Source organism: Chenopodium album, chromosome 4, assembly GCF_948465745.1.
Source record: "Chenopodium album chromosome 4, dcCheAlbu1.1, whole genome shotgun sequence".
In the NCBI taxonomy this organism is placed as follows: domain Eukaryota; kingdom Viridiplantae; phylum Streptophyta; class Magnoliopsida; order Caryophyllales; family Amaranthaceae; genus Chenopodium; species Chenopodium album.
In genome coordinates, this window is record NC_137837.1 from 69305979 (window position 1) to 69378067 (window position 72089).

The 72089-nt window shown below is 35.8% G+C and overlaps 4 protein-coding genes and 1 non-coding gene across 7 annotated transcripts; 3 read left to right on the plus strand and 2 right to left on the minus strand.

Moving 5' to 3' along the window:
• Positions 1–5863: 5863 nt before the first annotated feature.
• Positions 5864–17250, minus strand: LOC145627155 (uncharacterized). 3 transcript variants are annotated; one of them, XM_081679552.1, is made up of 8 exons: positions 15123–17250; positions 13961–14344; positions 10762–10940; positions 9508–9824; positions 8825–8887; positions 7650–7675; positions 7091–7193; positions 5864–6983 (listed from the first exon to the last, which is right to left on the minus strand). In XM_081679552.1, the coding sequence occupies exon 1, from the start codon at positions 17051–17053 to the stop codon at positions 15290–15292; it is 1764 nt and encodes a 587-aa protein (XP_081535678.1). In that variant the 5' UTR covers positions 17054–17250; the 3' UTR covers positions 5864–6983; positions 7091–7193; positions 7650–7675; positions 8825–8887; positions 9508–9824; positions 10762–10940; positions 13961–14344; positions 15123–15289. The 3 variants fall into 3 exon arrangements, with proteins under 3 accessions (XP_081535678.1, XP_081535680.1, XP_081535679.1); XM_081679554.1 differs by lacking the exon at positions 7650–7675; XM_081679553.1 differs by lacking the exon at positions 9508–9824 and having other exon boundaries at positions 5865–6983.
• Positions 17251–23458: 6208 nt separating this feature from the next.
• On the plus strand, positions 23459–23565 carry LOC145629524 (small nucleolar RNA R71). The gene has a single exon (XR_014111690.1). It is a non-coding gene; the product is annotated as a small nucleolar RNA R71 (small nucleolar RNA).
• Positions 23566–41297: 17732 nt separating this feature from the next.
• LOC145627156 (histone H3.2) lies at positions 41298–41995 on the plus strand. Its single transcript, XM_081679555.1, has one exon. The coding sequence runs from the start codon at positions 41393–41395 to the stop codon at positions 41801–41803; it is 411 nt and encodes a 136-aa protein (XP_081535681.1). The 5' UTR covers positions 41298–41392; the 3' UTR covers positions 41804–41995.
• A 4327-nt stretch (positions 41996–46322) lies between these two features.
• On the plus strand, positions 46323–49300 carry LOC145627157 (uncharacterized). Its single transcript, XM_081679556.1, has 2 exons — positions 46323–47899; positions 48388–49300. Exons 1-2 carry the CDS (start codon positions 46393–46395, stop codon positions 49062–49064), a joined length of 2184 nt encoding a protein of 727 aa, XP_081535682.1. The 5' UTR covers positions 46323–46392; the 3' UTR covers positions 49065–49300.
• Positions 49301–53297: 3997 nt separating this feature from the next.
• On the minus strand, positions 53298–54010 carry LOC145627158 (histone H3.2). The gene has a single exon (XM_081679557.1). It carries the CDS (start codon positions 53909–53911, stop codon positions 53501–53503), a length of 411 nt encoding a protein of 136 aa, XP_081535683.1. The 5' UTR covers positions 53912–54010; the 3' UTR covers positions 53298–53500.
• Positions 54011–72089: the final 18079 nt, after the last annotated feature.

Sequence of the window (72089 nt, forward strand, 5' to 3'; positions counted from 1 at the left end):
GAGAGAAGCCCATAGTGCTTGAATTTGACTGATTGCTCATGGTCATTTCTATAGCTTTGTAGTGTTCCTTTTTTTTTTCCCCTTCCTTAGTAAGCAAAAAGAACCAAATGAAACTTTACACTGCGGTCTGCGGACCTTGGTTTCTATAAGGTCTATGAAAAAGTACACATCCAACTGAACTTTGTACATTCTGAACCAAATGTAAATGATACTTGTGTTGGTGTGTCTAACTAGTGAGATCAGAGAAGGCATTTGCTAGAATAGTAAAGGTAGTTTTCTGTCAGAGGTGAGGTATGTAGTACAGTTTGTTACCAAGCAAGATACTGAAATTTCTTTTTGCAAACTGAGCAAGTCTCACAAACTGAGCAAGATACTTGTGAATTGTGATGGTTTCTGATTTACTGGGTTGGTATGTCTCTTATGGATGAGTTAATCAGTAGCTGAATGTAGTTTTGATACTTATTATGATTTGTCTTCAATGCTTGCTTTTATGTTTGATATATCTGTTGTGGCTGCTTATAACCTTCTCTTTGGTTGGATGGAATCACTAGGAGAGACACAGAGAGGGAAACCCCCTCACCATACTTGAACATGTCTCTCACATGGAACCTTGGGGGGAAAACACTTGAATTTCACTTGAGTCGCATTAATTAAAGCTGTATAATGTATGCTTTTATGTAAGTTGGAAAAGATTGTAAAAGCATGAAAGGGAAAATGAGAGAAACAGATTGTTGTGCAAAGGGACAATTCAAGAAGAGAAAACACCTTACATACTGAACTTAGTAACAGACGGTAGTTTAAACATGCACTACACAGCGTTTAAGAAATCTGAGGACTATTTGATTATGTTGAAAGCTATGTTTGTAGTAATACAATACAGTAAAATAAGCAAGAATTATCAGGCTAGGACAGCTTATGGAAGGAGAGGTAAAATTTAACCAGGTTTAAAAGTTGCAAAGGTGAAACACATAGATGCACTGCATCACTTACAAAACAGGGTGGGCAATTTCATACGAGTATAATATATCCCAGCCTGCAAGCTTCATTAAGGATATTGCCAAGCTTAGAAATTAGATTGGTCTGAGCTTGAGAATCTACGGAGTATGGAGCTCTCCGACTTGATTTTAGCAGCAATATAAGTGTTTTTAATGAGATCTTTTAGCATTGTTTCATGAGTAGGATAATGAAGCTGTGGATGACTTGATTTATGTAGGATCAACAGAGGAGTTGTAGAAGATGGAGAGCTAGCTTACATATATTTCGAGAACTAAAATTATTTCAATGTTATATTGTTCTTAAAATCGAACCGAGCATCATATACAATGAGGCGTTCAATTTTTGATTTTAGTTGTGGGTTAGTGTAATTTTTAGTTTCAAGTTTGTATATATATTTTTGTAAATAATTGTGTGCTAATGTTTAATCTCTTTGAAAATTTTTCAGGATAAAAAGTGAAGATTAATTTGCTTATTTGGTTGGCGTGAGGTTGCTGCACAAGATATTAGAAGGTCTTGGTTATAGCATTAATGAGTTTTTTTTTAGTACGGAGTATGAGTTTTGTGTAAATTTTGATAGAATATTGATTGTACTCAAATACTTTGTATTAATGACACTACGCGTATAATTTTCGTATTAATGAATTGTATATAAGACAAGATTTTATTTACGTTTGATAGGGTTTTTAGTTTTACATAGCTATGATTGATTATTGCTCGGATTCGAGGGTTACAAAATCATCACAAGAACTTTGTTCCTCACAAGTCACAAGATTAAGAACTAAGTGTCGACGGATCCATTCAAAAAAGTAGTTAGAGACAACGAACGAAACGAAAATATGCCGAATTCTTTGGATTCTTAGCACTTCCCTGGTTAATTTTTGTTTGATTTTGTCTCCAAATTGGGTTAAAGACCATATTTGGAAGGTAACCAATTTTACACAATTGAAGAATCTTAAGGATCCTCAGAAGCTTCAACGGAGTTAGAGGCTCTCATCATGGGCAAGTCCAATAGCATTCTCACTGGCCCTTGGAGTGTAGTCCTTGCACATGTCACACCTATAGCCATCAATTAACAAAAATGATCAGTCGTATTATAAACTACAAATAATTTTATGTTTTTAAGATGTCAATTACATTTGCCGGTTAAAATTTCAAGAATTGTACTTAAGATATGTGATTGAATTTTATCTACATTGTTGCCTCTTATTACACTTTTTTGGGTGATTGAAATACTATCAGTTTAGCACTTGTATTTTCTGCATTTAAAGTAAATACGAATTATATACCTGAAGATTGAAGCAACATAATTCCAATAAGGAGGACCATGAAGTACATCATCAAAGCCCTTTCCATGTGTATTATTTGATGCAACCACGTACAATAATAATATGACAAGAAAAGAGCTTTTAGGTAGTGATATTGTGATTAGTGTTGAAATGATGGCTTCTAATGTAAACTTCGTCCAATATATATATTATATCAGCAAACTATATGCATTAGCCTAGGCTCCAAATAGATTATTGTTCTTGCACGTTCATGCCTTGAATTCGTTGTAAGCTCTTTCCATGTAATGATGGCTTCCATTGACTTGACTTATTTAACAATTATCATCGTGCAAACTCTTAGTGTATAATTATTTGCACATTAACAAGATTCTAATAAATATCTGCAAGATTGTTTTTTTTTTTTTTTATGTATAATTCTCAAATCTATAGTACTATATAAAGATAAAGGATTTCTTTGTCGATAAATTTTTCTTTTCCTAAAATACCCTTCTACTTTTTAAAAATTAAATTTTACCCACAATTATAAATTATTAAAAAAAAAAAAAAAAAAAAAAAAAAAACTATCCTACCATAACTACCCATACACATAAACCATTATTTAAATAAAAAAATAATTTAATAAAATAAAAATAAAAAAAATAATAATAATAATAAAAATAAAAAAAATAAAAAACCTACCTACCATAAGTTCATAACTGCCCTATAATAAATGCTCCACTTCTATAATGTATATCTTCAATTGTTCTTACTCCGTATAAAAAAAAAAAAAAAAAAAAAACTGCTCTTGATTTTTTTTTATGGTTAATTTCTTTTTTTTTTTTTCTTCTTCTAATTTTTTATATGGTACACGCATAATGTGTACCTCCTAGCTTGTATAAAATAGTGTCAAAACTCTCAATGGAATAGAGCACAATTTTTATTTTTTTTTTAAAAAAAAAAAATCAACTTTCATACAATTGATAGTCTGATACTAACATACGAAGTATCTAGTAATACAATACCGAGATTCTAGACCACTAAACTCCTCGGCGCCAATTGAACATAAAGCCCTCCTAACAACAATTGTTGTTGCATTTTTAACTCTTATTATTACTCGTAAAAAAATAATAATAATAATAAGGAAAATTTCACATTTGCTACCAGGGAAAGGACCCTAATTCACATTTGCTACCCCTTTAATTTTTTATTTTATATTACTACCACACAAAATCACATAATTTTAATTTTGCTACCACTTAACACTTTCCGTTACAATTTCCGTTAGTGACATCAACCACCCTCACTGCCACCCCTCCTTCCTCGGACACCCTCACTACCTCCCCGTTTGCCACCTTCGACCACCATGATTTTTTTCAAAAACCCAGCAACCTCCCTACCCCCTGTCGGCGCCGGTGACAACCCCACCACCTTCCCTTATCCCTTCCTCGCTGCCCCCACCCCCACCCTTAAACACCAGCCCCGACACCACCCTTCCCCCACCCAAAACAGCCAAAACAACCACCCCCAACCATTAAACACCAACCCCAACATCAACCCAACCGGAATCGAGCCGGAAACGGCACCAACCCACCACCACTGCCAACCCTATTCACCTTTACCCACCACCACCGCCCACCCTAAATACTACCAGCCACCCGGAATCACCTTCAGCCACCTCGAAAACACCTCCAGCCACCCCGAATCTCCTTGAAAACAACTCCATCCACCACGAAAACTCCAGCCCACCCCGGATTCACACCCCTTTCCCACGAAAACCCAAATCAGCCACCACAAAAGCCACCCGTAAACCAAATTAACCAAAAATCAAACAAATTAACACGAAAACCCAAAAATTAGCGAAAATCAAATCCAATTTCCCCTTTCCTCAACCTGAATCGAGCCGAAAACGACCGATTTCCCCCACCCCAACCTGAATCGAGCCGGAAACGAAACCCTAAATTTGATTTGGGTGGTTTTGGGGGTGGTGGACGAGTGGTTTGGGGTTAGGGAAGGCCGAAAACGGTAGGGGAAGGGGAGGGGCTCGATTTCGGTGGGGGGAACGGGGCTGGGGGGTCGGATTCCGGTGGTCGGGGCTGCAAGTACGACCGCCGACAGGGGGTAGGGAAGGGGTGGCGGGGGATGGGGGAAGGTGGTATTTAATTTTTTTTTTTTTTTTTTGATTTTTTAATTTATGTTTTTAATTTTTTTTATTTTTTTTAATAAACTTAACGGAAATCCTAACGGATTCCGTTAAGTGGTAGTGATTTTTAAAATACTCTAATTTAGGTGGTAGCAATATAAAATAAAAAATTAAAGGGGTAGTAAATGTGAATTAGGGTCCTTTCCCTGGTAGCAAATGTGAAATTTTCCTAATAATAATAATAATTTAAAAAAAAAAAAAAAAAAAAAAAAAATCAATCTAGAAAAATTTTTTTTTTTTTTTTTTTAAGGAATCTAGAACAACTCTTATAGGGTAGTGCTAAAGTTGTAAAATACTTAAGGTACTTTTGATTCGCAAGTCCACTAGACTTGACTAATTCAAATTGTCAGATCAAGTCCCAATAAGTAATAACCGAGGTTGTAAGATCTATCCTCATTTGTTGCACTTTTAAGTAGGAATTTTCTTACCCTTCTACCGTATATTGACTTGTGCGAGATTTCAGTTTAAAAGTGCATTTCTTCTTAATTCTGTACATATAAAATTGAGCCCTTTCTCTAAATAATGTTGGGAAATTATCTAATTCCCAAATTACAGCTACTCTTTTTTTAATTCCCATTATACCGTCCACGTCAGCTAAGGAAAATAAACCAATTTTTTTTTTCTCAGTCCAGCAACAAACCGCTACTTCAAGTAGCGGTTTTAATTTTGTAAACCGCTACTTCAAGTAGCGGTTTTCCTCAAAACACCGCTACTTGAAGTAGCGGTTTATGAAATTAAAACCACTACCTCAAGTAGCGGTTTATGGGTTTGTTTTGTAAGTTTTTCTTTAAAAACAAAATATCTGTAAATCAGTAATTAGTAAATACAAACCGCTACTTCAAGTAGCGGTTTCTAATATGTAAACCGCTACTTGAAGTAGCGGTTTTCAGTAGCACGCCGCTACTTGAAGTAGCGGTTTTCTAATAAACTCGTTTTTTAAAAAAATTCCAACTCAACCGGTGATGTGGACGGTAGGGTGGGAATTAAAAAAAGAGTAGCTGTAATTTGAGAATTAGATAATTTCCCAACATTATATAGGGAAAGGGCTCTATAAAATTAGTAAAACAATTTTTTTTTTTTTAAAAAAATCCCTAACATAATTCAAAGCAATTAGTATTAGGTACTCCTGGAGTAGGGTAGAAATTGCGAATACGAAGAAGTATATTTGTTTTATCTTTTATTTGATATAAAAAAATCTTTCCTGTGATCTCGAAATAAATCCTACGTAAGCTAAATTTATCCTAAAAAACAAAGAAACAATCGGATGTCGAATACTTGTTCAGCAACAAATTAGGCTGGCAGCACTAATCCGAAGTGGTGATTTAAATCAATATCTAAATTCTCAAGTAAAGTTCATACTTCATAGCACGAATGGAGGAAAAAAAAAAAAATACAGTAATCTCAAGTTGAAGTCACCTGTATTTGACATCTTAATAAAACCATACCTATTGATAACAGTTCCGCAATTCCAATGACAGAATATCAGAAAACAAGCTTTAGCAATATCTTAGAGCCTAATATTGGCACACAAATACTACATATTCCCCGCTTCTTCCAGAACTCCTCACACTTAAAATCAAAAGATACAATACACAGGCGCTATGCTTGACGGGGAATGTCCTTTGCACAAACATTCAGCTACAGGGGAGTCCTAAATGCTTCAGTCCTTCAAATGACTAGATGAGAGATGACTAACAATTAAAGGCATGCTTGGATTGAGGGTAGCATACAAGTGAGGGGATAAACAATTTAAAAAAAATGAAAGTGAATATAAAGAATGATGAAATATTGGAGTAACTGTAAAAGGATTATGTAGTGATGGTGTGAATGTAAAGTAAAGGGTTGATAAGATTAAATAACCCAATTGTAGCATAGCCTAAGCTTCAATTTTTTCAGAATATCAACTGCTGAACTGCATGGTACCAACACATTTCTTTGCCTGTAAATGCAGGATTCAGTGGAATATTACTATGGGGTAATCATAAAGCTAAGAATTTTCAATATGAGCCTGTAGTCAAGAATTCAAGATGAACCGCTTGGCAATTAAAAAGTTGCTCTGTCAAAAAAAAAAAAAAAAAAAAAAAAGGAGTGAAGGTTACTAATCCTACAAAATTTCTTTAAGGACTTCTGAAACAGTATCAGGCTTCCAGCTTCTTCAAATCGAATTTTGGCAAGAATTACTGAAATAGAAACCGCGGAATCACACAAAGCATTATAAAATTAGACACCTGATCAAGCATTCTAAAAAGGAGTGAAGGTTACTAATCCTACCAAGTTCTCAAATTAATTATAGCAACTTTTACATATGTGAATATGTGATACGTAATGGTAGTTCTCCAATTGCAGAATAAATGGCTGCAAGTTCTACCTTTGAATCATCAATATATAGCCAGTTTTAGCTGAGCTCTAGAGTGGTTAGCTACATCAACTTTTCTCGTGTATACTTCTATGCATTCTTGTTTAAGCTCAAGTAATATCATATCCCTAGTTATTTCAGGCTTGCTCATTTCATCCCATATTATCTATATAAAATAACAGGCAAAAAGAACAGAGTTAATGACTGATGAAAACAAGATAAAAATAACATCCTAACCTTGAAGAGCTGAAGTGCAATTAGCTTGTATCATACCTGAAAGTTCATACAAAAGAGACCCACAAGTAGTTTTCACTTCTAAAAGAGGATCATTCTGAAAGTCATACTAAGAGAGATTTTAACCAACATATGTATCAACCTGCACAAAAGTAAAGGAACTCCAATTCAATAATCGGACCAAAACTAAAGTCAAACATAATGCGCAAGCACCAAAATACAATGATTCATACACTAAATGGTGCAACCAAACCCAACATTCACGAATTCCTATAAGATAAACTGCTTTAAAGAGCTCTAAATTGGCTTTAACAAGCTTATATTACTAAGGAGTCACTGCTAAGTTGAGTCCTGATTGACCCAATAATGCACTAAGCCAGCACCATGACACCACAACCCATAAAGTAAAACAAATGTAAGCATATATAGCACAATAATATAATAATCCACAAAAGGAATGTAATATCGTTGATGTATACAAGAAGCTGCTCAAACAATGGCATCTTTGACAAAATCTATGAACAACTATGTACAATTAATTAACTAAAGAATTTTCTCAACTATAATCTATCAATCATTTATTTATAATCCACAGTACCTTTCATCATTAGAAATCCCCAAAACCTGTCAAATGAAGAATACAACAATCAAATGAAGAATACAGCAATCAACCGAAGAAGGCAACAATTTTATATACTTGTATTAACCAAAAAAAAAAACACACACACACACCTAACTTCAGGTGATGAAAATTACAGATCTCGCAATATTTCTAATCACACTTAATGTAAAAGAAAGATATATCATTGCTCTAAGATTGAAAATGAAAAGGATGTTAGTTATTGATGCACATAAACTGACAATTGAATATACAGATTAGTTTAGAGTCTTATTGAAAGAATTAAAATGGTATGTGACCCTTAGAAAGTTAGAAATCCTTTTAGATCTCCCACTTTCTCTCAGAAAAGCTAGAATTCCTTTTAGAATCCGTATTTTCCCCTATAACCAACCTTCTTAACACCAGTATTAGAAACCAAACTACTCTACATCAAACCACCACCTCCTTTCCCTCTCCTGCCCTGCTCAGACATCTTCTGCAACAACCTAGCAGCAACAACCTAATCTCAATCTCTTCTTTCCTCTTCTCAGGCATCTTGGTAGCCTCATTAATCTTATTCGGCCTCCTCGCATTCAAATTACCCGTCAAAATATACTTCAAATCTAAAGGCTCCTTACTATTTGTCCCTTTTCCTTGTCTCATTTATCCTTCGTATCCCCCCCCTACCAACCTTCTTGTTCCCTCTTCCTCTCTCCATCTAACTCTATTTTACGGTTTGAATAATTTTCCCAAACCCCCATGGACCTTCTTTAGTAACTCTTTTAAAGTGTTTTGTATTCCGTATCCCAAGTACACTCTTGATATGGTCTCTTAAAAGTGATCTCTTTCTCTCTCCTTTTATAAGCTTGCAAAGTTTATAACATAACCAATACTTTCAGTTTCATTGATTGAAATGCAATGTTTACACAACTGCCTTTGGCACTAAAGACAGGACCACCACAATTTCCTAAGTTTATGGCAACATCCAGCTACAACAGTAGTATTGCAAAAGAAATCAGCAAAATGAGATCGAGGCCAAACTTAAACATGAAGTCATGAACACAAACCTGCAAGCCACGTATATAATTACATAGATTTTAGTGGTCTGAGAGGTACTTCAAAGATTCATCTAACCTTTTCTTTTATGTTTATATATTGACAAGGATAGGAACTACCTGTTTTGTGATGTATATCTTAAGCTTGTAAATCTTAGAGCATCAGAAACACCAGCATACAGTCTGCAGATAACATACAAATTCAGAAAAATTAAGGATTGCTTATCCCAGTCAATAAATGATTAATTGTATCAATCATACGCATAACATCTCCGGAGTGTCTAGATTTTCCACGAGAGTGTTCAGTAGCAACAAAGGATTATGATGTGAGGAATTTTTTACAAAATTCAACTTTTTTTTATCACCAAACCTTGTCAAAGCTTCCTGGCTTATCCCTCAATAATTAAATAGATTTTAAAAACCTCTCCTGTTAATTCTCTTTAAGTGATATAGTGTTGAATGACTTGAATCTGTTCATAGGATATATGCATTGTGCTTCAGAAATCATTTTACTCAAATCCAGATAACCTATTGAATGGGGTAAAAAAAAAATCTACCAAACATGCTTAATAATATACATATATGAATTTCGAGAAATGAGAAAATATTTTATGAATTTTGCTTTTGAGAAGAAAAAGATAGTGGTTAATATTCCCTCAGTAATTCGATAATATCATTTCTTCATCTAAAGTTGAACTAACAGCATATTAAATAAGTATATTCCATTGTCGTAGCTCACGGAAAAATTCACTCTCATAACAAAAATTTAATAAAAACAAATACAAAATTTAGCAATACCATACATATTACATAGACAGGTTGCTCAATCTTCCACCTTCAATTCACCCTCATCTTCTCTATCAATAACTCTCAAGGCTGCTGTTCAAAATGACTAATGTGCTTCAGCTCAGCCCTGTCTCATTTCTTCCTTCACGTTGCACCTTTCTCTCCTCTCTCGCGCACCCCTTTATCATACACTCACCAAAACAAGAGAGATTAATTATAAAATCATCTTATGGCCTATTTCTACTCTTGTCATTTTCATCCTCACCTAACTTCGACATAAGGCTTTTTTTTGCTCCTGCCATGCTTTTCCACTTTCACTTATGATCTTTGATGCCTATCAATCACATACTATGCCATATTAAACTCGACATTGGCCATATAAACACGACCACTACATTATCAAACTACTATCTCCTTCCGACTTTAGTTGACACATTACAAGTTCATATGACAAACAATTAACCAATAAAAATAGTACAAGACCGATAGACAATCATATCTCTTATCATTAAGGCTGTATTTGGCTCATCTTATTTTGTCTCCTAAACACGGGTAGTAAAAACTTTATAGAGAAAAAAAAATGTCTGAAATTGTCTTATTTGTATGTAACTTAACTATTGGGAAACCAAAGAGCTAATACACAGGTGCCAAAAATAGTCCATCGTTTGACCTACTATTTAATTTTGAGAGACTGCGATGTTATGTTTTGTAATCCTGTAGACATTATGCTGAACTTGAGTTCATAAAGATTCTTTAAAGCACGCAGCTGTTCTGGTGTAGTTTTCTGACTAAAATAGGTGACCAAAAAAGTGTAATCCTCTGGAGTTGCTTTTGTTTTCTTGTAGATATAAATTGTTCTTTCAAGTAATTGTACTTCAGCCAAACATTTTGATGCTGAAGGTTATTCCCATTAGCATTTTCTAATCCTTGGTATATTTCACATTAGCAGAAATCTTATAGCTAAAAATAAGTTAATTACCCCAGTATAGCTAAATGAATCAGAATTAATTGATTTCAAATTTCTCACTAAATAAACAAAAAATTTACAATAAGTAGCAATTACCTATGTAAATTATTGTCTAAGATTTCCAAAATTGTGTGTGCTAATAAAATGTTGGGTAATTTTCCAATTTTTAAATTCTGTCATATTTTTCTTGAATTTATATTTAGTTAAATTCTAGGGTTTCCGAGAACACTCAGTAATCCAAAATCAAATTGATCAAATATATCACCAGAAATCATCAATATGAACAAACAATCAAGAAGAGAACCTTGACGGCGGCGGCGGCATCCGCGGTAGAAATGTCAATGGTGATGAAAAAACAAGAGCCCCATACCTCAAATCTCCCTCTCTCGCAGAACCATAACGAATGGAGTTTTTGATCTTCTTCAGGAGTCCAGGGTCCTTTCTTAACACCTTCTTCGTCACAACATGGAGGTCTTCCCATATCTTAGTCAACATCCAAGATAATATTAATATTGCAGCATCAGATAAAGGACGCAAGGGCAGAATCTTCTTTTTAACCAGTAAATTAAGGCAAAGTGGTCACTCACTGTTCAAAACGAACAATAGAAGAAGCTAGGCATACACATGGACTTAAGAAAATGTTTGCTAATTCAATGGTAAGATATAAAATGCCTGCTTATATATAACAAGAGAGAACATAACTGTCTATAACCGCCATTAGAAAGTAAAGCAGGTAAAAAGGAAAAAAAAAAAAAAAAAATTTGTACATGTGGTGTGGTGTAGACCTGGCAAATGGGTCATTCGGGTCGGGTATGGGTCGGGTCATTTCAGGTCGGGTCAAGTTCGGGTCAAAAGATTATCGGGTTAAGTTCGGGTCAGGTCGGGTCATTTTGGGTTTCGGGTTGATTTCGGGTCGACTGATAATCAGGTCGGGTCGGGTATCGGGTCAACAATTCGGGTCGAGTTCAGGTCGGGTCAAGTTTGGGTCGGGTCAGTTTAGGTCGGGTTAATTTTCGGGTCGGGTCAGTTCGGGTCAGGTCAATTTTCGGGTCCAATTTCCGAGTCAACTTTGGGTCGGGTCAACTTCTAGTCGAGTCATATTCGGGTGATTCATTGGGTTAAATTCAACTCTGTATATATATTTATTTATTTTTTGACGAAAAACTCACTATATTTATTAAGGCTATTTTTTTCATGGATTATAGTAATTGTTTGACTTTTATTAACTTTTTTTTTTTGTGTGTGTTTAGAACTTTAGGCTAAGAATCACTTTCAGGATCTCCTGAAAATAAGAAGAACTAATTGAGTTATACCTCACTCTCTTATTGATATTAGTTTTAATACGTACTCCTATTATCATTGTCATTGTTGTAATAATTTCTTTGAATTATTCTTGTACTCCCTTCGTCCAAAATTACTCTCAACGATTTGACATTTTGCACTATTCACACATCTCACTTTGACCATCTTTTTTAGCTATTATATGAAAGTCAATGTAGTCATGTAAGATGTTGTTGGGTCTATTTTAATGTATAATTTCCTAATATAAACTTTTTATACTACCTCCGTTAACTTTTATTTGTAACTTTGGGGTATTATTTGTGAGATATAAAATGTTCCAAAATTGCAAATAAAAGTTAACGGAGATACTAACTTATATAATTATTTACTAAAAGAAGTTAAAGGTCGGGTCATTTTCGGGTCGGGTCAACTTCGGGTCTCGGGTCAACTTTGGGTCGGGTCGTTTCGGGTCTCGGGTCAACTTTGGGTCGGGTCGGGTCGTTTCGGGTTTCGGGTCAAGGTCGGGTCAGTTCCACTTTGGGTCGGGTATGGGTCGGGTCGGGTTAATTCGGGTTTTGGGTCAATTTCGGGTCACTGGTTTCGGGTCGATTTCGGGTCATGGGTCGGGTCATTCGGGTCGGGTCATCGGGTCTGGGTCAGGATTGCCAGGTCTAGTGTGGTGTGTTGTGTTGTAAAATAGTAGAAAGATAGACATACTAATTCAGATAATTTCAAAAGATGAATAGAATACCAGAACATAAAGAACACATTGCAAAACAATAATGAAGATAACCAACTGCCTACTCATTAAAATACGAAAGAGAAAAAGATTACAGATATAGACATTACAAGCATATATAATATGACTTGTGGACAACAGAATATAAAGAACCAACATAAAATCCAAACACTTCAAATAGAAGGAATATTACAAATGTCAAAGGCAAGAGTGCAAGACCAACTACAGTTTTTTCTTGGTAAAATCTTGTATGAGAGCATTGAAATTTCACTTTTTTGAAGGTAGCTTTTTATTGTCTTGTAATAAATTAGCAAGAAGCGCTCTTCTAGTAATAGTCCGTACTACTGTAACTCATATATTCTTGCACTCAAGCAAACACAGCAAAAAATCGTTACCCTCCTAGGTAAAAAAAAAGTCACATTTTAAACAAACCAACCACAACAAGTTTGACACTTTGACTTCCCATTGATACCATTATTGCATTGTTTGCAATAAACCTAAGTCGGTCTTTATCAAGAAAGTCACTTCAATGTCAATTAGTATGAGAAAAAAAAAAAGAAAAAAAAAAAAAGAGGCCTCCAACAACTAACTATAAGAACTGAAGCCAAGTAGAAAATTATATACGTTTTACCAAGATTTCTTTGAAGTACAAGTAATCCAACTAAGACATAAAAATCATACAGTTCACACTAATCTTTTATCTTGTCAATGATATCAGGAAACGTATTTGATATCCTCAGATCTCCGACATCAAGGATGGGAAACATAGTAGTTAGTCTTTGCCAAATCTGATTTAGATAGAAGAGTGTTCCTTCTATCCTTTGCAGTACATGCAACATTACATTTCCCAACAATAGCTTAATAAAAAAAAAAGGGGGAGAAAATTAAGATAATTTTCCTAAATTCTTTTAAAACATTTCGACCATGTAACCCCATCCATATTCACAGACTGTTCTTGCAGGGAGCATCCTAGTATTAGACAAAATTACACCTGGCTTGCCAAAAGGGAATATAAACATTGCTCTTAACAGTGTCTCGATAAACTTTGATAGTTTGATTCACCAAGTCCATAGATTGGACAGCTAGACCTATACAAGGTTGATTAATGATATACATCATTTTCTTACAGCAATTAATTGTTTCATCCAACCATAAAGTTCTGAGTACAATATGGCTATAGTGCCTACTGATTCATTTGGATATGTGCCCTTAATACAACATCTACAGAAACTCTTCCAAAGGAAAGACAGTTTTCACTTACGAATAACAAAAACAAGGGAAATGTTAAATAGATGCACAAAGCAAATTGGAGTAGTTAGAACAAAACTACCTATTTTTGTTCAACCAATATATATTCATTGGACTCATAAAGTGCATAAATTTGATAAGTAAAGCATTCACAGTGATTCCCAAAATACAATTTGTTAGCTTGCCAGACATGGGAAATTATTAGGAAAGTGAACAAGAAGGTAGGAGAAATTACCAGAGGAATAATGTTGGAAACTCCTTGGCCCTCACCAGAAGCCATAAATAGGTCATACTAAAATGGCTTGTACTCCTTAAGAAATTGCATACATCTATTGGGCAGAAAAACCATATAACTTTCTTTCTCTTGCTCCTGTTTTTTACTCCCACGTCTTTACAAGTTTAGCTATATCTGTATCTTTCGCACCTTGACCATATAGGTAAACACAGTCATGAAGACACTATTTGACACCTTGATAGGTAAAAGACTTGTAAGAGTTAATTTCTGAATCATCTGTTACTATCTTGATTCCCCATTTGAATGTTTCTTGGCTTTCCTCACAAGTTATGACATAGTTTGGTGCTTTGGTCACCTAGAAGAAACCATTGATCAACACAATACCTGATAAGGAAAGAATTACAGTTACATACTCCAAAAACAGAAAGTACTATCCACAATTGAAGAATAAAACTTGAGCAAATAACAGCATAAAAAACAATACAGCAAATCCTTGCTGCCATTGAAGCTAACAAGGAGTAACAATTCCATTTTTGACACAAAAAAGTAACAATTCTTAAACGAAATAGAACATGCAAATTCGTACATAAGCTTCAATCAGAAATATACATTTATACTATCGACATACTGCACTACCAACACGTGATTTTACCTAAAAATTAATACGAGGAGCACCTATTTACTCGTGGTTTTATCGTAAATTTATCCATGACGCTAGATGAGTAATTGAGTATGACACAACAACAATTCAAGTAAAAAATACTCCATAACAAATTAAACGAATGTAAGCTTTAAAACAAAGTAAAAAGCTTTAAGCATACCGATTGTTTGTAGAGATCCCAGAAAATGACTATTATAAAATATTAAAAATAAAATAAATTGTTCTTTGTCTAGGTTTGATATAGAGAAAACAGCAAAGCTCACAAAGACACAAGGACAGGACTGTTTTGACGGTGGTCGGAGTACTACACTATGAGATTCACTCTAGACTTTGAATAATTTTCTAATTTTCTACTTCGTATTAAATAAAAGAGATCTTTATATTTTTCACAAAAAAGAAAAAAAAAGAAAAAAAAAAGGGAGAGAGAGATCTTTATAACTTCAAATAATTCCGTAAGACTAATAACTGTGCTAATTTAGGTAGTACAATAATTAATATTACCTACACCAGTAAAGAAGGTAGTTGAGCTAGAAAGCTTGAATGAACACAGAGCAAAATTACTTATATCCCGTCATTCTTTTCCAGAAAAGGGTATCCGTATCCCTGTCCAATTTCGACATGCTGCATTGAAATGCCAGGATACAAAATTCACTCAGCTTAATGGGAGGTCAATTTAGGTCTTGCATGTGCTTGTAAACATTCTTTGAGATAAGCTTTCTTTCCAACAAGTGATTCCAAAAGACCTCTAATAAGTTGCTCTCACTTGCTTTTGAAGCACTTAAACATTTATATATTCTTAATGTTACACTTAACCTCCTCTTGTACATCTCATCTAATAACTCTGAGGTCTCCCTTCTCTTCCCTTCTTTAAAGTAGGCAAATGCCAAGCTAGTGTATACAAGACTGTCTCCCTTGATTCCTTTCTCTTCCATACAATCAAAAATTATTTTAGCCCATTCAGTTCTGTCTTTTTTACACAGACTTCTAATAAGAGCTCGATACACTGAGATATCAACAAATAGACCTCTCTTTGCAAGCTCATTTGGCAGTCTTGCTACTGCCTTTTCATTATCCAGGTGACAGTAAACATCTACAATCCACGAATAAGTGCAAAAACTTGGAGAATAACCCGCATCAAGCATATCAAAAAGCAGCTCTTTTGCTTTATCTATCTCTTTGGCATTGCAGAAACCATGTATAAGTGCCTTAAAAGTATATTGATCAACCTTCAACCCACCCTCTAACATCTTGTTTCTGACTTTTAAGGCAGATTCCAGATCTCCTATCTTGCAATAAGCATTTATCAATGTATTGCAAGTAACATTATCAGGCTCTACCTTCTTCTCGCTCATCTCATTCAAAAGCTTGTTCGCATCCCGTATCCTCCCTTGTTCACAAAGTTTGCGTAGAATCGAATTATAAGTAACAACTGATGGATAGACACCTTTAGCCTCCATTACTTGGCACAACCTCAATGCTTCCTCTACGTCATTTGCCCGACAATATCCATCAACCAAAGTGGTATATGTCACAAGGTTAGGTTTTGCACCCTTGATATCATTAAAAAGCCTCAAAGCCTCCCTCATCCTACCTTCCCGACAAAATCCAAATAACAGGCAATTATAAGTCACAATATCGGGTGCCACACCAGCATTTTCCATCCTGTATTGAACAGACAAAGCTTCATAGTGTTTACCATTCTTTACATACAAAGAAATCAGTGTATTATAAGTGAAAAGATCAGGCAATATGCACTTCAATTCCAACTCATTCAACAACTGTTCCGCCTTTTCCACATCCTTAGACTTGCAACAACCATGAAGCAACACATTATACACATGAATATTAGGATCAATCTCAAGTTTCAACATCATATTGTACATTTTCCACATGGTAGCAGTCAACCCCACCTTCACTAGAGAACTCAAAAGTACAGTACAAGCATGTAAATGAGGTTTAATCCTATTAATTTTCATGTACTCAAACACTTGAATAGCATCCTGAGTCATCTTAGAATCAGCATAATATATCACTAACCAACTCAAAATCTGCGAATTCGAACCCGGGTCATGCTGGGCACCCACAAGGGCATTCAGAACAGTGTGGGATGATAAATAATTCTTAAGAGCAATTTTCTGAAGCAAATTCTGTGCAATTCTAAAGTGGTTGTGTTTTGTCAACAAATGAATCATAGACCAAGTTAATTCAAGGGAATGCTTATACCCAGGAATCTTTTCAACCCATTCATAAAATACCCATGAATCATAATAATCTAATGAAAGATGTGATAATATTTTCTCAACTTTTACTGAAGTCAAATTAGAACCAATTTGGGGTTTTAAAAATTGGTTCCAATCACCCTTTAATACAACTGCATATAGAATTTTAATTGATTTAGTTTCCCTAGAAACAAAAGAAGCTAAATTGGGCATGATAGACTTACAATTGCTGTGTATCCAACTGGAAAAGAAGATCCTTTGCTTTTAATTGAATGCAAGGAGAAGAAATTGGTTCGATGAAAGAGAGGTTTTGAAAATTTTTGAAGTTTGCTCTGTTCTTCCTTCAGTTAGGCTTTTTGTCGAACAGTTGGTGTGCAAGTGTTTTTTCTGTTTTGGATTTTGGCGTGAAGGCTGATAACTTGATAAGTGGTTCGACGTTGAATATTTGGTTGAGGCCTTGGGGTGCATTAGAGCGTTATTAAAGTCATTGTAATTTGGGGATTAGGGTGATTTGTGATTGAAAAATTTTAGGCCGGGTTTGGAGAAAAGGTGAAGTTGATTGTGTTAATTGATTTTAATAAGTTGATTGTATTAACTGATTTCACTAACTTATTTTATTAGTTTATTGTAGAAAAGTGTTTGGTAAAATAGTTGATTGTTTAATTCTAATTGATTATGTGAAATGACCAATAAGCTAATTATAGGGTAGGTGATTCATATAGGTTTTTTTAATTAAATGGGGGTATCGATGTCATTTCACCATAAGAATTGAATAGGCTAATTGAAAAACCTTCTAAAAGAAGTTTTTGAAAAAGAACTTATTTAGTGGAATAATCTCTTTAAATAATATTTCCACCAAACACCTTAAATTAGCTTATTTAATAGTCAATAAGCTAATATTAGTCAAATAAGCTAATTTTGCTCAAATAAGCTAGTTACCAAACACAACCTTAGTACAGAAAAGTGGAATACAACCTCTTATTTTATTTTATTTTTAATGTTCTTCAAAGTAGGTATTGCAAATAAATAAATCTTTTTTTTTTCAGCAAATGTTCGGGTTTTTTTAGGTATTTGCATTAAAGAATTTTTTTTTTTTTTGACAAGAATTAAGAAATATTAATTAAATATAATTACAAGTATTAAACATTTTGGCATTAATAGAATCATAGTACAAATTATTATTAAAAAAAATCACAATATTTAATTATAGATAATGATAGATTAGCATTACAAATTGAGGGTCTGTTCTGTTTCGACTATTTTCAGTTAAATTCAGTTCAGTTCTTAATTTCCTTCTATTATAAAATATTCAGTTCAACTCCAATAAGTTAAGTTAAGTTCAGTTTAGTTCAGTTTAGTTAATCAGAACAGGCCCTGAGTTTATTGTCAAATTATTCTTTGGTTACAAAACTCTTTATTTCCTATTAATTTCAACGTTCTCTTTAATAATTATTATTAAAAAAAATTAAAAAAAAATTAAATAAAATAAAAAAAAAAAAAACAAGCTCTTCCTTTCAAGTGGTAAGTGGGAAAAAAAAATCTTCTACTTATTTCTAAAATACCAAATTACTTATTTCTCTCTTCTAGTATCTTGTCTAAAAAGTGTTCCAATATCTCAACCAACAAAGACGGTTCTCAATCTTTTCACTTCGTCCATTGGAGTGCACCTTTACCGACAGGTGAGGTGTTAACCCTAGGTTCATAACTCGTTGTCCAGCCGTACTATAGTTGGTTTTTTTTTACTTAGACAGTGACTGGTCACGTCACCTCGATTATTCCAATGATGAGATGCTCTTAATTAGCTTTTTAAATTTAATTTTATATATTTGTTAACCCCTTTTTATTTGGCAAGTTTAACTCAAGCAAATTAGCTAGGTTGACCAAGCTAATTTAATTTGGTTCAAGTCAATAATTTGCGGGTTATGATCAAGTTGGGTCATGTATATGTGCTAGGAATAACCAAACATTGATCTTAATCATCTTACAGACCACATAAATTATGTATATATATATATATATATATATATATATATATATATATATATATATATATATATATATATATATATATATATATCCTCAAGAAAAAAGGGGAAATTGGGAAGAAAAAAAAATATTTTAAAAAAAAATATCCTTTGAAAGATTGAGAAAATATATTCCTTCTTTATCATTAAGAAAATATCTGCATATTTACAATGTACATGCCTTTGTCAATTATTATAGGCTAAACTCTAACTAATTGTAAATAGGTAAGAAAAAAAAAATATTTAAAAAAAAAAATCCTTTGAAAGATTGAGAAAATATCTTCCTTCTTTATCATTAAGAAAATATCTGCATATTTACAATGTACATGCCTTTGTCAATTATTATAGGCTAAACTCTAACTAATTGTAAATAGGTAATTATCATTGCCTTTGTCAATTATTATAGGCTAAACTCTAACTAATTGTAAATAGGTAATTATCATTTATCATTTGTATCGAGCTAATTATATATATATATATATATACACATACATATATATGATAAGTCGTATATTGAGCGTGTTTTTAGAGTCCATTTAGGTAGTTTTCAAGATTAGATTAATTGTTCATAGCTTGTTTTGGTGTGGTTGTGATCATGTTGTGCTTTTATGGGTAGTTTCGTTGTTTTTGATGTATTTCAGGATGAACGAGACTAATTTGGATGGTCACGAGAGTTTGTTAAGGTGGAAGAGTGATGATACCAGTGTCCGCCCTGGGAGGGCAACATTGCCTTGGCAGCCAGGGCAAAGGAAGGAGAAGAGAAGAGCAAATTAGTACATAGATGTATCTTACCCCCATCGCCCTCAGCCAGGGCAAGGCTGTCCGGTCGGGCGCGAGAAGCAACAAGTAGAGAATATGACTTTCGGAGCTTATAATGTTGATAACCTCACTTGCCCGGTCAGCCCGGGCAACCTTGCCCTGCTAGGGCGATGGGGGTAAGATACATCTATGTACTACTTTGCTCTTCTCTTCTCCTTCCTTTGCCCTGCCAGGGCGGACACTGGTATCATCACTCTTCCACCTTAACAAACTCTCGTGACCATCCAAATTAGTCTCGTTCATCCTGAAATACATCAAAAACAACGAAACTACCCATAAAAGCACAACATGATCACAACCACACCAAAACAAGCTATGAATAATTAATCTAATCTTGAAAACTACCTAAATGGACTCTAAAAACACGCTCAATATACGACTTATCAAACTCCCCCAAGCTAGACCAATGCTTGTCCTCAAGCATTGAAACATAGAACACAAGAAGAGTAGGATGGCCCCTCAAGCAAGAATATATGTGCGAACGAATTAAAACCAAGTGAAAAAACAAGAAATGCAAGTTAGTGATTATAAAACCACCATAAACTTCAAGCACTCGGAATTGACAACCAATCTTTCCACACATCTCCTCTAACCAACTCAGTCATATATGAATAGCATCTCACTTTAGTTGTGCAAATAAAACAAATAAGCCACTCATGTGTTTATAAGGGTTAGAATAAGAAACCACTCATCCTAATTGCAATTATGCACGTCGACTTCATGCAATTGTCCTCTTTGGGTTTGCTTATAGATTTTCTCCACTTATAAAGCGATGATGCAAGTACGGAAGTCATGAGATCCTAAATAAGGGTAGGCTTGGTTATATGGGGTTAGACGATGTCATTTGGGAATGTGGTGCTCAAAAATAACAAAAATCCTAATCCCACTACATAGCCAAATGTCGGGTTCAAACTAAACCAACCTTATATCCTCCGCACAACATATAAGCATGCCCTTATTCTCACTTTTCTTCACAAGACAACATAGATTTCCATGACAAATATTGCTTTTTTTTCTTATTCATTCTCATTTTCTCATTTTTTTTCTTTTTTTTTTTTTTTTTTTTTTTTTTGAAACTTAGAGCATACACAAACTTATTTTTCTGATTTTTTTCATTTTTGCTCTTTTTTTCTAACTTCTTTTTTCTTTCTCTTTTATTTTCCAAACACAACTCAATAGGGCATAAATAATACATTGATTCTCCATCAAATAAACCTACAAAAAGGCTCTAAGGCATAAAATGTAAGGCGTCAAAGAAGGGGAATCATGGCTCAATTTGGTTCATCCTAAGAGTTAATGTAAAATAAAAAGAAAATAGAATAAGCATCAAACACCTAAGAAGTTTTGGCTTTAATTATCTAAAAGGAACTTCATCACTCTTCCACATTGCATCATAAGTCTCAAATAATCGCAAAGCAAATCCAAGAATCAAATTACATGAAGGAAAATCTAACACACATGAAAAAAGAATGGTTGAAATAAGATATATCAGTCAAAGATGGCTCAAAAGTCTCACATAGGTACTCAAGCTATCCATATTGGTCGAGCGGGGAGACCATTCTAGCCACAAACAAGTTCAATTCCAAATCAATCAGTGAATGGGTTTTCAAAAACAAGTTTTTCAATTTTAAAAATCACACATATATTACATATCATCATCGAGGCATAGTCGTATAAAAAACCCAAAGCAGAAAGTAATCCCTCCATCAAGCTAAACTTCACATTGTCCTCAATGTGAACATATATTGAATAAGAACAAGCAAGGGAAAAAGAAAACTAGGCCCTACTGAAAGAGGAGGGATCATACCTAAGGGCGGAGCTGGGACCACCCTCAAAATAACATCGCAACATATCCCCAAGACACTAAAAAAACAAAAACAAGAAAAAGAAACTAAAAGGAAAATAAAACAAAAAAGGAAATGGGTTGCCTCCCATTTAGCGCTTGTTTAAGGTCTTTAGCTCGACCCTTCTTTAGTAGCTCAACCTGGGTCACCACACACAGAAGATACTCCATGGTATTGTTCATTAATATATTCACCTCCAAACGACTCTTTCAAATTAGAGTTGATGAGCCTTGTATCCGAATTTACTTTGATGTAGCTAAACCCATCATGTGGTGGAATATTGTCCTTTTTGCTCACAAGATTTCTATTAGAAACACACTTATCAACCAAAGGGTTAGTAGCATCGATTCTCAAACAAGTACCACCATCGAAAGTAAAATTATGGTCATTGAAAAGCTTAAACACAACTTGTTTATCTTGAGCTCTTATGGTCACTTGTCCTTTAGGAACATCTATTAGAGCTTGACTTGTAGCAAGAAAAGGGTGACCAAAGATGAGTGGGATCTTATGGTCTTCTTTCATATCCACTACAACAAAGTCAACAGGAAAAACAAGTTCACCAATCCCAACTAATACATCTTCAACTACACCCTTAGGGAGTCTAACAGTTCTATCATCCATATGAAGAGATATAGGAGAGGGTTTAAGGTTTTTCAAACCTAATTTGTCATACACTGAAGAAGGCATTAAGTTAACACTAGCACCCAGATCACACAAGACCCTATCAAAATATGGTTTGTTTATCATACAAGGGATAGTAAAACTACCAGGATCGTGCAATTTAGGTGGTAAGCTATCATGTAAAAGATAAGGACATTTCTCCTTTACTACCAAACTTTCTAATTTCTTATCATTATGATCATGATCTAGAATTTCTTTCACAAAATTTGCAAATTGAGACATTTGAACTACAAGATCGGAAAAAGGAATGGTAGCATATACCTTCTTAAGAGTCTCGGAATACTTCCCAAAATGCTTATCGAGCACAGCTTTTGATAACCTTTGCGGGAAAGGCATCGACTCCTCATATGCTTGTGGAGCAACATATTTGGGACCTTCTCTCTCATGCTTCTCTATTCTTGACTCCACATTACACACTTTCTCTTCTAATCCACCCGTAAACAATTCATCCCTCTTCACGAAAATTGCATTGCATTGTTTCGTTTGGACTTTTGCTTGATCTTGAAGAGTTGTTAGATGACTCACTTGTTGTGAAAGTTGAGAAAGATGAGTCTTTATCCTCTTATTTTGAGCGGTGAGCAATTGGATTGAGTTTTCAAAGTACTCATTTTGCTTTGCTTGTAGCTCAAATTGCTTTGATATAAGCTCTTGTTGTTGAATTTGGGAGGTAGTAAAAGCCTTCATAATTGATTCAAGATCAAATGTTGAGGTTTGGGGTGGTGGTAGTTGTGTGGATTTATGATTGAAAGGTGCCCTTGCTTGAAAAGCAGGTGGTGGTTGAGGATTCACTTGAGCCTGATTGTTCATATATGAGAACCCTTGATAATTTCTCCACCCTTCATCAAATGGCCTTTGTGGAGGTTATGGTATAAAAAGCATTAGCTTGCTCAATTGTCATTCCATCATAATTAGGTTGACACTCTGTTGCAGTATGGCCTTGCAATCCACACATCTGACAAGTTTCCATCGAGGATCAAGGGGACTCAGCTTGGAGTTGATTGACTTTATGAGTTAGTGCTTGCACAGAACTAGTCAACATGGTTAGAGCATCAACATCATGTTTATTACCTATGTTGATAGCATTTCGTCCCCTTGGATGGTAATTATCATTAGCATCCATCTTCTCAATCAAATCCTTAGCATCGATTGGGTTCTTCATCATGATAGAACCTCCGGACGCAGCGTCAATGTATATGCGAAACTCATGGTTCAAACCATTATAGAATGTTTGGATCAACATCCACTCTGGAATACCATGGTGAGGGCATTGTCTTTGCAATCGCTTAAATCTTCTCCATACCTCATATAGGGATTCGTCATTGGATTGATGGAAAGTAGATAGCTCGTTCCTTAATTTTGCGGGTTTCTCTTGCCCTAAGAATTTGACTAGAAAGGCCTTGGCAAGCTTGTCCCACGTATCAAAAGAACCAATACCTTCATCTCGTAACCACTCCCTGGCTCTATCCCGTAGTGAAAAAGGGAAAAGGCGTAGTCTAATAGCATCATCAGTGACACCATTGAGCTTCATAGTGTCACACTTCTCCAGGAAACTATCAATGTGAGTCACAGGGCAATCATTCGATGAGCCTGCAAAAGAATCATTGGAGATGAACAGTATGAATTGGGGCTTCAACTCAAAACTCTGAGCAGTGACAGGTGGTCTAACAATACTGGAGAGAAATCCGGTTGTTGTATCCGGAATACCATACTCCAAAAGAGATTTTGTTCCCGGATCAACCATGTTTCTTGTATTTCGATTTCTCCTTCTTCTACCTCTTCGTCTTCTCGCAATAGCTTCGATCTTAGAATCAAAAGGTGTTAAATCATCTGAACCTGAACTTTGAGTTTGCATGCAACAAAGAAACTAAAACGGGAGATCAAAGACACAAGGAACAATAGCCGAAGCAACAAAATATATGCTTAGTAAAAACGAATCACAAATAACTAGAATGAAACCGTTAGTCCCCGACAACGGCTCCAAAATTTGATAGGTGTGTCGCGTACCTAACAAAAATAAACCTAACTAGACCACTACTATGTAGACGGGCAAGCAAGGGTCGGATCCCAAGAGACTATGGTTCAACTAATTAAATAGACTCAAGCAATTACTAAGCAAGTAGCCAATTCAAATAAGTAAGAATCAATAACTAAAGAGATAATTAAAACGATTAAACCTAAACAATATGACAATTCAATGCTAAAAACATCCAAGATCAAGCATCACCACGAATACAATTAATGCAATAGTCGTTCTACCCCTAACACATAGTTCAATTGATTAAAGAGGAAAAGTAATCCCTGAATAGTACCAATGGTCTCTCCCGAGTTATCAATGGCTTCCCTAATCACACTCAAGCCTACTTCCGTGGAATCATGTAAATTAAAGACCTTAAGCACATTACTCTGACTTCCTAATCATCCATTCAACTACTCCCTTGATGAACTTCAAACCCTTAACTGATTTATTCAAATCCGTCAAAACCCAACTCCCGTTGCGATAAAAACAAAGGATTAATAACAACACCAATTATCCCTAATCTAGTATTGGCATAAGCATAATCAATTAAGCATATATATCAATTACAATTATTATTAGAGAATTTAAAGAATTAAATCATGCATTAATCATATTCGGGTACCGCTAGATCTTGGAATAAGAAAACTACTCACACATATTAATGAAATCAAAAACAATATTCAATGAAGAAAACATGATTAATAAGCATTTAAAAGTAAAAGAAGAAATAAAGATGAATACCAAATACTTGAATGAAGAAAAGTACCAATTATTGATGAACAAAGATCAAAACTTGAAAGTGCAAATTAATCTAGATCTAGAGAGAATATTAGGGTTCTAATGAAGGTTAAAAGCTGCTAAAAAGTAATAACGAAGTATGTTTAGTTGGGATTTACAAAGGGTATTTATAACCCTTAAGATAAGAAACCCGAAAATAGTAAAAATACACTTCCCGAAACTCCGCCCGGTCAGCTAGGGCAAGGCTTTCTTATGTGACATTGATCTTCAGGCGGAGTTTTAGGTATTAATTTTGTTTTAAAAACCAATTATACGTTAGTAACTTTAAAAATAGATTAAGAGTTAAGAACACACAAAAACAAAAGAAAAAACAACAAAAACAAACAGAAAGAAAAAACACAAAAAGGAAACAGTTAAAGCACTAAACTAAAGAGCAGCTCCCCAAATGAAGACTTTACTCTCGAGTTGGCACCATCATCGGTCTAGTTGCTCCCTCAAGCTCCTCCAATAAAACCGCAGTAAGATCCTTAGGGACCGGTAAGAAGATAGTAAGGGGTTGAGATGCTTCCACTTCAAAATTGGCCAGCCAATCCGCAACACGATTCGCCTCCCTGTAACAGTGTTCAATGGTGACGTCCCATCCCTCTTCCCTCGAGATAAGGGCACGACACTTTTGAACGATAACATTCTAACAACAACTTCAGAATCCACACAGACTTGAACCTTCTTGTGCCCACCATTCCAAGCTATGGCTAAGCATTGGAGCACCACAAGAACTTCAGCCTTGGTATAGATACAAATGCCACAATTAATTGTGAACACTTCATGAAGCTCCCCTTTGTGTCCTCGAATCAATCCACCACCAGAAGCCAGGCCCGGGTTCCCACACGCATCACCATACGAGTTTAGCATAACCCAGCCAACTCTAGGCAGACTCCATCTCACAAATATCTCTTCTCTCTCTTTCTTTTGGCCGGACTGTGAATTATGAAATGCCTCTCCCACGCCCTCTTCACCGTGGCTACCCCTAGCATATATAAATGCTACTTGATCTACAGGAATATTAGATGCATCCCCATCAAAGCTCCTAGTATTACGCCACTTCCAAAGCCACCACAAAGTCAAAGCAAACATTAAAGCAAATAATACAGTAACTTCAAAAATGAAATATTTAAGTTATATTTTAAATTAAAAAATAAATACATTAAATTAAAACCAATTAATAATAATTATTTTTAGTTAAAATATCCAACAAATTGTATAAGTTGTGTCACTGGCTCACTGCGTGTGTTCTTTGTAATCTAATTTTTCTATCATTGTTGTGAGTAGAGCATAAAAAAAGCGACTTACAACGAAAAGTGGTTAGAACAAAACATAACCGGGGGAGTACTTTTTATTCTCTAGCCAATTTGCAAACGTGTGCACCAATTTTCATTTTTCATCATACTTCCACTGTTTGCTTAAAAAAAATGCATATTTTATTTTGAAGCAATAATAATGAAGAGCGGGATGAAATTGAAACATAATGATTTACTACGTATATAATGGATGGTTTAAATTTTAAAAATTACAATAAAGGTTGTGTTTCTTGACACCCAAATATTTGAAATTCATTGTCATGTAGAGCTTTTTTTTTTTTTTTTAAGATTGTTTTAATTTTGGAGGATTTATGAAGTGCTTTTCCTCAATAATGCTCTAAAGAACTACACTCATAAATACATTTACACTTTGAACTACATTCATAAATACATTACTCTTTCACAATTTTCCAACCTGCTCTCTATGTCATCATCTATGTACTAAACCACTTTTTTTCCCTCCTGATTTAGCCCAAAACTGCCGTCTGAATTAGCGGTAGCCAATCAAGGAAATTGTCAACTCAAATGGTGTTTTTAAGGCCGAGAAAACCACTAGTTGATGGTTTGTTTATGGTATTCTATTTTTTGTTTTTTATTTTTCAAAATCATAGGATATATGTCACATAATGAACCAAAAATTAGACAAACTTATTAGAATCGTGATATTTTTGAGATAAAGTGGAACAACCTTATTTTTATTTTTTTGTTTTTAAAAAAAACAAAAAATGATGTCAAACATGTCCTAAGTTGGTAGTTTTCCATTATATTTTGAAAAAAAAAATTTGATTGGTTATCAAATCTACGTAATCATACGAAGTACAAATCAAGGGGTGAATTGTGAAGGTCAAGCCAAGATTAATAATAATCCAAATCAATACAGATTAAAATCGAGGAAGTACTAATGTAGGTTTGATATGTATTTGCAAATATTGCAAAATATTGTAAAGCTCATGGGGGTGAGAGAAAGGAGGAGAGAGATGGGCACGTGAGACCAATTGTAAATGTACCACTGAAAGCTTATATAATCTCATTGACTATGTAGTGATACTATTTCTACACATAGTTAATACACTAAATGAATATACAGTACCATTGAATAAATATACTGAATGTTCAATGATACTATTTGATCATCTAGTGATACTATAAATCACCCAATGGTACACTCTAAAACTAGCAAATGGGGGTGAGAGAAAGGAGGAGAGAGATGGGTAAGTGAGACCACTTTTAAATGGACCATTGAAAGCTTAGATAATATCATTGACTATGTAATGATATTATTTCTATACGTAGTGAGTACCGTTTAATGAATATATAGTATCACTACATATATACATAGTACTACTGAATGTTCAATGATAATATTTTATCATCCAGTGGGTACATTTGATAACCCAATGGTACTACTCTTAAAATTCAGAAATGCATTTACGTGAAATGAACCCAATACCCCTCGTTATGTATTTACTCATACATCACAAATCTCCCTTTGGAAGGCCTCAACAAAATCAAATCTTAATTGGCTATATCGATAATTACAAAAGTTGACATAATGTTAAATTAACCGAGCAAGAAGACTATAGCTCAGTGGAGCTAAGCTTCGGCTCCCGTGGCTGAGACCCGGGTTCAAGATTATATCGCCCCTCCCATGTGGGCAATAGTGTAATACCCACTTGATATTCCTGTGATAGGAAATCAAGCCGGGCCCATCCTTTACCATTAAAAAATTTTGATTCCCAAATTTATTTCATCCATTCCCAAATCATCAATAATCAATAACTTAATACTAAATTAGACACCAGGGATGACACGTGTCACATCTCGGTGTTGTATTTTCCCTCCAAAATTCTTTTTTTTTTTAACTTTTTTTTTTGTTAATATTTGATTCTATACGAATATTATTATAAATCTTTCATATTATTTTTATGGAAAATATATTCCTTTTTATTTGGTGCTCATAATTTTTCAATACACATTTACCTAAAATAACTATTCCAACTCCTTTTTAATCATCTTTTAAATGGAGCATTATTAGATTTTTCCAAAAAAAAAATAATAATAAAATTGAGTCATATAATTGATGTCAGATAAATTATTTTAAAACATCATTTAATTTTTTTTCCAATACCTCTAGCTATTACTTTATTTCAATAATTTCAATATAACTATATATTCAAATTAATTACAATTTTGTTTTTGGAAATTTACTACTACGCATATATTATCACAAATTAAGGATTTATAGGTCGAGTATAGTAAAACTATAAAACAAAAGTTGTGTTTAACTATTATATCGATCAATCGTCTAATTCTATAGAAAGGTAAATATCAATTAATGTTTTTGAAAATTACGTAATTAAAAATATTAATATGTCCATAGAGCATTAACCTATAAACAGAAAATGTAATAATATAGAATAGTGTTGCCCAATTATCGATTATTCTTGCCTTTAATGACCAGAGTAGAATTTATTTCCATTGAAATGGTTTTCTTATATATAAAAGGTGATATAGTATTTGTAATTAATATATCTATATGTATATTGTGCACTTTTGCTAGTAAGTGTTTTAATGAAGATTTAGTGACTTTTTCTAATAGTTTTAGCGGAGATTTTAGTCCATTGTTGATTAATTTTTTTTGGTGTTTAGAGCGCTATAAGGGCGAGTAATGAGAATCGACCTCAAGATCACTTGGAATTGGGAAGGGAGCTCTAACCATTTGAGCTACCCATCACTCTTTATTTGATTATTGTTTATTAAAAGACATTTACAAATACGAAGTAAGTATTTACTAATTTGGACACTAGACCTGGTCTAATGAAGCCTCGCCTGAAAAAATTCTCGGGTATGGGCAACCCAAAAAATCCCTTTTTTTTTTTCTTTGCCTATTGATATAAATTATGACAATATAATTTATGTAGGTTTGTTGTGTATCTTTTATCAAATTTTATTGGGAAATTCTCAATGGTGAACTCCACTTTCTCCATTTTACAAGTGGTAAACAATCTTAAAATTAATTATCAATGGTGAACCTCACTTATAATTAATAATCAAATGGTAACCTTAATTATAATGTAACCTGATTATTTAACTAGTGTGGTTAAGTACAGCTGTAATTACTAACTTATCCCTAAAAAATAAGATTTCCCTCCAAAATTATTTCCCCTAATTCCCTCCTAAACGAATCTCCCCTCCCACATTTTAAATCTTTTCCCCTAATTTCCCCCAATTTCCCCCAATTCGTATGAACCCTAATTTTCAATTTCTTCAATTCTCTCTGTCTGCTAGCAATTACCCCCCAATTTCCACTACTTTCGATGAGGAAAAGTCGCTCGTCTACTAGTAGGAAGGCAATCACCATGGATGATAGCATTATGTGGGTGAAGCATACGTGGTGTGACTGTTTACCTCCCAAAATTGTTGCTGTTATGATATCAGAGACAACTAGAAACCCACGAAGGTTGTTCTTCAAGTGCAAAAGCTGCGATTTCTTCGCCTGGTTGAAGGAAGGGGATATAATTAGGGTTGGGGAGGAAATGGAGGTAGAGTCTACTGGTACTTGTAGACACCCATTTGTGTCTCCCCAAAACCAAACCCAGTGTTGAGTACCTTTCACGTCGAATCATAATCGAATGAAGCGAAAGTGTGGAAAGTTTAGTGTTGCGAATAGTTTTAATTTCTTTTCTCTTCTCTCTGTTTTTGAAAACTTATTTCAAGAAAACAGCCAATCCAGTTTGGTTGGTCCATGATATGGGTCCAATAGTAGTGTAGTTGGATGGGGCTTGACAAGAGATTTCCAACGATATATTATAAGCTCAATTCCGATGAATATTGAGGAAGTTATGGCCAATTTACTAAACTGGGCCCGGTTTGAGCCTTATATGCGGTCCAATGATCTAGGGGAGGGCCTAATATGATTTATCATTCCTAATGCAATTAGGAATGGTTTTAGTTTTCTAGATTCTTCTAGAAGGTTCTTTTCATTCCTAATTCAATTAGCATTGATAAATTGACTTTTGTTGACTTTTCAGAGTTTTAATTAAAATCAAAGAACATTTTTGAGGAAAAGATACGATTTTATCCTCCTGTACGGCAAAATTTATCAGATTTTAGAAAACGCGTCAAAAACAAGATTGGCGCCTGGCGCCAGCATTGGCGTCTGGCGCTGACGTTGGCGCCTGGCGCCAATGGCCAATGGCTGGCGCCAATCTCGTTTTGCGTGCGCCAATACTCTGCTTTTTTAATTTTATCTTTTTGGCTGATTTTCTCTATAAATAACGTATTAAAAACTCCGTTTTCATTCACCAACTATCACCAGTTCTCATCAACAGTCAGTTTTAATTAAGATTCACCTACAATCAGTTTTCATTTAATTAATTCTCTCATTCTCTTCTCTAATCATTCACCATCTCTCTCTTTTCTAAAATTGTTTTTTTTACATACAAAATTCCGCATTCGCAAGATCTAGAAACACCTAGCCATATTCGAAGTTGCCTTCGCCCTAGACGTGAAAGGTTTAATTTCTGAGGGTTTGGTCCCAAATCTTTATTTCAAGTATTTAATTTAATTGTTTTGTTTTATTATTTTCCTTGAAGTTACTAACGTGTGTATTTTGTTATTATAAAGAGGTACGAAGCATCAAAGTAAGTAATTTAATGGTTTTTATTGATGTTATGATGTAGAAATCATGTTTAAATTGTTATTATGATATTCCTAGTATCATGTCTAGGGTAATTTTAATACTACCTCCGTTACACGTTAAGTGCAACAAAGGGGGTTGCACATTTCCCAAGAAAAAAAATGAAAAAGCTAATCAACAAAAGTATGGGCATGTGATTATTGGATAATTAATTAATTAAAAAGCTCCATCCCATCATCGCTACCACCTACTGCACCACCAGTCCACCACTACCTGCGTACACCACCCACAACAACCACCATAGAAACCAGTATACCAACCACCAAAAACCACCGAAATCACCATACCAACAACCGAAACCACCATACCAACAAAGCAAAACCACCATACCAGCATACTAACCTACCCGAAACCTGCCATTACCACCCTCTCGCCACCACCAAGATCTGAAATCCACCCCACCTAACTCGCATCCACACCGCGAAGCTACCCCACACCCACCCTGTAACCACCACCACACCTTTCCTCTGGAATCGTTCCATCTTTCACCATTTTTGCTCTAGATCTAAGTTTTCAAGCTCAATCTCAAATTCTCTTTTTTGGGTTTCAATTTATGGTGACAGCTTTACATGTGAAGAGAAGATGGCAACACTCTAACAAGGGGGAGATGGGGCAGCGACTCTGACGAGGAGAGGCAGCGGTGGTGGTGGTGCGGTGGTTGTGATAGAAGAGAGAAAAAGAAGAGAGAGAAAAAGTGGTGGTCTTGGTGGTGGATGTGGTGGTGAGTAAGGAGAGAGAATGTGGGTTTGGAATTTAATAAGTGATGAATTAATTTTGGTTGATTAGTTAATAACATATGATTTGATGTGTTTATTAAAGTTAAGTAAGGGTAGGTTTGTAATTTAAAACAAAAAATTTACTAAAAGAGGAAAGTTTTCATTTGTTGCAGATAATATGTAGCATCCCTTTTTGGAAAATGTTGCACTTAACGTGTAACGGAGGTAGTATTAAATATGATTGTTACGATGCTTCCTATGTTCTTCCTAATATTTATGATTGTTAGTATCATGTTAGGGCTAAAGATTTGATTTTTATTGCTTAGTGACATGCTAGGGTTTGTTATTAATCTTGTTAGTATCATACCTAGGATCTTGCTATTATTATTATGCTTTAATATTAACATGAACATGATTATGATTATAATTGTTATAATGATTATGAATATTATTATTATTATTATTATTTTGATGATGATTATTTTATTTATGATGATATTATTATTATTATTATGATTAATATGATTGTTATTACGATGATTATTGCTATGATTATAAGTTTATTATTATTATTTATCATGTTGCACTAGTAGAAAAATTCAAAAAGGCAACCCCCTTTTGGCACCGGTTCAAGCCAAACCGGTGCCAAAACCCGGCCCAAAAATGGGCGGGATTTAAAAAGTTGGTAAAAGGCACCGGTTCAACTCAAACCGGTGCCAAAAAACTAAAAAGCACCGGTTTGAACCGGTGCCTTAGTGAACCGGTGGTTTTTTTTTAACAAAAAAAAAACCGGCCCTTTATTTCATTCATTCCCTCCTTTCTTCCCCCTTCTTTCTTCCTCCTTTCCTTAACCATTCACCTGGCCTTCACTGTTTCATTCGAAAAACCCAAACCAGAAAACCACCACTGCTGCCTCCGTCCCCTCCTTTTCCCTCCACCACTGCTGCCACCTTGAATACCACCAGAAAACCCATAACCTAGTCTCCGTCCCCTCCTTTTCCCTCCATCTCTGCTGTTCGAATTGAAGAAGCCGCGCCGCAGCCCTGCTGTTCGAATTGAAGAAGCCTCGGTCTGCCGCCGCGCCGCAGCGCTGTTCTCCTCTTCTCTTCTCCTCTTCTCTGCCGCCGCGCCACCTTCGACCCTTCTTTTGCTGCACCACCTTCAACCGCCGCGCCGCAGCCCTGCTCTTCTTTTCCTGCGTACAGCACCGCCTTCTTTTGCTCTTCTCATCAAATTCACCTTCTTTTGCTGCACCGCCTCCATCTCTGCGTACAGCAGCACGCCTCCACCTCCATCAACACGTACAGCAGCACGCCTCCACCTCCACCAGCGCGCACAGTCTTCCAACTAATTTAGGGTAAGTTTTTTTTTTTGTTAAAAATTGAACAATTATTTTGAAATATGTAATTCTATTATTTTCAATAGCATTTTGAACAATTATTGTTAAGAAAATTAAAGTCAAGGAATGTATATAATTTTACCTAATTTTTTTAATTTTTGCATTGGTTGTTTATTTAGAAATTTTGAATACATATTATACATTAGAGTAATTTTGTATGTTTAGAGTAATTTTGAATACATATTATAGATTAGAGTAATTTTGCATTACCTTGTTCCTTAGTTGAAAAATTTGTATGTTTTAATGGGTTATTTTGAGGTTGATTTAATGATTAATTATGAATATAATAGAGATTAGTAAAAATGTTACTTAATTAGTTGAGTTTTTGTATGTTTTAATGTGTAATTTTAGGTTGTTTTAATGGGTAATTGTGAATATATTAAAGAATTAGTGACCTTGCTTCTAATTAGTTGTGAATAAATTAGAAAATTGTGAATAAATTAGAGAATTGTGATTACATTATAGAATTGTGATTACATTATAGATTTGTGAATAATTTAGAGAATTGTGATTAAATTAGAGAATTGTGCATAAATTAGAGAAATAGTGATATTGCCACTTAATTAGTTGTGAATAAATTAGAGAATTGTGAATACATTAGAGAATTGTGAATAAATTAGAGAATTGTGAATACATTAGAGATTTGTGAATATATTAGAGAATTAGTGACGTTGCTAATTTTTGTTTTTTTTAATATATAGATTCATATGTGAATTGAAGCAAGAGTTTAATTAGCTTGAGAACTACGTACATATTGAGCTCAAGTGGGTAGTTGCTATATTGCAATTGGTATGACTACTAAACTTTACTTAGCTATATTTCTTTCTATTCATCCATTTAATAAAAGTTTATTCATGAAATTGCAACTTGTGTATTGTTTAATTGCAAATAAATACAACAATATATAGAATACTTGAATTGCATCATCATATGCCTAGATACCCGTTCAAGGCTTTCTCATTAGGAGAAAGTCTTGAATAGTCCCCGGTTGGGACTGTTCTTGAATGTGTACTCTCACTTAGGTGGTGAATGTATGTTTTCTTTTCGATTTTAAGGAACATCTCGGCTTACCATTTCCTCACTATGTTCTCTGGGTACATATGTGGGTAATTAATTATCTACATCGTGTACTTGGAGAACTAGGGGGAAATGCTGCCGGATTTTCCTTAAAATTGGAAAGTTGACATACATTCACTAGTGAGAGTAGACATTCAAGGATGGGTTAGGTTGGAGTGATAAGGACCCTTTGGAAACATGCATTTTTTCACTATATGAATGGTATATTCACGTTTTGTACTTGAATTTGATTTACATAAAATATGTAGCACTTACACATTATAATTATATGGTGCTATATATATGTTTAGAGACAATTTACTAAATGGAGAAGGATCGTGGTTGGATGTATGGTAGACGCGATACATTGGAATTTTGGAATGGGGTTCAAGAGTTTTGCGAGAGGGCTTTAGCTTATCAACGCACACTGGGAGGCAAAGGCCTTTATTGTCCTTGTGTTTATTGTAATTGTGTGAATGTGGTCGATAGTGTTGAAATCATTAGAGATCATGTATTATGTCGTGGGTTTAGGCAATTTTACCATGTGTGGATTTGGCACGGAGAAAGTGGAGAGTACAGTGGGGATCTTGATCGGAATGATGTGCGTGTTAGAATCAATGAGATTCATGTGGACGAGGAATACGAGAATGATGAGTATATTGTTGATAATGGTGAGGATGGAGCCGATGAAGATCAGGCGGATGAGGTCGAGGATGAACAAGTGGATGAGATGTTGCAAGGTGTTGAAGGTGAAGTGTTTGAATTATTATCGGAGGCTTCCAAAAAGTCTTTGTATCCCGGGTGCAAAAAATACTCCAAACTATCGGCCGTGCTAACACTTTTCAACATTAAGTCGAAGCATGGGTGGAAGGACATCAGTTTTACTTCTTTGTTGACCGCATTAAGTGATATGTTGTCTGATGGGAATGAAATTCCTAAGTCTTATTATTACGCAAAGAAGCTCATGTGTCCCTTTGGTTTGGAGTATAAGAAGATACATGCATGTCCTAATGACTGTATTTTGTATCGAAATGAGTATGAAAAACTGCAGGAGTGTCCACGATGCAAGCGGTCGCGGTACAAGCGCATGAGTTGCAATCCTGGCACAGAGGAACCTCCTGCTAAGGTGTTGTGGTATCTTCCCATTATTCCAAGGTTTAAGCGTCTATTCTCAATACCAAAAGACGCTAAAAACTTGAGGTGGCATGCAGAGGGAAGAAAGAAAAACAGAATGCTGAAGAAAAATCGCCAAGTTCTAAGTTTTTGGGTCCAATTCATAAAAAAAAGCCATTTTGACCCGAAATGGCTACTCACTTGGCTATTTTCTTCATTTCTCAACTTATAAACTCCTTGCATCTCAAAACAACTCATAATCACATATTTATAAGTGTTTGTCATTTGAAATTACATAAAAATCGCCAAGTTCTAAGTTTTTGGGTCCAATTCATCAAAAAAAGCCATTTTGACCCGAAATGGCTACTCACTTGGCTATTATAAGTGATTGTGAGTTGAAACTTATTATTTCTCAAACTATTTCAGATTTCCAATGGAAGCAAAACTTCAAAGAGAAAGAGGGTGGAGAAGCCTAAAAGAATTGATCAACATAAGAAGAAGCTAAGTGAACAACAGTCCAAGAGTGAACAAGCGTCGAAGTTGCACTCTTCGAAAGGTTCACCCATGCCACCTACTCCACTTGTTGAAGACATTGTTCTTCAATCGCTCTCTACTGACATGACCTTTCTTCACAACCGTGCTTGTCATTTGGTCGATCCCATGGAAGTTGCACTTCCTAAGGCAATGTTCCACTATGATGAGGATGCAATTGCATGGATCAGCAAAGAAGATGTGAAGGAATTTCTACGTGGTGCAACACTTAACATTTCCCTCATTCAAACATTCATGAGGCACTTCAATGCCCACATAATCTATACTTTTTTCAAGTTATTCAAATTGATGGTGATTATCCTACATCTGATAAATTAATCAATGTTCATGCACGCAGAGCACTACAGGAGCACTTAACTGACACTGATTCTCCTTGTAAAGTTGGGTGGTTATGCCCCGAGCAGTTATCCACTACTAAAATCATAGGCAACCCCCATGACGTGTTGTACTATGTTGAACAGAGTATAAGGGAATCAGCGCGTGCGGGAGACAAGTTCATATTCGCCCCATGTTATAGAGAGTAAGTCTAACCATGTCAAATTCAATCGATTTGGCCTCATTATATGTTGACTCCTAAATATCGATTTGGCCTCATTACATGTAGGGAGCATTGGAGCCTCATGGTGATTTGTAATTCCACTAACACAATTTATCACCTTGATTCAGCTCGATCATCGGAGAAGTGGCTCGTGAAGTCTATATTGCAAAAGTAAATATATATAGCAACCTATAGTGATGATTATTGCTAATAATAACTAATTTAGTAATCATACGACTAATCAAATTTGATTGTATTTTTTTATACTACAGTGTTATGAAGAAGCTACATTGTCGTGCTCCAAAGGGTCCAACATGGAAGACACCGTTGGTAATTTACATGATATTATTGTGATTATCTTGAAAATCTATGGTAGTAAATATTTGCTCATTTCCTTTGCATGTTTCACTGATGTGATTTGTTTGTCATATGCTAGTGCGCACAACAAGAGAATGGACTTGATTGTGCTTTGTATGTGATGAGATTCATGCTTGACATTGTGACTCATTGTACGGACACTCAACAGCTTGATGAGGTAAGTCCTAAAACTTCTTGAAATGCTATATTGATGTGATTTCACGCCTTAGACACTTAATATTACCCAACAATGACATGTTATGAGAAACAAAAAAGCTATTTCACAAGAAAGGTAGAAAATGGGCTGAATAGAAGTCATATGGGCCATGTTAGGGTCATTTTGTGTTAATATGCTCTTTTGATGTGATTTCTTTCCTTATACACATATAACTAGATAATATTGACATGTTATGAGATAAATAAAGTTCATTTAATAAGAAATGTAGGAAATGGGCAAAGTAAGGTCATATAGGCCGTATTCGGGCCATTTTGAGTAAAAAGCGTCGTAAACCTTAATAAAATGCTCTCCTATACAATTTTAGGGCTTACACACATACAACTACCCAACATTGACATGTTATGAGAAAGAAATAGTTCATTTGATAAGTAATGTAGAAAATGGGCTACATAGAAGTCATATAAGCCCTATTTGGGCCATGTTGAGTAAAATGCGTTGTTAAACTTCTTGAAATGCTATATTGATGTGATTTCTAGCCTTAGACACCTAATATTATCCAACAATGACATGTTATGAGAAACAAAAAGGCTATTTCACAAGAAAGGTAGAAAATGGGCTGAATAGAAGTCATATGGGCCATATCAGAGCCATTTTGTGTTAATATGCTCTTTTGATGTGATTTCTTTCCTTATACACCTATAACTAGATAATATTGACATGTTACGAGATAAATAAAGTTCATTTAATAAGAAATGTAGGAAATGGGCAAAGTAAGGTCATATAGGCCATATTCAGGCCATTTTGGGTAAAAACCGTCATAAACCTTAACAAAATGCTCTCCTATACAATTTTAGGGCTTACACACATATAACTATCCAATATTGACATGTTATGAGAAAGAAATAGTTCATTTGATCAGTAATGTAGTAAATGGGCTATATAGAAGTCGTATAGGTAATATTTGATAAAAATACATATTTTTTGCCTAATTAATTATTTTTAAAATAATGTTTTTGTATTTCAAGTTTTGCAAGGTCCAAAAGGATGGTCCGTTGACAATCAAGGAGCTTAATGAAGTTCGTGACATGTTGGCGTCTTTCATCACCTTCAACATGTAAATGGCATGCATTGTAATTGTAAATTATTTATGTTAACTTTTGAACTATATATAACTTATTATTCATTATATATGTATACTTACTATTATTTGTATATGTAAGCAACTGTTTTTTTTTTTTTTTTTTTTTGTATTGCGTTTGGGAATATTTATATATATATATATATATATATATATATAATTGAATTCTTGTATCTAATATTATTTTTGTATATATTAACTAATAATATTATTATTAGTTATTATAATAATAAAATTATTAATTATTATATTTAATATAATTGCTGGAATTATAGTTTATTATTATTGCAGTTTTTTTTTTAAAAATATTATTGCACGATTGAAAAAACAAAAAAAACGAAAAAAAAAAAAAATTATACAAAAGGCACCGGTTAGGCAGGAACCGGTGCCTAAACTATCCACCACCCAAAAAAAAAAATGGCGGGAGAGCAGTTTTAGGCACCGGTTAATCGGTGCCTATTTCACCCTATGGCACCGGTTAACCGGTGCCTATTAAACCCTATGGCACCAGTTTTGAACCGGTGCCAAATAGCAGGTTTTTGGCACCCCTCAAATAGGCAGCGGTTCAAACCGGTGCCTTAGACCGGGTTTGAACCGCTGCCTAATGCCTTTTTTCTACTAGTGTTGCTTGATATTTATTGTTATTGCTTGATCACGCCTTTTATGCATGTTTAAAGGGAATTTGTACTTGTAATCACGCTTAATAAGATAATTGATAATCTTGTTAGGGTTAATCTGATTATAATTTCAAGTGATCGCCAATAATAGATTTGTTTGTGCATTAAATTCAACCAACATAGATAAACAGGTTTAGGGCTAAACCTATTGATTGCATGTTAGTTAAAAAGCGCACATGAATACGATCATAATAAAGTAGAGGCATATTATTAGGGCAGGTTCAATCTCTTTTAGGTTGGATTTGTACCTTCATCCCCGAACCCTTATTTGGTTCTAGACCTTATGGAGTTGACGATCTCCTGGATCGTTAAGGGGTGTAACCTTCATCCTGTGAACGGTTTACAAGTTCCTAAAACTTGTTGGCGACTCTTTTGCTCTATCTTCTTCCCTTTTGGACGCCACCGTACTTTAGTGTATGATCACAGTGGGGTTCAAGCTAGGGGTTAACGCTTGAAATATTCCCTACAGTTTTTTGGCGACTCCACTGAGGAGGAAATCTATTTTAATTCCTGAATTTGTTTCGGCAATGATTTAGAATGAGTGGATGAGACTCGAAACGTTCTAAGTATTTCGTGTGCGTAATTTTGATTAACATTATTGTCATATGCATAAAAAAGATCTCATTGGAAAGACCATCTGTAATGAGTTAAAAACATAGGATTTTACACGTAGGAAATTTGAGAAATATCTTTCACAACTAGGACCGTAATAACACCGCGCGAAACTGGAAAATTTTATCGAGCACAAAAAGCTGCTGAGGCATGTGGGAAGTAGCGTCAGGGGCCAGCATTGGCGCCAGCATTTTAACCGTAGCGCCAGACACCAGCATTGGCGCCAGGCGCTACAGTTAAAAGCTGGCGCCAGTCAACCAAACCACACAACCATTTTCACAACAACTGCATAAAATTAACACATATACAACATGAAATAAAAGAGTTTATCAATGTACAATCTAGATTTGACAATAAACAAGCATAAGTAGCAACTTATACAAACATCAACCATACGAAACCATAAAACAGGGGATGGTGCAATTTTAAGCATAAAAACACATACCTGACTTTGATTCAAGAACAAGTTGATAAATTTGCAACAAAGATCGCAATTTTACTTCGCTTTGATGCCTAACAATCCAGAATTATGCCCCAAACTTGCGCAATTTAGTCGACTCAATTCCCCCAATTCTCTTGAAAATTGCCCTAAATTTCACTCCTGAATAATCTGTCACCTCCAAAACAATGTGCTAACACTCGATAATTTTTACCCAATAATTTTTTCCCACGAATATGAAAAATTTGAGCTTTAAAATGAAAGAGTTGATGAACCAGCATTCGAATTCTACGAAATCTGAATGAGGAAGACAATGGGTTTATGTTTGATTTGACATAATTAGTTGAAGGGAAGTAAGTAAGGGCAGTAATGTAATTTCAGATATTTTTTTTAAAAGTTTATTTTAAAGTGTTAACCATGGTTAAATGATCAGATTATATTATAATTAAGGTTACCATTTGATTATTAATTATAAGTGAGTTTCACCATTGATAATTAATTTTAAGATTGTTTACCATTTGTAAAATGGAGAAAGTGGAGTTCACCATTGAGAATTTCCCAATTTTATTTCTTAAATATAATTAATTTTCTTAAAAATTATTAGATTTATCGTGCATGGCATGGCACGGGGCTTAAGCTAGTTAAATAAGAAAATCCACCCACAATGGCTTTGAGGATGATGGGTAGTAATGAAATTAGAAGAGGGAATGAGAGGAATTTGATGGAGATCTAAAGCTTGAGTGTGAATTAGCAATGGAGGAAGGGAACTTCGGTTTGAAAGACAATATAGAGAAAGAGCTAAGGAAAAGAAGAGAGAAAAATAAGAAAAGTCAATTTTTTTTTATTATAGTATTAAGTGGGAAATCGTTTCCTTCTAATAAGACCACTACTTCAAATAGCGATTATCTACCTAAATTGCTATTTGAAATAGTGATTTTGCCATAAATAATAATAAAAAAAATCCAATTGAACCAATGACATGGGTAGATTGGGAATTCATAAAAAAACAGTAACCATAATTATGAATTTCAGCTCTTTCCATCATTATTTAGGAAAATCACTCGAATTATGTTCTTTTCTCATATATTGATTGAATTAGAATGAATTAAAAATTTTAAATAAACTGAATATGGAAATATGTATCAAAAAATAAAAAATTGAAAAAAAAAGGTCGAAAAGAGTGAATTGAAATTTTTGAGTAGGAGCTAGGAGGGAATTCACAAAATACGTAGTAGAAAATAAAACCGTTTAAATTCAAAACCATAAAACTTCACCTCCCCTCCTAAACAACAAAAAAACAATTCCACTTCCCGCGAAGCCAAAACCTTTGAATTTCCTTTTAAAGCAATGTACCGCCAATAACTAACCCTCCAATTCCATAATCCGTGTGTCCAACCCCAAATCCAACCACAACCGTCGATTATACCCACAAATCAACGCTTTACATCCTTTCCCTCCCAACCTCGATTTTCAAAAACTCCTCCTTATAAATAACCGCTCTCTTTCTCCCTCTTAAATCACTCACAATCTCAATTCATTGTCTGCAACTCCAAACTTTCTCTATCTAAAACCTTTATTTTCTCTCTCATCATCAACAATGGCGCGAACCAAGCAAACTGCCAGAAAATCCACCGGAGGAAAGGCCCCAAGGAAGCAACTCGCCACCAAGGCAGCCCGGAAGTCAGCCCCAGCCACCGGCGGAGTGAAGAAGCCTCACCGTTTCAGACCTGGAACCGTTGCGCTTCGTGAGATCAGGAAGTATCAGAAGAGTACTGAGCTTCTCATCAGGAAGCTTCCATTCCAGAGACTTGTCAGAGAAATTGCTCAGGATTTCAAGACTGATCTCCGTTTCCAGAGTTCTGCTGTTGCCGCTCTTCAGGAGGCTGCTGAGGCGTACTTGGTTGGTCTGTTTGAGGATACCAACCTCTGCGCTATTCATGCTAAGAGGGTTACTATTATGCCTAAGGATATCCAGCTTGCTCGCAGGATTCGTGGTGAGAGGGCTTGATTTCTAGGTTTTGGTTTCAATTGGAATTTCTAGGGTTAGGGTTTTGCGAAGAAGGTAGTAGTAGTAGTTTGATGATGTTTCAGTTGATTAATCTGAAATCTAATATGGGTAGTAGTGATAGTAGTTTTATTATGTATTGGTATATGTACTGTGAATTTTAATTAATGAAATGAAAATGGTGACATTTCTAAATTGCTTGTTGAAATAACCCCTATTTTTTTATGCTGTTTATATGCTGGATTTGTGGTAATGTTCTGAAATAAGTGTGGCTAAAGAATAATTTAATTCGTATATTATGGAATAATGTTTTAATTGTTTGTTTTCTTCTTGTATTTGGGATTACTTGAAGTTGGGATTATTTGAAGTTTTGCTAAAACTTGACATGATGTGGTAACATTGGAAATTTTTTGCGATTTGGTCTATTTCTTCTTTTAGGCGAATGGGTCTTTTGACTTTTTAAATTAAGTTGTTAACAATCAAATGATATTGTTAATTGGTCAAATTTGAAATTGAATGGTGTGGTATCAATGTGAATTGTGATTGACTGTAATGACTGAAAATTGTTAGTTACTCCATAGTATTGATAGTCTAGGAGATTTGTAGTTGTACTTTTGAGATTTTAGTTCAACCCGAAACATGAGCAATGAAGGGAGATTAAAGTACAATGAATTTGAGGAAGATGATAATGTGCTAGACTATATTTGTTCAATTACCATATCAAATTCTACACTAAGCTCAGACTGCCTGTGGCAGCAACCATATGATTACAAGGGCTATTTCTTATCTAAATGACTAAATTTATAAAGTGGAGTCAGTGCTTTGTTCATTCTAGATTGTTGATCTAAATTTGCAATACTAATATTATAACAGGGATTAGAAATTTTCAAAAAAAAAAAAAAAGCAACTGAATAAAACTTGATTTCTCAAGCATGCAACAAAAGAGGTCAGAAATGAGCAGAGCATTATAAGTGTAGTTTGCAGTGCGCAATTGTGCAAAGATATGAGTTACAGAGTACTAACTTTATTACTACCTTCGTTACAGGTTATGTGCAACGATTAGACATTTTCCCTCTCTGCTTTATGTCAAATCGTTGCACATAACCTGTAACGGAGGTAGTACAATCACTATGACAATCTTATCAATCACATAAAGAGGATCGCGTAAGTGTGCATAAAAAAAACTTAGATAATTTATTGAATTGACATAATCTCGTTCTATTCAGTCAGCCTGGAAAAGAGGGGGAAAAAAGCATACAACATCACAACTATAAAATATCACAATTGTCAGATGTGAGAATAACAGCAACTATCTTCAAGAAGCATACAGGCCAAATCCGCGAGTCAGGGGTGATGAAACCTCAAGCATATGGAATTCCATGTTATAGCAAGGGGTGATGAAAGCCTACTTGGATGGGCTGATTTTTTTAAGGCATCTCCACTTTTGGAGAAACTCATTATGAAGGCAACACCCTTAATTCATATACTAGTATTTGGATAACTTCAAAGAAGTTAAACTTTATTTTAATGATTAACATTGAAATTAACATAGCAACATTTTTATTATTATTATTATTATTATTATTATTATTATTATATTTTTATTTTTTTTTACATTTGATTTAAAAAAAGAGGTAAAGCCACTATTCTTAGTTACTATCGTTCATAGCATTAAGCCATTAATGAAGGTTAAAATATAAAAAAAAAATAAAAATAAAATTGATTTGCTAATGTGGTTAATACTTACTCCTTCCGTTCCTTTTTGATAGTCCCTTATGGGCATTTTTCACGAGAATTAATAATCACAAAAAATAGTAGTTAAAGTGCATTGAGAAAGTAAATTGACAATAGGTATGCAAAAAGTGAGAGAGAAAGGAATAAAAGTACATGAGAAAGTTAAATTTACACAAATATAGTTGCAAATTGGAGGGAATTTTGATAAAAAAAATAATATTAATAGTTATTGGAAAAGACAAATGGGGTGAACATTTTGAAACTAAAATTTGTCCGTAAGGGACTATCAAAAGGGTACGGAGGGAGTAATAGTTACATTTTCTAAGAGAACACGAGTTTTTAAGATTGACTATTTTCAACATAGGGAACCCAAGTTCGTGTTAACTTTTTTTTTTTTTTTTTTTTTTTGCAAGAAAGCTGATGAGTGCATTAATTCAAAACAAGAGAGTCCATGAGTACATAAGAGGAAACCTCACAAGGGACAAGGTTCTCCCAAATTTGTTCTCTACCATAAGGCACTAATCTAGCTAAATGGTGGGCAACATAATTCCCATCTCTTTTGGTGTGAGACCAAGTAATCGAACGGAAGCAAGAGCTAATTTGAGAAATATCTTCAAGGATGCTGTCCACTGCAGCGAAGGCGAAGTAGCACTTGGTGAGCTTGGAAGTCAGCAGCAGATAAGAGATAAGAGATGGGCCGGTGGGGAGGTCGACCGATTATGTCTATTGAGTGATGGAGTCCATTGAAGAATAGTTCATGCTTGCATAATTGAGGTTATTATTAAAACTTTAGAAGATTAACATACTTCAAATTGTTATTGTATGAAGTTGCATTGGGTCAGAAAATTAATTTATTGTTAATCTTGTTATTGTATGAAGTTGCATTGGGTCAGAAAATTAATTTATTGTTAATCTTGATAGAGTATAAAAACATATTCCTGTGCCCCAACAATCAGTTTAAGCTTTTGGTTGAGATGGTCCATTAACATGTGGCTCTCTAAACACAAAAAATAAAAAGTTTTTATTTGACTTATTAGGATGATGATTTGTTTGTTTATATGACTCTTTTAATTCGGAATTAATATTGAATTTAAACAAATTCTAAATCATAAAGGAGGTTGCTTTACGATTTCACGCTATGATCAGTTCACTCATTTAAACAAATATTTGCTTATCTCATAAATGATCAAATCAAATCAGATTAAACCAAATTATATCATTTTTGCATTTACTTATGAAATTTAGAAAATCATAAATAATTTGTAGTTGGAAAATACACATGAAGGCATCTTGTTTATTAATTATATTTATCTTATGGATTATGTACTACTCCTTCCGTCCCATAATTACTGGCAAATATACTATTTTGGGTGTCCCAAAATGTTCCTCCTATTACTAAAAATAACACCTAATCATTACTTATTTTTTTAGTGTTTCCATACAAATTACACACAAACCTAAAAAATCATTACTTATTTTTTCTTTTTTTTTTTATACAAAATACACACATACCTAAAAAATCATTACTTACTTTTTAACTTTTCCATACAATATTCTCTACTTTTTGTTATCCCCATACAACATTCTCCACTTTTTATCTTTTTCATACAATATTCCTCTACCTTTTTCATCCTCCTTTAAAACCGTATTTTCTAGAGTTATTTGTCTGTACTTATGGGACGGAGAGAGTAATTAATAAGCTCTAAGTTTAGTCGTAAGATCAAAATATAAGTTAGACCTGATCAAATCATTCATTTTATGATGATATGTTAATATGATTGTACTTCTTGTATACCCTCCATTTCCAAATGATATACCCATATTCATTGTAGTCTTGGTTGATTACCAAAGAGCTCAATTTTGATGCGAGGTTTTGTTAAACTCGTGATTTCGATACGTAGTTTACAAAAATTATAATATATCTTGAACAACTTAAAACAAAGAAGTTGATATTTGAGACTTTCATTGTTTCATACAACTAAGATCAAAATCCTATATACCTGTTATTAATTTAAGTATTTGCTTATTTGCACTATTCTTGATTTCTTATATATGTATTATTATTACCTTGAGTCCTTGACAATAATCTTCACTAGTACACAAAAACAAATATTACTCTATAAAACAGTAAAAATACCTATTGGGATTGTCTAGTCAACCTTTTATAATTAAAAAATTCACATAAACATAATTAGATTTATTAATAATCAAACTTTTGCATTATAAGAATCGTAAATAACATAGAAGTCAACGTAAACCAAATGAAAAATCAAAGGAGAAATTAAGTGTATATGTGTTTCGTATAAGCGGCAATATCTATTATTAATCTCTTTAATATTTTAGCCTGTACAAGTTCGAAAAAAGTTAATTATGTTGAGAAGTTGACATACTGCGATATTATAATCTCTTTCATAAATACGTAGCTAATAGGACGGTTATAACTACGACTACAAGAAATTACACCAAGTTCTCATTCTTTTATCAATTAAATAGAATACATCATACACAATAAACCGCGACTACAAGATATATATTGCACCAAATTCTTCTGATTTCCTTAGAATATTCGTACAAAATCCAATACATCATACAAAATACTACTAACGTACATGGAAAGCATACATAAAATATACCAATTCATGCTGCCCACGAATTATAGCCTATAAGTAATGAGCTTCGCCTGCAGTCGTGCAACCAAATAACTGATAATTTGGATAACTACGACAAAGATGCCAAATCCAACTAAGTATTAAAGAATTAAGTTTAACCGGCAAAGTTACCATATATAAGGCAACCAAATGTTATGTTGTAGAGCATCACTAGGTACTACACTTTCTTAGGAAACCATCAATTGTAAAATGGGTCTCTTGCGCATCCTTTCCTTGGCCACTTTGCTTCTTTTGTCATCGTTTGTTGTAGCATATGCTAGCGAGGATACACCAACTTCTTCGGAGTATGAGACTCCATCATACACTCCAACTCCTGTAATCGAGTCCCCATCATACACCCAAACCCCGGAATATAGTCCATCTCCAACGTATGAAACCCCATCATACACCCAAACCCCGGAATATAGTCCATCTCCAACGTATGAAACCCCATCATACACCCAAACCCCGGAATATAGTCCATCTCCAACATATGAAACCCCATCATACACCTCTACCCCAGTGAACAGCCCATCTCCTACATATGAGACTCCATCTTACAGCCCATCTCCTGTGTATGAAACTCCAGCATACACTCCATCTCCATCTTACAGCCCATCTCCCGTGTATGAGACTCCATCATACACTCCATCTCCATCTTACAGCCCATCTCCCGTGTATGAGACTCCATCATACACTCCATCTCCATCTTACAGCCCATCTCCCGTGTATGAGACTCCATCATACACTCCATCTCCATCTTACAGCCCCTCACCCGTGTATGAGACTCCATCATACACTCCATCTCCATCTTACAGCCCCTCACCAGTGTATGATGAGACTCCATCATACACCCCAACCCCATCATACAGCCCGTCTCCTAAATATGAAACCCCAGCATACACTCCAACCCCTTCCTACAGCCCATCACCTGTGTATGAGACTCCATCATACACCACAACCCCGGTCTACAGTCCATCACCCAAGGATGAGACACCATCATACACCTCAACCCCAACCTACAGCCCAGCTCCTAAATATGAAACACCGGTATATAACCCAACTCCATCTTACAGCCCATCCCCTAAGTATGAGACCCCATCATACACCAACTCCCCAGTCTACAGCCCGTCACCTAAGTATGAGACACCATCATACAGCCCATCACCTAAGTATGAGACACCATCATACACCAACTCCCCAGTCTACAACCCATCACCTAAGTATGAGACACCGTCATACACCAACTCCCCAGTCTACAGCCCATCTCCTAAATACGAAGACTCATCATACACCCCAACCCCAGTTTACAACTCTTCACCTAAGTATGATACTCCAACATACAACAATGAAACCCCGGCTTATAGCCCATCTGCTAAGTGTGAAACTCCATCATACACTCCAGCCCCGGCTTACACATATTCATCTGAGTATGAAACTCCGTCATACACCCAAACTCCGGAGTACAAGCCATCTCCAGAATATGAAACCGTAAACACCCCGACCCCATCTTACATGCCTTCTCCAAAGAATGATGTCCCTTCATACTCTCAATCCCCAGATTACAACCCATCTTCTACCTACAAAACCCCATCAACCTCCTCTCCTACATATGACAACAAAAACTATTACACTCAAGAAAAGGACCTACCTACCCTTTATGGTGTGCAAGGTGTCATCTACTGTAGTTCATGTTATGAATTCACACCAATTGAAGGTATGTTCTTTATACATTGTTGCATCTTATATTAGAGGGTTAAAATGGTTTTGGTTGCAATGAATTTGTCTATCTATAGAAATGATTGAAATTATAGTCGTCCAAATTAGAAACAATATTTTAATAAGATTGTCAATTATCGACATTAGTCATGATATTGTGAAGAATAAATCTAGGGTAAAACATGTCTTAATGAAATTAGAGTGATTCCATATTTTGCATGATTAATTTTATCTTGCATTTCCTTATTTATCGACGTGTTACATCATTAATTAACAATAACCGACTAAATAATTTTATTTAAGTTGGAGTCGTGTACTTGTATCCAACACGTAAAAAAAGTGAGGTATAAGATGAAATTATTATGGGATACAACACGTGACAAAACTATATAAGATTGCTCTATAATAAGTGACGGGTATTATATAGTTGACTTAGGCTTTATCTTGATCGAGACTAATATTATTTTATGCAATGTTATTGAGCAGGAGCTGTAGCCAAAATTTCTTGTAAAGCAAAGCATGGATACAAAGAAGCTAAATTCTCCATGTTAACCCCTAAAACAGACAAAAATGGTTACTTCTTAGCTACATTCACTCCTGAACAACTTGGTGACCATTTGAAGCCAACAGATTGCAAAGTTTCCCTTAAAAGCTCTTCATCAAAGACTTGTAACGTTGCTACGAACGTGCACCTAGGAAGATCAGGAGCTCCCCTCATCTATACAGAGCATCTTGCAGGGTACCAAAATGCATACAACTTGGATTTGTATTCTGTTCCCATTTTTGCTTACACTTCTAAGACAAAATGTGAAAACTATCCAGCATACCACAAAAAATCAGGTTACAAGGCTCCTACATATGCCCCATCCACCTACACTCCTAAATCGAGTTACAAGGCTCCTACATACACCCCATCAACCTACACTCCTAAATCTAGTTACAAGGCTCCATCATACACCCCATCAACCTACACCCCTAAATCGAGCTATGAGGCTCCGGCTTACACCCCATCAGCCTACGCACCAAAATCAAGCTATGAGGCTCCTACATACAAGCCATCAAGCTACAAGGCTACATCATACACTCCATCAACCTACACTCCTGAAGCAAGTGACAAGGATCACTCATCATGCCCCCCACCAGCCTATACTCCAAGCTATTAAACTCCATCACATACTACTCCATAGTCGAGTTAAGAAACTCCGGTGGTTATACTCCAAACCCACTGGACGAAGCCCCTACCTACACCAATTATGGATATTAAGAAAGAAAATATTATGATTTCATTCATTTTCCACTATATACTATATCTATATCCTTAATTTATACCTAACTTAATATCAAGTTATAGATGGCCGTTACTACTGTGCTATTTGTATTCCAGAGAATTATAATAATACTAATTAAGTCTTTATATTAGCATTTAACTTTATGTTCTATAAAATATGCTTCTAAACTTGTTACTCCTTATAAACTCTCAAAATCTAAGATACATACAAGAATGTGTTCTTAGTGACTACTAAGAGCAATTTGATGCCTCAAAGTTAAGTTTCAAAGTACACTGTTTAGCATCTCCAAAGTGAATAATGGTGTTATGGGTACAATTTAAGGAATTACTCGTAGTTTTTAGTTCCGGTATGTCTCTCTGATCTGATCTGAAACTTGCACAGTGAAGATATGTCAACTACCCTTGGGGTGTGTTCAATAAAACCTGCTCCAATAATGGTAAATTAGTGATATCAGATAGATAATTAAGTATACATGCCTGCATTGAGTAAATTATAATAAGTCTATTTAAAGATGTTGTATTACTAGTCAAATTTGGGGAGGAGTTTCTCTACTGATTATTGTTAGTCAGTTGCTCTTTGAGACCTGTAAGAGTCAACCAAAAAAAAGCTCATGGCAGGTTGCAGGGAGTAGTAATTTCAAATTTTCGATAATAAATGTGATGTAAGTACAATATTCCTCATTGACCGATTCTTCTTAGAATTCAGATGAGGTGATTCAGACTTTATAAACCTCAGGCAATCCCTGTAATGGACATCCGAAGAAAGTGGTCTTACACAAGGATTGGCGAATTTGAATGACTATTTTTAATGAAACTGGATGGGTTCTCTTGTACCCAGATTAACGGCTTACCTTAACATGCTGTCCACAAGTAATTGTCATAAAGCAGTGGCTAGATCACCTGCATTTCTACAACCAAATGCTCAAATGAACGCATATGTAACAAAATTCAACTGTAAGCTAAGCTTCAATCTATCAGGGATTTCATCTCAAAGTGCTTCTTTCGCTTTCAGTTTATTACCTTATATAGCCTCCATTAATAAATGCTGCTCACACAACATTCAGAAACACGGGTACAGCCGTACTCAGCTGAGTACAGTACAGCAGTCCACACCGTCAATGGAGTCCTCTGCATGAATATCAGTATAAAGTCCACTGGGCCACTACCATTAGAATACAAACCCTTGTTGAAGTTTCTTTTGACACCAATACAGTCTGGCATCCAGCTGAGAATAAGGCACCAGCTCCAGGCTCGGTAAAGTACATACGCCATGATGTTATAAACTCATACCCTGCCCTATTGCCTCTAAAACCAAACCAGAATCTTAAAATTTTAGCCTCTGCACCAACAGGCAAGCAAGCCTCACCAAAACAGGCAAGCCAGCCTCACTTAGCTTCCAATCTTCATCAACAACTTACAATCTTGCACCAAAGTTGGATGCCCAACACCAAATTACAATTGCATGCCATAAACAGAATCCAAGACTCGAGAATCAAGAGTATAATGTAATCACCAACTTACAGGTTACAGCCCCGCCTCTGAATCCAAGGCTTACATTTACTTATATACAATCTTGGTATAAAATCTAAGAACTTTGGAAACGCAAATTAAGCTACACTGCATATGTATGACCCGTCTCCTAAAATCTTAAGTACAAGCACCAGTTTCACTCGCTATAGTGTTTAAAACACCAAGTATTCTGTGATCCTCAGTTGTTCCTGTAAACCTATTACTATCATCTCATGAAGACTGCAATGTCCAGAGTAAATAAAAATTTAAGCATGAAACCACTCAAGCATTTGATGCAACCTCTATGATGAATAATTGTATACAAATCACAGATCAGATTCAAATATTGTGTAATCTCTATAACAATTCTAAGAAAATTGCAGCCCTTGATCTTAATAATCTCATATGTTTGATACTCGTATTCAATTATTATATCAATTCAGAAGATTATTTGGTACAGCGTATTAGCATTGCTGATTTCTCCTTCAATCACCTCATTAGTTTAACGACATGCCAAAAAAAAGAACTTCAAAGAGTATTAAACTAAATTCACTGGACTTAACAGAGATTAAAACCCAGCAATATGATTCAACATAATTCACTTCAGATTATTTATGCATAAAATTACCAAAATCAATTAGATCAGTTATTTACAGCCCCATCTCAGAGTCGGGCTAAGAAAATGCACATCAATGCCTACATTAACTTGTATACAGCCTTGTTCCAAAGTCTAAGAACTTTGGAAATGCCAATAAACTAAATTACTTACGTACGACTCCTCCCCTAAAGTTCTAACTATAAGCACCAATTTTTACTCAGTTGTGAGTTTGTGACAGTAAAAATGTAACAAAGTAGATTAACTAGATTTCAGATTCGACAAATCAGCAGTCTCTATAATAGTCCTAATTCTCCAATAATCGTATCCATTTCAAGATTGATTCAGAAGATATGCTTCAGGCATTTCCTAATCATTTTGGTTCAGCATATTTCTACAAGAAAAAAAAATACTTCAGATTGAACGAAACTAAATGCACAGAACTAAACAGGGAAATTAGAAACCCAACCACTGATTTAATTAAATTAACTTCATATTTGTATTAATATTACCAAAAACAGTTGCACCACTTGATTAATTCTTAGAATTTAGACGAGGGGATTCAGACATTAATAATCTCAGCCTCTCAGGTGATCCTTGTGGATATCCAAAGGAAGTAGTCTAGCATAGGCTGTTCTAATTAGATTAAAATAGACGAATATGAACATGATAATTTTCTAATGAGACTTGATGGGTTCTCTTGTCCCCAGATAGACTGCTTGCCTTGAGCCCTTGATATGCTGCCCACAATTAATCAAGTTATCAAGCAGAGGCCATATCACCGGCATTTCTACAACAAAATTTAACTGTAAGCTAAGCTTCAATCTACAAAGATCACATCTCAAGTGTTTTTGTTTTCACTTTCACTTTATTATAATTTTAGTCATACCTAGTTTACAGACTTATAGTTATATAGCCTACACTAATGATTAATGAATGTTGCTAAAAAAAAACTCAGAATCTCAGATACAGTCTCATCATCTGGGTACAGTCATATCGCCAATTAAAGTACCCTGCATGAATGTCAATTAGGCCACTGCCAACAGAATACAAACCCTTCTTGAAGATTCTAGCAACATTCAACACCAATACAGCCCTCTTGCTGAGTTTAAGGCACCAGCACCAGGCACACTAGGGTACATTCATCATGATGTTAATATATGTTATAGGCTTATACGAGTTATGCACTTATGCCCAACTCTCAAGCCTCAAACTCCAAAGTCCAAACCGGAATCTTAAAATTAAAGCTTATACACCAACAGGCAAAAGCAAACATCGTCAAAACAGCTAAAATGGTGTCCTCAATTAGCTTCCACTGCCTACTCACAGTCATGCACCGAAGTTGGATGCACAGCACCAGATTACAATTACAATCAAAGACTTGGGATTCTAGAGTATAGAGTCCGAGTATCACCTATTTACAGCAATACTCATACTTACATAGTTAGTTACATCCAAGCTATACAGTTTGAGTCCAATGTCTAGGAGCTCTGAAAAGCCAAAAAACTACACTACCTAAAAGCCCCAAGTAGTCAAGTACAAGCGCGATTCAACTGAAAATTAGTGTTTAATACCCAGGTATCCTACAATCATAAGTTCATAACTCAATCGTACCTATAAAACTGTGATTATCTTATCAAGTCTGTAATGACTAGAGTAGAGATCGCTTAACTTGTAATACAACACATACAAGGAACACCTAATTACAGATCTCAGATTCGACAAATCAGTAGTCCCTAATAATCTTAGGAAACTTTAATCCTTTTTCTCCAACAATCTCAAATGTTTGATACTCGTATAAATTAACAAACCAATTCAGAAGATTAGGTGAAAGATTTTGTAATCATATTTATTAGCATTGCTTAACTCTCTTTGAATCACAAAATTACTTCATACAGAGTACTTCTATTAAAATCAACCTCAGATTTACCATAAAATTACTTCAATTTAGTGATTATAATTACCAAAATCAATTAGACAAATTAATATGAGTAACATAGAACAAAATTAAACAGATTGTAACAAACAATTAATTAGAAGTTTAAAACAGTCTAACACTTTCATTGATTAAGATTCACAAGTACATATACCAACTACATAATAAAACTTCTACTAACCAGCTTAGATTCGAGAAAAATCAACTGGAAATTCATATTACTACCACTAAAATCGCAAAACCTAACCCTAGAAATTCCAAATCAATCAAACTAAGCCCTCTCACCACGAATCCTGCGAGCAAGCTGGATATCCTTGGGCATAATAGTAACCCTCTTAGCGTGAATAGCGCAGAGGTTAGTATCCTCAAACAGACCAACCAAGTACGCCTCGGCAGCCTCCTGAAGGGCGGCAACAGCAGAGCTCTGGAAACGGAGATCAGTCTTGAAATCCTGAGCGATTTCTCTGACAAGTCTCTGGAATGGAAGCTTCCTGATAAGAAGCTCAGTACTCTTCTGGTACTTCCTGATCTCACGAAGCGCAACGGTTCCGGGTCTGAAACGGTGAGGCTTCTTCACTCCGCCGGTGGCTGGGGCTGACTTCCGGGCTGCCTTGGTGGCGAGCTGCTTCCTTGGGGCCTTTCCTCCGGTGGATTTTCTGGCGGTTTGCTTTGTTCGTGCCATTGCTGTGGATGAGAGAGAAAATGAAGGTTTTTAGAGAGAGAAAGTTGAGTGAGATTTTTTTAGAGAGAGAAAGTGTGAATGAGAGTGAAGAAGGCGGGATTGATGAGATTTTGAGGAGAAATGAGAGGTTGTTTTATAGTGATGGGTGAAATAAGGGTGGGAGTCAGGAATGAGATCTGGACCGTTGTTGAGTGGAGTGTTATATGGTTATATCTACGGTTGAGGATTGTTTATGAGGGTTTAACACGGATTGTGGATCATGGATCGATGACGTGGATTACTGCTTCCCGCTTTGCAGAGTACTTTTAGTCTTTTGAATTTTACTGCGGCGGTTTCGTTCGTTCTTTTACAAATTCGCTTTTGTTTAGAGCAACTTCAATGGTTGAAAAATGAGACTAGCTTGCAAATATTAAAACTCTTAAACTAATAGTTATACCATTGTTGCACATCTTGTTGATTAGCTTTGGCAAGCAAATTAGCTTTGTAGAGCTAATTAGCTTGGTAGATATTTATTAGATAAAAAATATTTTAAATTTAAAAATAAATTAATTTATAACTAGCTTACCATTGGAGCAACAAATAGCTAGAATTGTTGTAGCTTACAAAGATGATTTGACATAACAAGCTATTATATGAATTAGCCAACCATTGTAGTTGCTCTTATGGGATTGATTGTGTGGCGGGATTTCCATTTACTAGTACAAGCTAAGAGGTACACGCTACGCGTGTACAATATAATTTTCTTTTTACTGTATACGCGTAGCGTGTGCCTCTTAGCTTGTGTAGTATAAAGTGAGAATAGAAAATTATTTATACATACCATTTCACGAAGAACCATTTTCGCCCATATTTTCCTTTATCATTTATGATAGGTTGAATATCATACAATTTGATTATTTAGGCATTTGAAACGGGGTTCAAATAATGGAAAGGAGAAGATGAATTTGATATTTTGCAATAAAAAATAAAAAAATTGTACTGGTTTACATAAAAATAAAAAACATGATCCTAATTATAATCACAAAAACTAATATCATGCAATCACGTTGTTTTTTTTTTTTTTTTTTTTTTTTTTTTTTTTTTTTTTTTATCATCAAACAAACTATAGAATCTGTGAATCAATGACAGGTAAATTTATTTTTTACATGCACTAAAACTATAGAATCTGTGAATCCGAAATAGATGAATACTTGAAATAAAAGATGGTTTCTAAATAAAAGATAGTTTCTTGAAATATGACAATCGACTTTAATGGTTTATTATTAGACGAAATAATAAATTTTTGGGGTTAATCAAATTTTTTTGTGAAAGGTTAATGAGGCAAGTATAATTAAAGAGCAATTATGGTGTTACAGATTTTGAGTATTGGAGATTTGTTCAGAGGAAAAAAAAATCGTCAAATGCTTAGTAGTTAGTGAGAAATGACATAGTCCATTATATTTTTTTATTACTTGTATTAGGATAAACATGCATATATATTAGCAGTTAGCCAGTTAGCAATGATATGCTTAATGATTTTTTTTTTCGTCAATTTTGTTCATCCATTACAGTTAAGTGATTAACTCCATGTTTCACGTAAAAGAGCAGTTATGCCTTTTTTTTTTTTTTTTTTTTAACAAAAGCAGTTGTGCATTTTTGAGGTAATTTTAAAGATTGAGAAGGGCATTTTGGGAAAAGCCAAATTTATCACCCAAAAAGCCCTTTCTCTTTATATAGTACTATAGATATATTTTTAATTTTAATTTTTTTGAAAAAATTCATTTTAATTTTTAAATTTTTTTTTTTAAAACAATAAAAATAACGGTTTTTTCAACATTTCAACATATATACCCCTAAACTTTTTTGCATTCACCATATACATCCGAGTTATTTCACAAAAATACACTATATACCATTGATAACTAATGATTAAGTAATGATCGTTAGTCATTAGGGTTGATTATGACTCAAAACCACCCTAAATACATTCTCCTACTCTTCAACCACCTACTTTCCCTTTTTCCACACCAAATTTCCAAGGAGATGCATAGTTTGGAGGATAAGGAAAGATATAAGGTGATTTCGATGCATAATTAACCAAATTTCATTCATCTTGTTGTCATTAAGGATATATAATTATGGGGAATTTTTGTAAATGTAAACGCAAATTTTAAGTTTGATCTTGATCGAAGACAGTTGATGCAGAACTTCGACTTTGGGTTCTTGATTGAGGGTCGACGAAGCTTGATCTCTATTGAATATATTTGATGTAGACTTGAATTGTTGATTTAGGGTAGACGAGGTTTGTAGACACCCAAATGTGTCTCCCCAAAACCAAACACAGTGATGAATACCTTTCGCGTCATTTGATTATCGAACGAATTGAAAGTGTGAAAAGTCTGATGATGTGGTTGTTTTTATTAAAATATCTCTATTTATGTTTTTGAAAATATACTCTATTTATGATAATAGCCAGTTCAATTTAGTTTGGTCCATGATAATGGTCCAATAATAGTGTAGTTGGATTGCGCTCGCAAAGAGCTTTCCAACGATATATTATAAGCCCAATTCCGATGAATAATGAGAAAGTTATGGCCAAAATACTTAATTAAGCCCGAAATGAATTTTATATGCGGCCTAATGATCTAGAGGAGGGCCTATTAATTATTATTCCTAAAGTTATTAGGATTGACTTCAATCTTCTAGAATAATCTAGAAAGTTCTTTTAAATTCTAATGGAATTAGGATTAATAATTATATTTTTAAAGAGTTTTACTTTGAATAAAATAAGTGTTTTATGATAAACCCGGTTTTAATTTGATAAACCTGGAATTTAATGCTTAATCGTTTTAAGAAGAGGATTCCGCGTACAAAGCGCATTTTATTTCTGATTCAGCGCAAGGCGATAACCCTGTCGCCGGATGACAAAGTATGTCACCTGGCGCTGGTGCCTGTCGTCTGGCGCTGGCCCTTGTCGTTTGCGACATGAGGTTTTTTTATTCCAAATGGAACTTGATTTCTTTTCTATCGGTTTTCGGACTATTTTTCTATAAATAGGGTCTTTGGCCTCCGTTTTCAAATCACTAACAATCATCAACAATTTCTCTTCTCTCTAAAGCTAGAAGCTTATTCTCTCTATTCTTTTTCTAAACCCTTCTCTCTTACAAAATTCCACATTCACAAGTTCTAGATACACCTAGCCAAGTTCGGAGTTGCCTTCGCCCTAAACATAAAAGGTTGATAATTTATGAGGTTTTGGTCCCAAATCTCTATTTCAATTATTTAATTTGATTGTTTATTTATTATTTTTCTTGAAGTTATTAACGTGGGTATTGTAGGGAATAATTTCAAGCTTTAATCCCACTAGCTTGAACCCCACTGTGATCATACACTAAAGTACGGTGGCGTCCAAAAGGGAAGAAGATAGAGCAAAAGAGTCGCCAACAAGTTTTAGGAACTTGTAAACCGTTCATAGGATGAAGGTTACACCCCTTAACGATCCAAGAGATCGTCAACTCCATAAGGTCTAGAACCAAATAAGGGTTCGGGGATGAAGGTACAAATCCAACCTAAAAGATATTGAACCTGCCCTAATAATAGGCCTCTACTTTATTCTGATCGTATTCATGTGCGCTTTTTAATTAACATGCAATCAATAGGTTACCCTAAACCTGTTTATCTATGTTGGTTGAATTTAATGCACAAATAAACTATTATTGACTATCCCTTAAAATTATAATCAAATTAACCCTAACAAGATTATTAATATCTCATTAAGCGTGATTACAAGTACCAATTCCCTTTAAATATGCAATAAAGGCGTGATCAAGCAATAAAAATAAATAATGTATCAAGCAACATAATAACCATAACAATAAATATCATCATCATATAAATAAATTATAATTGAAATAATCATGATAATAATCATAAAATAAAATAATCATCATATTTATAATAATATTCATAATATTCATAAATTATAACAATTATAATCATAATCATGTTCATGTTAATATTAAACATAATAAAAATAGCAAGATCCGAGGCATGATACTAACAAGATTAATAACAAACCCTAGCATGTCACTAAGCAATAAAAATCAAAATTTTAACCCTAACATGATACTAAAATCATAAATATTAGGAAGAGAATAAAAGGCATCATGACAATCATATTTAATATTAAAATTACCCTAGACATGATACTAGGAATATCATAATAACAATGTAAACATGATTTCCACATCATAATATCAATTAATCAATTAAAGTACTTACTTTGATGCTTCGTACCTCTTTCTAATAACAAAATACACACGTTAGTAACTTCAAGGAAAATAATAAACAAAACAATTAAATTAAATAATTGAAAGAGAGATTTGAGACCAAACCCTCTGAAATTAAACCTTTCACGTCTAGGGCGAAGGCAACTTCGAATATGGCTAGGTGTTTCTAGATCTTGTGAATGCGGAATTTTGTATATGAAAACAAAGTTTAAAGAAGAACGATGAATGAATGCTAATTAAAACTGATTGTAGATCATGAGAATTGGTGAATGATTAAGAGAGAATTAGAGAATTAATGATTGCGAATGAAAACTGATTGTAGGTGAATGAAAACGGAGTTTTTAATATGATATTTATAGAGAAAATCAGCCAAAAAGATAAATTAAACAAAACAGAGTCTGACGCATAAAAAACAGAGCTGGCGCCAACCCTAGCTAGCTGGCGCCAGGCGCCAGGCGCCAAGGCCTGGGGTCAGACGCCAAGCTTAAATTTAACGCGTTTTCGAAAATCAGATAAGTTTGTCGTACTGGAGGATAAAATCATATAATTTCCTCGAAAATGCTATTTGATTTTGATTAAAACTCTGAAAAGTCAATTTATCAATGCTAATTGAATTAGGAATGAAAAGAACCTTCTAGAAGATTCTAGAAAAATAAAACCATTCCTAATTGCATTAGGAATGATAAATCATATTAGGTCCTCCCCTAGATCATTAGGCCGTATATAAAGCTCAAACCGGGCCCAGTTTAGTAAATTGGTCATAACTTCCTCAATATTCATCGGAATTGGGCTTATAATATATCGTTGGAAAGGTCTTTGCAAGCCCTATCCAACTACACTACTATTGGACCCATATCATGGACCAAACAAATTGGATTGGCTGTTTTCTTAAGATAATTTTTCAAAACAGAGAGAAGAGGAAAGAAAATAAAACTTTCCGCAACACTAGACTTTCCACACTTTCGCTTCATTCGATTATGATTCGACGTGAAAGGTACTCATCACCGGGTTTGGTTTTGGGGAGACACAAATGGGTGTCTACAGAAGCCCCCACTTTGACTGAGTTTGGAGAAACGCAAGTTTCGAAAACAAAAGTCAAAGTATCGATAGGGACGGAGAATGATTTAGAATGTTCTGCGATCCTAAATCAATCTTGCAACGCCGATACCTGCAAACTAGCGTTAGTTAAACAGATAAAAGAGTTAAGAAACGCGTATCTTGCACCGTCGAGCACACGTCTCTAAAAGTAACCGATCGTTTTGATGACCTCTACAAGCTAGAGAATGTCATCCCGCTTGAAAACCGCTACGCCCGTAACTGCTTCCAAATTTGGAAGATTGCTTCGCCTGAAACGATCCTCCCCCGCAATGATAATATTCCGCGTCCAAGGGAATACTATCGAAGATTATTTCTCTTGAAACAATCCTCATCCGCATTGATAATATTCCACATCCAAGGGAATACTATCTGTAGACACTCATTTGTGTCTCCCCAAAACCAAACCCAGTGATGAGTACCTTTCACGTCGAACCATAATCGAATGAAACGAAAGTGTGGAAAGGTCTAGTGTTGAGGATAATTTTTATTTCTTTTCTCTTCTCTCTGTTTTTGAAAACTTATTTTAAGAAAACAGCCAATCCAGTTTGGTTGGTCCATGATATGGGTCCAATAGTAGTGTAGTTGGATGGGGCTTGCAAAGACCTTTACAACGATATATTATAAGCCCAATTCTGATGAATATTGAGGAAATTATGGCCAATTTACTAAACTGGGCCCGGTTTGAGCTTTATGTACGGCCCAATGATCTAGGGGAGGGCCTAATATGATTTATCATTCCTAATGCAATTAGGAATGGTTTTAGTCTTCTAGAATCTTCTAGAAGGTTCTTTTCATTCCTAATTCAATTAGCATTGATAAATTGACTTTTGTTGACTTTTCAGAGTTTTAATCAAAATCAAATAGCATTTTCGAGAAAGTTATATTATTTTATCCTCCAGTATGGTAAACTTATCGGATTTTCGAAAACGCGTTGGAATCAGGCTTGGCGCCTAACCCCAGGCCTTGGCGCCTAGAACCAGGCCTGGCGCTAGCCACTAGCGCCTGGCGCTAGTGTTGGTGCCTGGCGCCAGCCCTGTTTTCTGAGCGTCAGACTCTGTTTTGTTTAATTTATCTTTTTGGCTGATTTTCTCTATAAATATCGTATTAAAAATTCCGTTTTGATTCACCAATTCTCCTCATTCGCAAGTTTTCATCAACAATCATTAATTCTTTAGCATTCTCTAAATCATTGATCTCTCTTAAACATTCAATTCTTTCTTACTTTGCTTTTTACATTCAAAATTCCGCATTCGCAAGATCTAGAAACACCTAGCCATATTCGAAGTTGCCTTCGCCCTAGACGTGAAAGGTTTTAATTTCTGAGGGTTTGGTCCCAAATCTCTCTTTTAATTATTTAATTTGATTGTTTGTTTATTATTTTCCCTGAAGTTACTAGCGTGTGTATTTTGTTATTAAAAAGAGGTACGAGGCATCAAAGTAAGTACTTTAATGGTTTTAATTGATATTATGATGTAGAAATCATGTTTATATTGTCATTATGATATTCCTAGTATCATGTCTAGGGTAATTTTAATATTAAATATGATTGTTGTGATGCTTCCTATGTTCTTCCTAATATTTATGATTGTTAGTATCATGTTAGGGTTAAAGATTTGATTTTTATTGCTTAGTGACATGCTAGGGTTTGTTATCAATCTTGTTAGTATCATGCCTAGGATCTTGCTTTTATTATGTTTTAATATTAACATGAACATGATTATGATTATTATTTATTATTTATTATGTTGCTTGATATTTTATTGATTGCTTGATCACGCCTTTTATGCATGTTTAAAGGGAATTGGTACTTGTAATCATGCTTAATAAGATATTAATAATCTTGTTAGGTTTAATATGATTATAATTTCAAGTGATCGCCAATAATAGTTTATTTGTGCATTTTAATTCAACCAACATAGATAAACAGGTTTAGGGTTAATCCTATTGATTGCATGTTAATTAGAAAGCGCACATGAATACGATCAGAATAAAGTAGAGGCCTATTATTAGGGCAGGTTCAATCTCTTTTAGGTTGGATTTGTACCTTCATCCCCGAACCCTTATTTGGTTCTTGACCTTATGGAGTTGACGATCTCTTGGATCGTTAAGGGGTGTAACCTTCACCTCGTGAACGGTTTACAAGTTCCTAAAAAAAACTTGTTGGCGACTCTTTTGCTCTATCTTCTTCGCTTTTGGACGCCACCGTACTTTAGTGTATGATCACAGTGGGGTTCAAGCTAGTGGGATTTAAAGGCTTGAAAGTATTCCCTACACTATCGAAGATTATTTCTCTTGAAATAATCCTCATCCGCATTATGACCATCTTCCATGCCTGAGGGAATATGATCGAAGACAACTTCGCCCGAAATTACCTCCAGTTGTTTGTGACAACTCTCCGCAAGCTAGGGAATGTTGTCGAAGATATCTTCTCTTGAAGTCATCCTCATTTGATGCGATAACTTTCCAAAGGAAATTACCGAAGATCCACGCCTGTCGATCTTTAAAAGTTCGCCTAAACTTTGCTCCCGCTATGCCTGTACGTCGGCGCTTCTATTGCTTTGAACCTGTACGTGGGTGCCTTTTTGCTTTTGAACCTATACGTCGGTGCCTTTTGCTAATGAGCCAATGCTTAGGCGCTTTAAGCTAAGTCAGACGATCTTTCATCAGGTCGATCACTTTACATAATCAAGCCGATTACTAAATTATGTCAAATTGCTTAGAGGGGCTAACTGGCGTACCAAGGAACCCAAACAATATGTTGCAGAAAGGTAGATCAACCCCACCAGGGGCTGGGTGATCTGGCGCCGCTGAAAATCCATCAGCGCCACTTATTTAGCCTTAGCGCCAGGCGCTGAGCTTGGCGCAAGGCACCAAGCCAAATTTGTGACGCCAATGCATAGGGCTTGGCGCCAGCACGGGGATTTCCTTAAATACCCCTTTCCTCTTCATTTGCTGCTTTGCTCGTCGCGATTTTGCTCGAAAAAAGTCCGAAAACTTTTATTGCTCGGTTCTTGCTCATTTCTCAACCGAATTTGCTCAAATTTGTTGCAAATCAAAGCTCTTTTCATCTATTTTCCCGATCTATGTAAGTTTTCTTCAAACTCACATCGGTTTTCATGAATTTTTGGCATGTTCATTCACGAATTTCATGAAAATTCGAAATTTATAAAGCTCAATTTGCTTTGTTTATCAAGTTTTATGCCATAAAATTGCTTGATTATGTTTATATATTGCCTTGGGAGTAATTTGAGACTTGCTTGACTCAATTTGGTGAAGAAATGAGCAATTTGCCATTGTTGGACCTCTTAAGGTCGTGAAGAACAATGTGACTCGTTCTTGATATTTTTGCTAGTAATTCTTGTCCAATTTGTCACAATAATTACTATATTATTGCAAGAAATTGTTTGATTGCTTGAAAAAATGTCGTTATGCTCAATTTGAATTTGTGCTCTGTTTTAGTACTACGTACTCTATTTTTGCGAACATAGTATCATGCGGCTAGGCGAACCTTAGATACTATAGAACCTTAATTCATGACAATTTTGCACAATGTAGCATGGCTAGACAGCGAGGCTCAGGTTCACGGTCCCGAAACACTAGACGGGAGCATGAGCCCGTAGAGGATGACATCACGTCTTCCACTTCGCTTGGTCGACTTTCGGAGTGGGATGAGCGGACCCTGTTCTTTGCCCCTGTCCACCACATTTCTGAGAGGGTGAGACAGGGCATCGTACCCGGGAGGACACGGCATCACGACTCTAGCTGTGATGGTTTGGGCGATTTGTACAGGATGTACATCGCCAGGGATCTTGAGACGAGACTCCTATGGGAGTCTTGCGGGCTAGCTACTCTGTTCGAGACCTCTGAGGCTATGGTCGCCTCCAGCGGGGGTCATCATGTAGTGCGCGCTTTGGTGGAGTTCTTCTGGGACACTACCAACACCTTCCATTTCCCCTGGGGCGAGATGATGGTCACCCCTACGGACTTCAGTCTCATCACAGGACTGGAGTTCACCTCTGTGCCACTGCCGTTTGACAGCGGAATCGACGTCTTTTCTTCGGAGGTCGAGGAGCTGTTGGGGCCGATCGCTATTCGGGCCCGAGCTGAGGTCGAGACGACTCAGTTTAGTGCTAGAGGAATTCGCCGCTCGACGCTGGCAGCGACTCTTGATGACGATGCGACCACCCGAGAGCAGCGGGTGCGCATCTTTGTGTTGACGTTGTTGTCAGGGACATTCTCCCCTGACAAGGGTAGTAGGGCATTGCTTTACTACCTCCCTGTTGTCCGTGATCTCCATCGGATCGGGACTTATGACTGGGCCAGCTTGGCCTATGCTGACTTTGTTCGTACGCTGAGGGACTCGTGTCGACACCGGTCCTTTGGGACAAACGTTGCTTTGTCTGCCTTTTGGAAGGTCGTAGAGGTAAACATTTACTCCCTATAAAGGTTAGCTCTGCATATTAGTTTAGCATTTACTCACTCTTTTAGCTCTTTGTAGATTTGGTTCTACGAGTATTTTCCTTCTGTTGCGCCGGCGAGACCATCGCCGCGAGGATTTTCAGTGAGCGCCTCTTGGGGCGGCCACCATGTGGACATGTCCGGAACCGAATCATCGCGGTACGACTTTTATTATTTATTTTGCTTTTTCGCGATGCTTTAAGTATACCTTCGCCTGATTGATGTTCGTTGTAGGGTCCTGAGGTGGTGTACCGGCCGTGGAGTGGTTGGACAATCCCTGGGTTAGTCGCATAGTATTCTGCTGAGCGTCGCTATTTCTTGGGGACTTATGGAGCGGTCGCGTACTTAGGAGAGAGGGTTGCTAGACAACATTCCTCTGATGTCTTCGTCGTTCCCACTCCTCCACCACGTCATATGTTCAATGACGCGCGTTTGTCGAGCATGTCTGAGGGAGATGGTACCCCTTGGCGGTCCTATGCGATCCTCGGGCGGTGCTATGCTGAGGAGCTACTACCTTTGTTAGCTCCAGCCCCCGTACCAGCTGAGGATGTGTGGGTAAGATTTTCAGTTCTTTACTTTCCACGAAGTAGCCCCCAAGTAATGTTTTACTGACCTTTTTGTCTTATCAGGATGGTACTGCTGAGTTCGTGCCACCCCGTATGTCCATCCACTATCAGGGGATGTACGGGCCGATTGAGGAGATGATTTCTCCAGCTCCCGAGGGTGAGCGCTTCGTAGAGCGGTCAATTCCTCGCCACCAGACTCGAGTAAGCCTAGTTATCCAATTTTTTTTTTTTTTTGTCCATATATCACGCATGTTTACTGACTTATTTTTCTGACAGTTTTCACGTGAGGTGGTTTCGGCGATGGCACGATGTATAGATGCCTTCCAGAGCCAGCTCGTCCGGATGAGGAACGCGGCCACTTGCCGCCGGGATGACGTCACCCGAGAGGTAGTCTTTCTTTATATATTTCCTTGCATTACTGTTTCAATTTTGCCCTGTTTCTGATTTAATTCTTTTTGCAGGGCCAGCCTATCGCTTCTCACACCCGCGCGAGACCTGAGGGGCGGAGGGATCCGGCGAGGTCCAGCTCGAGACGTCGTCGTACTTCGTCAGGGGGTAGAGGTGGTCGCTCCGAGGCTGCCCGTGCTGACGTTGCTGAGGGCTTGGGATCTTCTTCTGAGGGTGCTCATGCTGAGCCAGTATGAGAGGCTACATCGGCTTTCAGAGGTGGTGGGATGTACGAGGTAGGCTCATCATCGCAGCAGCCTCCGCAGCCTCAGCCTCAGGTTGATCCTGAGTGGAGTGGTCCTATATTGAGTCTTCCTCCTCCTACGGAGACTGGAGCTGGAGATGGTGGAGAGGTGACTCCTCGTACGGCGCAATTTTATGATATGATGGGCCTACGTCCTCCAGCGCCGTAGTTTGTTCCTGTTTTTATTTTGACTTTTTTATAGAACTTTGCCTTAGACTCATTATTTATAGACACATTTTTATATATTTATGCTATTATGAATTTATTTATTGTTATGTGTATGTTTGTGTGTGCAAGAGAAGTGTGACAACAATTTTGCGTAAAAATTCCGTCATTTTTATTATTGATGGAGGGTATCCGACTCTCTCCCCCAAAAAGAAAAAAAAAAGGAAAAAAGTCACATGAAATGTCGGGTGTTGGAATTTAAATAAAGTCCAAAAGAAAGAATAATATAATAAAAAAAATGATAGTTATTTTAATTAGTTAAGAAAAAGGATAAAAAAGAAGATGCTTAGGAAAGATAATCGGAGCCATAAAGTCATTAGTCGACTCAAGTTCAGTATTAAAAACACAGGTTAATCACGCGTGTGCTGTGACAAGTTGGCGCCAGGCGCTACACTTAGCGTGTGGCGCCAAGCATTGGCGGCTGGCGCCAATTACAGGATTTTGACGCCAATTGACGCTGATTCCGTATTTCATTCTGATTAAAACTTCTTGCAATTTGTGCATAAATAGCCCCCTGCCCAGCCGATTCTTTTCATAATTCCAGCGAATAAAATTATTCTTTGCTTTAGAAATAATAACCATGTCTTTAGTCACCAAAACCTTCACCCAATATACTCATGAATGGTGTCGATCTCTTAATGCGAGGGAGAGAAAAGAATTAGATTTATTTCACTTGGGGGGAATTTATGGCATCAAAGGGGTAGATCTTGACTTAGATTTCATACATACCGCTCTAGAATTTTGGAATATTGATACTCATTGCTTCAGAATAGGGTATGATGAGATTAGCCCTTTGCCGGAGGAATTTGGTGCTATCTTAGGCTTCCTTGCAATAGACCTTATAGCAATCCCTAGAGTAGATGCATATTATTATAAGGATTTTAAGCGCTTCTTTAATTTGAAAGAAAGGGATTTATCAAAAATTGTAGATGGCAACATAATTAATTTGAAAGAATTTGCACGCCATTATTTTGATAAACCTCTTTCTGAATCTTTTCATATATATAGAAGAAGGGCGTTCCTGTTTTGCATGCTTAATCAATTTTTTCTTAGTAGTGGTAAAAATAATGAGGGCCAATCAATTATAACCACTGCTTTAGAACAAATTGAATCAGGGAGAAATCCAATGCCATTGATAGTTGGAGAGACTATGATTAGTCTAGATGAATTGAAAAGGGACCCAAAAGCGCCTTTTCGCGGCTCTCCAATTTTATTACAGGTAGAAAAATAATATTTTTAATTACAGAAATCAAAAATATATTTTTGTATTGTAATAATAATTTATTTGTATTGCAATTTTTTTCACAGATGTGGCTAATGGATAGGCTAGGATTAATTAGCCCTCCGGACGATATTGAGAAGTATACTCCCAATTGCTTCGTGAGAAGGAAGAAACACATCCCTAAAATTGGGCGCCATGGGTGGAGAAAAGTCTTTGAATCACGTGATTTTGCTATCAAGTGGGTCGTCCCATGGTGGAAAATAGAAAGGATGGTTGGTGTTAACAAGCAACCTTTCTGCCGTCTTCCAAGCTTTTCTCGTGTAACTTATTATTATCCCTGCAGGGTAAAAAGACAATACGGCTTGCTTCAGAATATTCCTTCCAGGGATCTTCGTCCTCCCTATGAGTACCCTGTATCTCAAGAAGTAGATAGATTCGATGCTTACTGGAGCGCCTAGACCTTTATGGGAAGTGATTACCCAAAAGGTTCCTCCTTCTTTGCCCAATGATGTAAAGAAGTGGTTGCTGAAAAAATCTTCGATTGATTAGGGTAGAACCGATGTGAAGAATCGTCTAGGTGACAGGGTGATTCCCGCCAAGGAACGCTTAGGTGCAAGAATTGAATTTAAAACACCTGCAATGCCTAGGAAGAAAGGTGCTACCAAAGATAAAGGGAAAAGGAAAGCTAACACCACAGATAAAAAGGCTTGGGTGGAAAAGAAGCATGGAGTGTTAGCTGAAGGGGAGACCATCTACTCCAAAATTGAATGTAGGTCCTCTAAAGGATGCCTACTAGCTAAAGTTATGGATGAGGAGGAGGAAGCAGACAAAAATTGGAAAAGAGCTATAAAGGAAAAGAAAGATTAAGAGCATTGCTTAGCTTTAAATTTATTAGACTTAGATTATTATTTTTATTTAAAGTTAATTTATTTCAGCTTTATTTAAATTCCATCAATAATGTAAATTTATTTTATTAATGAAATTTGAGCTTTCAATTAAATTGTTTACTTTAAATTTATTTTATTAAAGCAATGAAAACCGAAAAAATTAATTTTCCAGAAATTCTTCGAGTACGGAAGTCGAAAATTTTCCAAAAAACACCGAAATTCGCCCAGAGTTTATTTCTGAATTGGCGCCAGTTATTGGCATTTGGCGCCTGCCATTGAAGCCTGGCGCCAGGCGCCAATTTCATCGGCTGGTACTAATAATTTCTGGCTGGCGCCAGGTTCTTTTCTGCAACGCCTATAATTCGCCGATTTTCTGTTGAATTTTTAATTAATTCTGGAACGCGGAGATGTCGAAAAATAAAGTGGCCGCACCCGTAAAGGGTTGCCTACGTATCCTTTCTTAAGGAATCAGGCCGAACGTAGCTCTCTTAAGTATCCTACTCAAGTAATTATGGGTAGTATTTCTTAAGTTGGTCAAGATTTGTCATGTTTGAGAATTCATTGCCATCCATATCAGTTAAATTTGCTGCACCTCCTGACAGGATTGTTTTGACAATGTAGGGTCCAGACCAATTAGGTCTAAATTTACCCCTTGGATCTAAAACATTTTTCCTTAATGCTTTTAACACTAAGTCTCCTACTTTGATATCTCTTATCTTGACCTTCTTATTAAAATGCCTAGCCATACGAGTCTGGTAACACCGAGTGTGATGTAGAGCTTCTAGTCGTTTCTCATTGAGTAGAATCAATTCTTCATATCTTGCCCTAGTCCATTCAACTTCATCAAGTTTACTCTCTAGCGCAACGCGTAGGGATGGTATTTCTAGTTCGACCGGTTGTACGGCATCCATTCCATATACCAAGGAAAATGGCGTATTTCCTGTTGATGTACGGATTGACGTGCGATAACCCCACAATGCGAAGTGAAGCTTGTCAGGCCAATCCTTATAATTTTCTGTCATTTTCTCGATGATAGTCTTTAAATTTTTATTAGCTGCCTCGACTGCTCCGTTTGCTTGAGGTCTATAAGGGGAAGAATGATGATGTTGAATGCCATATTTTTGTATCAATTCTTCACATTCGGCTTGAAAGTGAGTTCCATTGTCACTTATCATTTCATGTGGGACTCCATATCGACAAATAATATTTCTTTCGATAAAGAGTGCTACATGTTTTGCAGTGAGTTTAGCGTACGATTGCGCTTCGACCCTCTTTGTAAAGTAATCGATTGCTACTAGGATAAATTCATGGCCTCTTGTTCCTGGGGGAGTGATTTTGCCAATGATGTCAATTCCCCATGTAGAGAATGGCCATGGCGATGTGTAGGTGTAGAGCAAAGATGGAGGGACATGTTGTAAATTGGCATAAATTTGGCACTTAGGGCATCTTTTTACGTATTGATGGCAATCCCTATTCATTGTAGTCCAATAATATCCTTCTCGCATTATTTTCTGGACTAACATTTTGCCATTTATATGTGTCCCACAGATTTCTTCGTGGACTATTCGCATTGCTCTTTGTGCATCCTTCTTTCCTACGCATAGGAGAGCTCGACCTTTAGGTGCCCTTTTATGTAGCTCGTTGTCTATGAGTACATATTGAGAAGCCAAAAGTCTTAATGCTCGCTTTGCTCTTTTGTCAGCATGAGGAGGGTATTCTCCATTGGTGACATAATTGAGTACGTCCGTGTACCATGGTTCTTCTTCTTCTTCTTCGCCTTGGACTACTTCGTCGTCTTCTATAGCCTGGATGTATGCTGGTTTGTCCCTTTTTTCAATAGTTAGAGGCATTTGGTCGATTTCCGTGGGAATCCTAACTATTGAGGCTAATCTTGCCAAGGCATCAGCAAATTGGTTTTCTTCTCTAGGTAGATATGTGTATTCTACCTTCTCTAACTGATCGGTAAGAGTTTCCAGATAGGTTTGGTAAGGGGCTAGACTTTCGCTCCTTACTTTCCACCTCTTAGATATCTGATTGATGATCAAGGAAGAGTCTCCGAATATCCTTAACTTCTTTACTCCCAATGCCAAAGCTGTTTCAAGGCCTACCACGCATGCTTCATATTCAACAACATTGTTGGTAACGTCGAAATCAAGCTTTATTGAGATTGGAACGTGCTCTTCTTTAGGTGATACTAGTAGTACTCCAACGCCACATCCCTTTTGGTTTGAGGCTCCGTCGAAATACAAGGTCCAAGTATCATCTTCAGTAACCATTAGGTCTTCATCTGGAAATTCATTGTCCTGTATTAGCGTTGAGTCTTCTATTGGAAAATCTGCTAGAAAGTCTGACACCACGGATCCTTTAATAGCTTTTTGTGGCATAAACCTTACATCGAACTGGGCTAGATTGACTATCCATCTTGATATGCGTCCATTGAGTGTAGATTTCTCGAACATATACTTGAGTGGATCTAATCGGGAGACTACGAAAACGGTATGTACCAACATGTAATGTTTTAACTTAGTTGTGGCCCACACCAAGGCGATGCACAATTTCTCGAGCGGTGTATAGCGAGTTTCGTATTCGAGCATCTTTTTACTTAGGTAATAGATTGCGTTCTCTTTGCCTTATACTTCTTGTGCTAGCATGGCTCCCATTGTCTCTTTGGTAACCGTCAAATATAACCTAAGAGGTATTCCGGGGAGTGCTGGTGCTAATACGGGAGGATTTGCGAGGTAGGATTTGATCTTTTCAAAGGCTTTTTGACACTCGTCATCCCATATTACTGGTACATTCTTCTTGAGTTTTTTGAAGATCGGTTCACATATCGTCGTCAATTTTGATATGAACCTACTTATGTATTGCAACCGGCCAATAAATCCTCGAATCTGTTTCTCAGTCTTGGGCGGTGGCATGGACATGATTGCTTTGATCTTGGTCGGGTATACCTCTATTCCTCTAGAGCTTATGATGTAACCCAAGAGCTTGCCTGAGGTGACTCCAAAAGCACACTTAGATGGATTCAACCTCATATTATATTTTCTTAGCCTTTCGAAAAATTTCCTTAAGGCTACTTGATGGCATGGATGGTCTTTTGATTTTACAATCATTTCGTCGACATATACCTCGACTTCTTTGTGCATCATGTCATGGAGTAAGGCAGTTGCTGCACGTTGGTAAGTAGCACCCGCGTTTTTCAACCCGAATGGCATTACCGTGTAGTAGTAAGTGCCCCATGGTGTTATAAAGGTTGTTTTCTCCATGTCTTCTTCTGCCATGAGAATCTGGTTGTAACCTGCGTATCCATCCATAAACGAAAGAAGCGCGTGATTTGCCGTGTTATCTACTAGAATATCGATGTGTGGCAAAGGGAAGTCGTCCTTTGGACTTGCCTTATTTAGATCTCGATAGTCGACACACATCCTTACCCTTCCGTCTTTCTTCGAAACTGGGATGACATTGGCGACCCATTCAGGGTATTTGGATACCTTGATGAAACCTGCGGTTATCTGTTTTTGAACTTCTTCTTTTATTTTAAGTGCTACGTCGGGTTTCATTCGACGTAACTTTTGTTTTACAGGTTTCATTCCTGGAATTAGTGGTATAGTGTGTTGAGCTATTTCTCTATTAATTCCTGGCATATCTTCATATGACCAAGCAAATACATCGATAAATTCTTTAAGTAAGTTAATTAAATCGGTTCTTTCTTGTTTATTCAATGTTAATCCGATTTTAAATTCTCTTTTATGAGTTGAATCATTCGAGACATCAACTGTTTCAGTCTCTTCAACTACCGGTGTTTTCTTTTCGAGTGTTTCCATTGCTTTAATAATTTCTTTGTCTTTTTCATTGTTAGTTAAGAAATGCTCGTCATCTTGGGTTAGAGATGAACACGAGAAGTAAGGAGAATGAGAAATATTATTGTACTCTGAGATCATTACATCAAAGAGTGATATGTCCTCAGGGACTGGATCACTAACTATCCTAGGAGAAGCAATAGGAGGGGGAGGTGTTACTACTAAAGACTTAGAAAACTCTAGAGGGAAAGACTCCGACTCAGACTCTGACTCAGACGACTCCTCAAACATCGGTCCCTGTCCTGTCGTGATTGATATCTTCCTTCCGCTTGGAGTAGTCACTTTGATAGTCTTGCGCCACCCTTGTAGTGATCCTTCAGCTGGAGTAATTAGCTTCAAGGGGTCGAAGCTTTCACTTTGTAGGACTGTTTGAATGAGCGAGGAGTTATCTTCTTCATAAGTTGGCTCATTCTTTTCTCGCCCAAACAGTAATCCCATGACGTTAAAGTCAAAGCATGGGGGTGCTTTCTCCTTATGGACGGGAGTTGGGATTTCATCAGTGAAGTAGCAATCCAAGAAAATCTCGAATCCCGGTTGTCTTATGCCGTTTACAACAAATGGCTCGGGAAATTCATGGCATGGATAGTCCTCTCCTTCTTTTATGAACTGACCATTAAGCGTAAGAGGGTACTGATCCATTGGAATTGCTTTCTTTTGAATGCGAGCGTCCCTACGTGCTTTCAAATTTTCCTGGGCTCGCTTGAGATCTTTCCGAGTCGGTTCAAAACCAAGTCCGAAAGTATCTAACTTAGGGAGGCCAGGTGACTCCAGCGGTTTTTCTATTCCTTTCTTCTTTCCTAAAGTCATCCCAGGAAAGTGTCCTTGTTTCTTCATTATGGCGTTGACAATCATGTTGGAATGGGGGTCATGGCAAAGAGGGGTCCTTTCATCCTCCTGGATTAA

Excerpts from the sequence above, each read along its gene's own strand:
- LOC145627155 (XM_081679554.1), bottom strand. The coding sequence starts at position 17,053 with ATGCCCAATTTAGCTTCTTTTGTTTCTAGGGAAACTAAATCAATTAAA.
- LOC145627156 (XM_081679555.1), top strand. The coding sequence starts at position 41,393 with ATGGCGCGAACCAAGCAAACTGCCAGAAAATCCACCGGAGGAAAGGCC.
- LOC145627157 (XM_081679556.1), top strand. The coding sequence starts at position 46,393 with ATGGGTCTCTTGCGCATCCTTTCCTTGGCCACTTTGCTTCTTTTGTCA. Across the intron at positions 47,900-48,387 it reads TGAATTCACACCAATTGAAG|GAGCTGTAGCCAAAATTTCT; the intron begins GTATGTTCTTTA and ends GTTATTGAGCAG.
- LOC145627158 (XM_081679557.1), bottom strand. The coding sequence starts at position 53,911 with ATGGCACGAACAAAGCAAACCGCCAGAAAATCCACCGGAGGAAAGGCC.